This window comes from Natrix helvetica (genome assembly GCF_964273705.1).
Source record: "Natrix helvetica genome assembly, chromosome: 1".
Lineage (NCBI taxonomy): Eukaryota > Metazoa > Chordata > Lepidosauria > Squamata > Natricidae > Natrix > Natrix helvetica.
In genome coordinates, this window is record NC_138548.1 from 349,545,264 (window position 1) to 349,617,352 (window position 72,089).

The 72,089-nt window shown below is 41.9% G+C and overlaps 2 protein-coding genes across 2 annotated transcripts; both read left to right on the forward strand.

The window, feature by feature from the left end:
• The first annotated feature begins 11,630 nt into the window (after positions 1 to 11,630).
• LOC309394536 (TNF receptor-associated factor 2-like) lies at positions 11,631 to 20,542 on the forward strand. The gene is made up of 5 exons (XM_081957858.1): positions 11,631 to 11,905; positions 13,990 to 14,047; positions 14,573 to 14,671; positions 15,665 to 15,784; positions 17,466 to 20,542. The coding sequence occupies exons 1-5, from the start codon at positions 11,754 to 11,756 to the stop codon at positions 18,144 to 18,146; spliced, it is 1,110 nt and encodes a 369-aa protein (XP_081813984.1). The 5' UTR covers positions 11,631 to 11,753; the 3' UTR covers positions 18,147 to 20,542.
• Positions 20,543 to 55,259: 34,717 nt separating this feature from the next.
• Positions 55,260 to 60,079, forward strand: LOC309384753 (tumor necrosis factor-like). Its single transcript, XM_081938495.1, has 4 exons — positions 55,260 to 55,807; positions 56,887 to 56,917; positions 57,367 to 57,432; positions 58,700 to 60,079. Exons 1-4 carry the CDS (start codon positions 55,628 to 55,630, stop codon positions 59,113 to 59,115), a joined length of 693 nt encoding a protein of 230 aa, XP_081794621.1. The 5' UTR covers positions 55,260 to 55,627; the 3' UTR covers positions 59,116 to 60,079.
• The last annotated feature ends 12,010 nt before the right edge of the window (positions 60,080 to 72,089 follow it).

Here is a 72,089-nt window from a genome sequence, read left to right on the forward strand (position 1 = left end):
AAATATGCTGATCACGAGACAAAACTTTGGCAGCTCAAAATGAGTTAAGAAATCTCCAGAAAAATCATGAAAAACTTCCTTAGCTTTAATTTAAGAGAGAAAAATATTTCCAGAACTCAGCCTCCAACCTCCAAGTGGCGGTGTAACTTCTTTTCCCTCTGATGTTACTGCTCTCTTTATATTCCTTTTATATCCTCTTTATATTCCAAGCTTAAAAGAAACAAGGCTCTTAAATGGAACAAAATAAAAAGAAAAAAAAACCATCCAAGCCAATATTGTGAAAATAAAAAAAAAGATTTAATCCATAGGTAAAAAAAAAAAAAGTAGAAGAAAAGCCAATACTTTCACTTTAAAAAGTAGGAAGTGTTTGCAAAACTTCCATCCATAGAAGACAATTTTAAAAAAAGGATAACACACTGTCCAAAATAGCTTAAATTTGTCGCTTTATTTTCTTTTCTTTTCTGTACAAGTTTAATTTGGTTTTAATCTTTTTTGGGCAGTCTCTTTTGTAAAAATAAAATTTCCTCACCAGATGGACACACTTTCTCTTTCCGCTTTCCTCTAGTTGCGGAGCTGTCCCGACTTCAGCAGCTTGGGGCAGCGCTTCTATTGCCAGCTAGAAGAGATTCTCTTGGATCCATCAGGGACTTTGCAATGTCCCTGATATCAGCAAGATGTACTCTTCCCTGTCACTGTCTCTTCGGGACGGTTTAGGTCCAGACCACCCAGCGGTAAAAGTATCGGCTGCAACATCGGAGCTCTGAGATCGCACGTCCGTATCGTCGCGACATCAGCACCTTCTCCGAGAATTGAATTCTTTATTGGCCAAGTGTGATTGGACACACAAGGAATTTGGTGCACAAGCTCAAAATGCGCATATTATCAGTAATAGGTCAAATAGATCAAGGCTACAAAGTAAGGGCAGCCCTTAAACAAAAAATCCAGATTAGCCTTCTCCAATTTTATAAATAGAATTGTGATTACAATTTCTTGTAAAGTAAGAGGGAAAAAATGCAGTTTGTGATCTAGTTCTGCAATCAATGGGGTAGCCTCTGACTTGTGTGTTGATGACAAATTATGGCTCTCGTAATACTTTTTTTACAATGATTAATAGATTTACAATAAGCATGGATCACAATTATTATGTCATGTAATTGGTTTATGTCTAATGAGCCAGTCACATAATTATATAATTTTCTCCTTCACCAGTGTTGTTCTGTTGTGCAATGTAAGAAAAAAAGCAACACAGACCTTTTGAAATATGTATTTAATATATTTTAAAATTTAAAATCTTTCTTTTTGCAAGAAAATCTTCTTTAATCATTTTCAAGTTTCAAAATTTTATTGATTTACCAAAGTATAAAATACAGAAAATCACCTTTAATCTTAAAAATCAGAAAATAAAAAATATTAAAAGGATAAATTTAAAAAATTTAAAAAGATGGTAAAAAAAATAATAATCCACTGTATCTTATATTTTATACTTATCAACAGTTACTAGTATGTCAATGAATTCACGACAGGTAGCCCTCGACTTATGAGCCCAAAATTTCTGTTGCTAAATGAGACAAAAGTTGCTAAGTGAATTTTGCCCCATTTTATGACCTTTCTTGCCACAGTCAAGTGAATCCTGCAGTTGTTAATAACACGGTTGTTAAATGAATCTTGCTTCCTCACTGGCTTTGCTTGTCAGAAGGTCACAAAAGGTGATCGCATGACCCCGGGACATTGCAACCGTCATAAATATGAATCAGTTGCCAAGAGTCTGAATTTCAACCACATGGCCATGGGGAATGCTGCAAGTGTGAAAAATGCAAAATGGTCATAAGTCACGTTTTTCAGGACTGCTGCAACTTTCAATAGTCACTAAGCGAACTGTTGTAAATTAAGGAGTATCTATATTATAATTTGAACCATGCAAGGCATTCTTGTAAGATACCATAGAATCTTTGTCAGAGTAACATTGTTGCATCCTCTGATTTGACTAAAATATTGCCTTTTTCAAAACAGAAAATTTGTATTTAGCATATTATTAAACCGAGCATTAGGAAGCGTGCTCCAAAATCATCCAAGCATTTAAATCATATGCTTTCAGTTTCAGAAAAATCAGATAGCGAGAAATAACCTACATAAAAACAGCTACAGAGTAAGGAGGCAATGAAAATGTATTCAGGTTATGAAGAATTCAGAGTGCCATTTTGTTCACTTCCTTAAATTCACGTGCAAAACTTTGCTCATATGATGACTCTCAGGGGGCCATTTGAGTAGGGAGATTATGATTTAGAAAGGAGACCAAGATTTGATGCAGATCCTCTTTAATTATTAATTAATACCACTTTATAATGCCTTGGTAAGGCCACACTTGGAATACTGCATTCAGTTTTGGTCGCCATGATGTAGAAAAGATGTGGAGACTCTAGAAAGAGTGCAGAGAAGAGCAACAAAGATGATTAGGGGATTGGAGACTAAAACATATGAAGGACAGTTGCAGGAACTGGGTATGTCTAGTCCAATGAAAAGAAGGACTAGGGGAGACATGATAGCATTGTTCCAATATCTCAGGGGTTGCCACAAAGAAGAGGGAGTCAAGCTATTCTCCAAGGCACCTGAGGGTAGAACAAGAAGCAATGGGTGGAAACTAATCAAGGAGAGAAGCAACTTAGAACTAAAGGAGAAATGTCCTTAAAGTTAGAACAATTAATCAGTGAAACAACTTGCCTCCAGAAGTTGTGAATGCTCCAACACTGGAAGTCTTTAAGAAGATGTTGGATAGCCATTTGTCTGAAGTAGTGTAGGGTTTCCTGCCTAAGCAGGTTTTTGGACTAGAAGACCTCCAAGGTCCCTTCCAACTCTGTTATTCTATTCTACTATAGAATTACATATCTTTTTGATCACTGCAAACAATTTACTGTACAGGTGGTCCTTGACATATGACTACAATTGGGACCAGAATTTCCATTGCTAAGCGAGGCAGTTGCTAAGTGAGTCATGGCCAATTTTACGACCTTTTGTGCCACAGTGGATAAGCAAATTACTGTACTGCAGTTATTAAGTGAGACACACAGTCATTAAGCGAATCCAGGTTCCCCCACTGACTATGCTTGTTGGAAGCTAGCTGGAAGGGTTGCAAAATGGTGATCCCGTGAGCCCAGGAAGCTGTAACCATTGTAAACAAATGCTATTGCCAAGCACTTGAATTTTGGGCACATAAATGTGAGGACTGGTTGCAAGTCACTTCAATCAGAACAGAGCTGGAAGGGATCTTGGAGATCCTCTAGTCCAACCCCTTGCTCAAGCAGGAAAAAGGATCATTGTAACTTCAAACGCTTGCTAAATCAATGATTGTAAATCAAGAATTACCTGTATGTATTTCAGTGAAACGACTTGCCTCCAGAAGTTATGAATGCTCCAACAGTGGAAGTTTTAAAGAAGATGTTGGATAACCATTTGTCTGAAGTGGTGTAGGGTTTCCTGCCTGAGCAGGGGGTTGGACTAGAAGACCTCCAAGGTCCCTTCCAACTCTGTTAGTCTGTTAGATAATTGTGATTGGTTCATATAAATTCAGTAGCCCTAGTTTATTTGTTCAAAGTTTGCTATTAAAAAAAATCAGGTTAGCTTAGGGTTCAGTATATCCTAAATCTGAAGAATAATAAGAGTAGTAGTAGTAGTAGTAGTAGTAGTAGTAGTAGTAGTAGTAGTAGTAGTAGTAGTAATGTAGTAATAAGAGGAACAAAGAGGATCAATTGTTGTTGTGAGTTGCGAAGTCGTGTCCGACCAATCGTGACCCCATGGACAATGTTCCTCCAGGCCTTCCTGTCCTCTACCATCCTCCAGAGTCCATTTAAGCTCAGGCCTACTGCTTCCGTGACTCCATCCAGCCACCTCATTCTCTGTCGTCCCCTTCTTCTCTTGCCCCCCATCGTTCCCAGCATGAGGCTCTTCTCCAGTGAGTCCTTCCTTCTCATTGGGTGGCCAAAGTATTTGAGTTTCATCACTTGTTTATGCAGTTTTTATTTTTAACGCCCATTATGTTCCACTTTCCTTTCTCAAAAGGGGGAAATAATTTCAAAATAATTTGGTGTTTTTTTCCTCCTCTTTGGGGGAAAAAAACCCCTAAACCCTCAACAGGATTTGATTTCTCCTGCTGGATTGCCTAATTCCTCTCTTCTATCCAACAATTCCCCCACCCTTGCCATTTTTCAATGTCCTAATCTTTTCCCCACGAGCCAGTTTCAAAGTACTCCTTCCTCCCAAATCTAAATACTAGGATCTCGAATCACTTTTCCAGTAACTGCCGCCAGATCCTCTCAGCTTCTCTAGGAAGTTAGGGATTTTTTTTTTAAAGTTTTCGTTCCAGGCGGCTTTCTGTCTTTACAACGAAGTCACCGGGTTTTCCCGCTCATCTACTTGGCATAGGAAGCGTACTTCTGGAGCAATTCAGGACTTGGGATTTCCCTGTGAAAACCATAGATGTCACCGCGAACTCGCTTACCTTTTCGCTGTTACCTTCTCCAGATCCTGTTTGAACATTTAAAAAAAAAAAGCTCCACAGGGGCTTTTCCAGATTTTTTTAAAAAACGTTTTTATGGGGAAGGGAAAAAAAAAGTGCATTACTCATCTGTGGCATAGGTTGCCTTCTTATGTTTCTTTCCAGGCTACGCTTACAATTTTATAACCCCGAGGTGGCTGTTGTTTGCTGATGCTTTTTTACGTAAATGTCTTAGGGGCTCCTTGGAATTTTGCCTGTTCTGTGTAGGGTAAGCATGAATGTGCAGGTTTTTTTTTAAAAGAGTGTTTTACATATGAATCATTCCATTTTATTGAATGGATTATAGGATGGGTGGAAATAGCTGAAGCGGATTTGCCTGGCTTCCTTGTTAGATTGATTTTTTTTAAAAAAATAGTGGCATTTTCACTTGGGGGTGATACCTTTTATGGATTGATTACACCGGTATCCTGTTTCATGGGAACCCACAGGAATTCCCCATCCCTTGTCCCTATTAATGTCTGTAAAAAGATGAGGAAGGGGCTTTGATCACATAATTGTAGCCGACATCTTGGCCTTTTTTTGAGCTACTCCCTTCAGATCCCTATTTTTTCTTTACTGGAGTATGAGGAATTGAGCATTCCTCATACTCCAGTAAAGAAAAGATATGCCCTTTCTGGTTTTATCCTCACAACCACCTTGCGAGGCGGGGAGAGATTGACGGAAAAAAACTTCCTGGTTGAGGCGAAATTTAAACTTTCTCCCTCCTTCCATTGTTCTAGGACTGATGTTCGCCGTCCATCCAGATGTTGATGGAGAAGAAAAAGACCATCCAGCTTGACTGTTGTACTGTATCTGTTTTGCAATGTTCTAAGTGATATCTCCATGGAATATTTATGAGGTCGAAATTTATTTCTGGATAAAGGAAGTCAGAAATAAGTCAAGATGGCGGCGGCGACTACATAAATTAGGTCCTTGGGTTTTCTTCAAAAAAAAAAAAAAAACTGGGCACAGATAACTCTATGTGCTGCTTTGACCTTCTCAGATATTGAACTAGGGTGGGAAGGATATCAGTTTCTAAATATATTCCCCCCATCCTTCCTCCCAAATGTCCAAGGGATTATTTTCCTGAAAGCTCCATGAAGCTCCGCTGAGAGAGACAAAATGGCCCACCATCGCCCATTGACTTTCACAGGTACAGTATAGGTGGTACCTTGCTCAGTAGTAGTAACTGTGAAAGGGATCTTGGAGTCCTAGTGGACAACCATTTAAATAAGAGCCAGCAGTGTGCAGCAGCTGCCAAAAAAGCCAACACAGTTCTAGGCTGCATCAACAGAGGGATAGAATCAAGATCACGTGAAGTGTTAATACCACTTTATACTGCCTTGGTAAGGCCACACTTGGAATACTGCATTCAGTTCTGGTCACCACAATGTAAAAAAGATGTGGAGACTCTAGAAAGAGTGCAGAGAAGAGCAGCAAAGATGATTAGGGGACTGGAGACTAAAACATATGAAGAACGGTTGCAGGAACTGGGTATGTCTAGTTTAATGAAAAGAAGGACTAGGGGAGACATGATAGCAGTGTTCCAATATCTCAGGGGTTGCCACAAAGAAGAGGGAGTCAAACTATTCTCCAAGGCACCTGAGGGTAGAACAAGAAGCAATGGGTGGAAACTAATCAAGGAGAGAAGCAACTTAGAACTGAGGGGAAATTTCCTGACAGTTAGAACAATTAATCAGTGGAACAGCTTGCCTCCAGAAGCTGTGAATGCCCCAACACTGGAAGTCTTTAAGGAGATGTTGGATAGCCATTTGTCTGAAACGGTATAGGGTTTATTGCCTAGGCAGGGGGTTGGACTAGAAGACCTCCAAGGTCCCTTCCAACTCTAGTATTGTATTGTATTGTATTGTATTGTATTGTATTGTATTGTATTGTATTGTATTGTATTGTATTGTATTGTATTGTATTGTATTGTAAGAGCTAGTTGTGAATTTCAGCCTGGCTTTCCATGGTCCTGCTTTCCCAATGCTGTGCTTCTTGCACCATCTTGCAAATCAACAAGCTCAGTTTCTCTGTTTCATGGGGCAGGTTTATTAAAAGCAAATGGTTGCCAAGACCAGAATGAGATTAGTTTAATACAGTCCTGGTTGTGTGCTGATCAGACACATGATGAATGGCTTAAGCGAGAATAAATTAAATCTCCTAATCAGCCAAATTATCAAGTGGCTTTCAGAGCAGTGCCCAAAGGGGTCAAAACAAGTCAAGAGGATAGCATTAGTAATAGCAACTAGGCTTATATACCACTCCACAGTGCTTTTAAAGCCCTCTCTAAGCAGTTTACAGTCAGCCTATTGCCCCCAACAAACTGAGTCCTCATTTTACCCACCTCGGAAGGATGAGTCAACCTTGAGCCTGGTCAGATTCGAACTGCCAAATTGCAGGCAGCCAGCATTCGGCAGAAGTAGCCTGCAGTACTGCACTCTAAGCACTGCGCCATCACAGCTGTTGCCTGCAACGTGATCAAAGTTAAGTCTTTATTACAGATCTAGATCATAAGAAGAGTGAAATGCAGTCAATCAATAATTTTTTTTTAAAAATAAAACAAATATAAAATACAAACTTAAAAAAAGATTAAAAGCCCACCCACCCACAGACACAAACGTAAAAAAATAGTACAAAACCTTATGATTGAAGCCCCACCCGTTGACATGCATGTCGTGTGACATTTGGATTTGATCATATAGTTGTGGTCACTACTAGACTTTTTAAAAAAATTAGAACATACCCCAGCCCACCCCAGGAAACTCTCCTAGCAGAGCTAAATATTTCAGTTCAGCTCTCCAGACGATTTGGGGGCGGGGAATTTTAGGGATGGAAGCCTTTCATCTCAAATAAACCTTACATTTCCATTTCCCCATCCCCAATGGATAGACTTAGAAATCAGGGCATTCCAAACCAGCCATTTCACCATCACATTCAATGATGCAATTTGCATCATTGTCCCAATATCTCAGGGGTTGCCACAAGAAGAGGGAGTCAAACTATTCTCCAAAGCACCTGAGGGTAGAACAAGAAGCAATGGGTGGAAACTAATCAAGGAGAGAAGCAACTTAGAACTGAGGAGAAATTTCCTGACAGTGAGAACAAAATGCCTCCAGAAGTTGTGAATGCCCCAACACTGGAAGTCTTTAAGAAGATGTTGGATAGCCAACAGTATAAGGTTTCCTGCCTAGGCAGGGGGTTGGACTAGAAGACCTCCAAGACCTTCCAACTCTACTATTGTATTGTATTGTATTGTATTGTATTGTATTGTATTGTATTGTATTGTATTGTATTGTATTGTATTGTATTGTATTGCCGGGCTACAGAGGGGATGTAGCCCCTTCCAAATGAGATGATGGGGGATACCTGTGGTTTAGTGAAGTGTTTCTTAACCTTGATAACTTTAAGAAGTGTGGACTTCCAACTCCCAGCTGGCTGGGGAATTCTGGGAGTTGAAGTCCCACAGGTTTTAAAGTGGACAAGGTTGAGAGGCTGATTACATCGATAGAATCCAAGCAAACATGGTTCAGACAACAAGCTGCGGTTAAGCAAACCATCTTTCAGAGTCTCTAGAGATTCTCTGTCATTCAGGTCATGGTCATCCCAAAGGTGCTTTTTTTTTTCCAGGAGGCAACTGGACTTTCTCGTTTTTGAAGATGTTTCGCTTCTCATCCAAGCAGCTTTCTCAGCTCTGACAGGATTCCATTTCCCACTATCCTGTCAGAGCTGAAGAAGCTTCTTGGATGAGAAGAGAAACATCTTCAAACAGAAAAACAAGAAATTCCAGTTGCTTCCTGAAAAAAAAAGCACCGTTGGGACATTTTTCAGTGTGATATAGGAACTGATCCGTTTGCTTTCAAAAGCGGGCATCACAAGAATAAGCTCGTGACCAATTTTAGCCATTTAATTATATTTTTAGTAGTCGCTCCAGTGAAGATGAATAAAATCAGCCAGCGAGTATAGAGGTTTTTTTTTTTTTTAGCTCTCTTCTCTCTGCAAAGTTGGTGAAAAGGGGGGAGTGGGTTGAATCATCCACTCATAGGGGAGTCTTTCCAATAATACGGCTTATTTATTTTGCAAACCAAGAATTTTTTTTTTAAAAAATACAATGAATCATTTCCACGAAACAATAATAAAAAACAGCTGTGCTCAGATATATTGCCAGAGTACTCTTTTTCTTTTCTTTTCCCTAATTTCTCCGGAAAGCGTTAGAGATACAAATGATCTGAGGCTCTTATTTCCTTTACAAAAAGCAAAAGGAAATTAGTTTCAGTGAAACTATCAGCTTGCTATTTCCAACTTGTGCCTGTGAGGGCTGAGGTTTTTTTTTCTGACTCACATTTATAATTATAGGCTTACCCTATAATTAACCTCCAATGTGTGGCTTGAGTGTCTTGATTTTATATAGGCACAAACCAGACTGAGATGTAAAGTTAACAACCTTCATCAAATTATCATACCATTCCAAATAACTGACCGGGTTGGATAATTTCCTTATTGCAGGTGCTTTACACTGAAAAATTCAGTGATCAAAATCATTGACCTTGATTGGATTTCGTCATGTCCAGGCACTGTTTTGAAAAAATGGGGAAATTGGTCTTCCAGTTAATACCTCACCATATGACAATATTGTAAGAATGGTGATTATGGAGAACCAAGACGGGGTACTACTGAGGATGCTTGAGTAGAAGTTGGAAGATCCAAGTTCTAGGTTCTCCTTCAGCTACAGATGCTCCATTGGGAACGGTGGGCCAGTTCTTCCCACAATGGTCTAGTGATGAAAATGTTGGGTTCACATTGAGGAGATCCAGGTTCTAGGTTCCCCTTCAGCCACGGAAGCTCCTTTGGGAATAGTTGGCCAGTTTATCCCAAAATGGTTGGCCAGTTCTTCCCAAAATGATCTAGTGGTGAAAATGTTGGGCTCACATTGGGGAGATCCAGGTTCTAGGTTCCCCTTCAGCCACGGAAGCTCCTTTGGGAATGGTGGGCCAGTTTATCTCACAATGATCTAGTGGTGAAAATGTTGGGTTCATATCGGGGGGATCCAGGTTCTAGGTTCCCCTTCAGCCATGGAAGCTCCTTTGGGGACCATGTGCCAATTCTTCCTTCTCAACCTGGTCTAGTTGTGAAAAAAGTTGGATTGACACCAGGGAGACCCAAGTTCTAGGTTCTTCTTCATCATGGATGTTCCCTTGGGAACGGTGGGACAATTTATCCCTCAATGATCCAGTGGTGAAAATGTTGGGTTCACATCAGGGTGTTCCAGGTTCTAGGTTTCCCTTCAGCCATGCAAACTCTTTTGGGGACTGTGCGCCAGTTCTTCCAGTGTTGGTCCAATATTGAAAGAGTTGGGCTGGTACCAGGGAGATGCAGGTTCTAGGTTCCCCTTCAGAAACAGATGCTCCCTTGGGAACTGTGGGCCAATTCTTCCCTCTCAGCGTGGTCCAATGGTGAAAATGTTGTACCAGCACTAGGGAGACCCAGGTTCGAGATTCTCCTTCAGTTACAGAAATTCCCTGGGGGTCTCTGGGCCAGTTCCTCACCCTCAGCCTGGTCTAGTAGTAGAAGTGTTGGGATGGCACCATGGAGAACCAGGTTCTAGGTTCTTCTTCTGCTACAGAAACTCTGTGAGAGAACTTGGGGGTCCCTCTCTCACAATCAGGACCCAGTGGGCTGTAAAAGGGGAAGATATTGAACTAGCAGTTAGGAAACACCTAATCCTCCCTTAAGACAAATGCTGGCTGGGGAATTCTGGGGGTCCCTGTATACAACTTAAAGCTACCAACGTTGAGAACAATTATTCTATACCTGTATCCAGATCAACCAGGCTGTACCAATATTATTGTAATGAGGACAGGCTTTCTAACCTAAAATTCCACAGTTGGATGACAATGATGATTTGTTAGATTTAGTAAAGGCAATTTGTTATGGCCATCCACTCCAAAATATGGTGTAATTCACTAGCTCAGGGGTCAGCAACCTTAAACACTCAAAGGTCCTAACCAAAAGTCCCCTGTTCATTTCTGGAGCCGACCGGAAGATCGATTCCCCCATGCTAGAGTCTCTTCCTAGTGCGGCATCCCTTTTCCTCTATCTGTCTTAACCAAAAGCCCTAACCCTAACCCTATCAATTGTAGAGCCAATTGGTGACAGGGAGCCGCAGAGAGGGATGAAAGAGCCACATGCAGCTCCAGAGACTAGCTGAAATAAGCTTTTGGGGTGCCCTGCTGCCACAGAATGGAATGGAATCAAACGGAACGGAACAGAACAGAACACTATTCTTCTGAAGCCTGGTCGCCTACCGCCATGTCAGCTAAGGACAATGGGACTTGTAGTACAAAGGGTATATCACCTGGTCCGGAGATGAAAGTATTAGAAGAACACCCCACCCCTGGGAGGTAGGATAGTGTGAGGGCAAACCAGCCTCCTAATCGATAGGAGGAGAGCCAATCCAAGGATTGGCGACAGGAAGGGCATCCGGCCACACTCCTCTCCTTGCAGTTGCCGGGATTCCACTTCGCAAAGGGATTATGGGGTCGTTAAAAGAGGATGACGATGAAAGCGAGACCAAGGTGGCCAGGGTCTCTCTCTCTCACACACACCCCGCGCGCCTTCGCTTCCTGATTCCCCACCCCCACCCCTGCGAGGTAGGACAGCGCGAAAGCAAAGCAGGATTCGCTTTCTTCGCCCAGGCAACCCACGTTTCCCACGTTGCGCCCTTCGAGTTCTTTTTTCCCCCTCCCCTGTTCCCCTCGCCTAATTTCCCCTTCCCGGATTGTTAGATATTCGCTTTTCTTTTTTCTTTCTTTTTCCCCCCCAAATCCTCCAAGCGGCATTTCCCCCATTGCTCCGTCTCCCGTACGTCTCTCCCACAGTCCGGGCAAGTCGAGGCATTCCCCCCCCCGCCCCCCACGTCAGGTTCCGCCCCGCCGTCCTTTTTCAGCACGCAACCTCAGGCGGCTGCCCCGACTACGAAGCTTGGCTCCGGGCCCTGGGATTCCCTTGTGCGTCGTTGGATGACTCAGACGCCCAGCGGCGGCGCCTTATATAAAAACTCTCCGCCTGGTTGCCGGCGGAGTCAGATTACGCAGCCGAACGGGAGAGAGAGGGAAGGGATATAGAGAGACAGGTCGCTTCATTGATTGATTGATTGATTGACGGGCGGCAGATCGATCCGGAGCCAAAGTTGGAAGCTTCGCGGAGGGACCAGCTCGGCTCGTGGATGATGGGAAAGCTCCGCGGCTCCGTGATGCCCATGGATCCTCTGGGCAAAGCCGGGCTCTTGTGCCAAGCGTGCGGATTCCTCTTGGTCAACCCGCAACAGGCGGAATGCGGGCATCGCTACTGCCGGAGATGCGTGAAAGGGCTCTTCAGGTGAGGGGCAAGGAGGATCTTAAGGTGGGTGGGTGGGAAGGCAGGGAGAATCGCGACCTGGGGGTGCCCGTCGTCCCCTTCCCCACGGCCCCCCACTCGGGCTTTCGGACTACAACCCCCATCATGCCCAGCCAGAACTCGAAAGGGTCCGGCATGCGGGCGGAGAAGGCTGAAAATTGTACTGGAAGTATGTCCGGCGCGGGTGGGTATAGAGGGGAGTCGACTTTGTACATCTGGATTTGCCGGTTGGGTTGCGTTGCGTTGTGTTCCTGGGGACACAAATTTGTGCCACGGATTTTCTGACTTGGCAAGTTGATGATTAGACTAGATCGACGTTTCTCAACCTTGGCAGCTTGAAAGTGGGCGGAATCCAATTCCCAGAATAGTGCTCTTCTTATCGGTAATAGTTGGCAAAAGAACCCTTTTAGTTCCAAAGGGGGAAATCTTTGACCTCTTGGACGCAGTTGTGTGTGTCCTTTTCTTAATGGTAGCTTAGATAGATAGATAGATAGATAGATAGATAGATAGATAGATAGATAGATAGATAGATAGATAGATAGATAGATAGATAGATAGATAGATAGATGATAGATAGATAGATGATAGATAGATAGATAGATAGATAGATAGATGATAGATAGATAGATAGATATATGATAGATAGATAGATAGATGATAGATAGATAGATGATAGATAGATAGATAGATAGATAGATAGATAGATAGATAGATAGATAGATAGATAGATAGATAGATAGATGATAGACAGACCGACTGACCCCCAAGCTCAAAAGTGATTGATTGGTTATATTCCATCAAGTCGTTTGGCATTTCTATGGGTCACAAAGATAGATTTTTCTCTGGATGGTATTTGGTTCTGATCTTAAAAGAGACTAATGACGTCAGCCACCCTTTCTCTGGTTTGGAATGAGTTCTGAATTAAGTTCTGCATTTAAAAAACAACAACCAGGCATTTGCCTGCTTAATATATACATCAGATTTTGGGCTAAATTCCTTAATTAATTAATTACTACCTTAATTACTTCTATGTTCATAGTAATTATTAAATCATAGTTATTAATGATGTTATAAATATATAACTATAATTATAACAATTATAATTACAGTACAATCTATCTTCCTATTCCCTACTCTTTTTGTTGTTGTTATTCCCATGTGGTATTTATAGAGTCTGTATTTTCATAAACTGTATTTACATTTCAAATATAAATATAAAAATACAGAATCTATTTTTTTAAAAAAGCTCTCTCCTGTTCTGTATTCAAATGCCCTGGTGGTTTTTAATTTGACAAATGAATTAGGTTTTCCTCAGAATTCTGCCCTTCTGTTGGGTTTTATTGCTGGATGCCTTGAGCATTATTTTTATTTTCCTGGTTAAGAAGGCACAGACCCAAAATAAAATAGATTTGATAAATCAAATCACAAAATGGAGTTATATTGCCTAAGTCAGGGGTCGGCAACCTTAAACACTCAAAGAGCCACAAAGGTCCTAACCGAAAGCCCATAGTTCAATTCTGGAGCTGACCAGAAGTCCAGTTCCCTCACCATAGAGTCTCCTCCTAGCACGGCATCCTTTTTCCTCTACCTGTCCTAACCGAAAGCCCTATCAATTGTGGAGCCGACCGGAAGTCCGGTTCCCCCACCATAGAGTCTCCTCCTAGCACGGCATCCTTTTTCCTCTATCTGTCCTAACCGAAAGCCCTATCAATTGTGGAGCCGACCGGAAGTCTGGTTCCCTCACCATAGAGTCTCCTCCTAGCGGGGCATCCTTTTTCCTGTACCTGTCCTAACCGAAAGCCCTATCAATTGTGGAGCTAGCCAGCAACCCGGAGCTGCAGTAGAGGGATGAAAGAGCCACATGCGGCTCCAGAGCCGCAGGTTGCTGGCCTCTGGCCTAAGTATAAAGGAAGAGCAAAAGGATAAGTGGAATGACACGTTGAAAGATGGAAGCAGTAGGTGGTTGGAAGGGTTTTGTGCGTGACAAGAATCCTTTCACAACTGTCCCCAGTTCTGTTGTTAGATTTTTTCCCTCAGTTCACCATTTCCTTTCTTTTCTTCCTCAGGGACTCAGAGAGAATAGTCTCCTGCCTTACGTGTAAGACGATCTTGCATCTCAAAGAGGTGAGTTTCAACATAATTGTCCTCACACCTGAACAACCTTAAAAGTTGTCAAGGTGGGAGATCCCCTGTTCTAGAGAATTCTTTCTCCCTTGGAAATTAGCTTAGCCGTGTTAAAGTCAGAAAATGTAGTGGAGCTAGATGGGCTAATGGCTTGTTCTTGCTGTGTCTCCTGATCAGTGGTGGGTTTCAACATTTTTTAGAACCTCTTCTGTAGGTGTGGCCTGCTTTGTGGGAGTGGCTTGCCAGCCATGTGACTGGGTGGGTGTGGCTTGCCAGCCATGTGACTGGGTGGGCGTGGCCAACTTGTAAAATGTGGTGAAACTCACTTAACAACGCTCTTGCTTAGCAACCAAAATGTTGGCTCAGAGACTCTGGCATTTGAAGCATGCAAGTCTTAAAGCTGTCAAGTTACAAGACCCTTGCACCCCTAACCCTTTAGAAAAAAAAAACCTAGGGATGGATTTAATGTTACCATGATCAACTCTTATCATTGTCATCTGACTCCTTGAATCTTTCACTTTTCAGTTCCACTGTGACAAAGCAGCAGAGAACGATGCCCTCGACACACAGATCGCCTGCCCAAATTTTGACTGCAGGTGGACGGGAACTTTGAAATCATACCAGGTATTTTCAATGAATATACAGTCGTCCCTTTCATTGCTTTTCAATCAGCCCTCAAGTTCACTGTTAAAAAAGATATTAATATCTCATTAAAATTTAATGCGATACTGGTTATGAACTGGTCCATAAGTGTAATGGCAATTTTCATAATGAATAATACCGCTAATGCCATGAAAAATATTGGTAATAAAACTCCCAACAGTTCAGATTCAGAATACAGCTAGAAGGGACCTTGGAGTTTATCTAGTCCAACCCCCTGCTCAAGCACGAGAGCCTATATCATTTCAGATAAGGGGATGTCCAATCTCTTCTTTAAAACCTTCAGAGATGAAGCACCTACAACTTCTGAAGGCAAAGCTGTTCCACTGGTTAATTGTTCTCACATTTAGGAAGTTTCTTCTTAATCCCAGGTTGCTTCTCTCCTTGATTGGTTTCCATCCATTGTTTTTTGTTTTGCCTTCTGGTGCTTTGGAAAATAAGTGGTCCCTCTCCTCTTTGTGGCAACCCCTTAGATATTGGAAGATTGCTATCATGTTCCCATTAGTCCTTCTTTTCTCTAGACTAGCCATACCCAAATCCAACAACCATTCTTCACATGTTTTAAATGAAGTAATCTGTTTAATTTCCTGGATTATTATTTTTTAAAATCACATATTTTCCTTGAAGAAAGGGCTAGAGCCATGGGACAATTCATGAAAGAAAGACTGGGAAAAGTGTATCCTAGATACAAACTGATGTATTGTTGTTATGAAGGCATTAGCTTATTAGTAGCTTATTTGGCTACTAAAGTACAATTAATGTACAATTCTCTGGCTACTAATGTACAATTCCCTAGAATCTTTGCCAGGTGAAAGAGTTAAAACCTTAAAATGTGTCTTACCTGGACTTGGAAGGTTTTAGAACTTCTTAATCTGGTTTATGTCTCAAGAATCGTGATCAGGTGACAAAAACCCTGACTCCTCGTTTGAACTGTGCTGTCCTGATTTTTAATTTTAGGAGCATTTATGCCACCCTGAGGCCCCCAACGGAACTACAAAAAACGCCACTTTGATTCCTGAAGTCCAAAATGAGAATAAAGAGAAAGAAGCGCACTGGAGCGTCACTGCCCCTATTATGGTAAGTGACTGAATTAACTTTGAAAGCCTAATTCTTTTCCAATGCATTGTTCAATTGGTCAGTTTTAAATGAACATTACGGGAGGGCATGGATGCTAATTGAAATGGTTTTGTAAAGGCGTTGGACCCATTCATGGAGAACAGCGGTGGTTTCACCTTTTGTTACCACTGGTTCGCCCCGTGTGCGACTCCGCTCGCTTCCCCTTCTGCGCATGCGCCTGGCCTTCCGCGCATGAGCTTTGCTCGCATGTGCGCCTGCCATGCAAGCGCCTGGCCTCAAAAACGTGCCTAAATAGGATGGCATAGTGCAGTGGTGGGTTGCTCTTACCGTCGCTACCGGTACGCTGCTCGTGGTCCATTCGTGCACGCGGCAGACGTGCGCCGTGCATGAATGCGCACCCCACCACCCCTGCGACATCCAGCTGCTCGTTGGAGGTTGTGCATGCACCGCACCACTGTGTGCGCATGTGCCCAATTGGCTCTGTTGCTTCAAAAACAAGTATGGGACACGGGCCAAACGAGCCACCGTATCAGTACGGTGGCCGCTGCCCCCAACTACTACCAGTACGGCTGTACCGGGCTGTACCGGCAGGAACCCACCACTGGCATAGAGCCAGGGTGGGTCGGTAGGCCCATTTGCCATTTCCACTACTGGTTCAGGTGAACTGGTCTGAACTGGCTGAATATCACCTCTGATGGAGAATGAGAATTCATGGAGCCTCAGAGGAACCAGATCAGGGGGTCGTGTAGCTTCTCGTCTATTGCCTGTATCATGGTGGGATCTTAAATGCCAGTTTCTGGGAAGCAACAATACCAGAGGTCACAGCCACAAGCCATGAGCTCTTGTCAATTTTGTTTTAGTTAGTTAAAAATGCATCTGGTTGGCCACTATGTGCGCCCTTCATATATTCTTAAGATGCCGCTAGGTTCCAAAGAGAACCTAGCCAATTGTAGAGAGAAGCACTGTAGAAAGATTGAAGAAATGTACTTTGAGGAACCTCAAGAGAAAATGAGGATTTTCAATCAAAATGTGGAAGCGCAACATGAACAAGTGTCACTCATAATGCAATGCTAAGAGAAAAGGTGATTTTATTGTAAGGTCCTATCGATTTAGTAAGGGACATATTGGCTCAGTGGCTAAGATGCTGAGCTTGTCGATCAGAAAGGTCGGCAGTTCAGCGGTTTGAATCCCTAGCTCCGCATAACGGAGTGAGCTCCTGTTACTTGTCCCAGCTTCTGCCAACCTCGCAGTTCGAAAGCACGTAAAAAAATGCAAGTAGAAAATATAGCGACTACCTTTGGTGGGAAGGTAACAGCGCTACATGGGCCTTTGGCATTTAGTCATGCCGGCCACATGACCATGGAGACGTCTTTGGACAGCACTGGCTCTTCGGCTTTGAAACAGAGATGAGCACCGCCCCCTAGAGTCGGGAACGATTAGCAGATATGTGCAAGGGGAACCTTTACCATATTAATTTAGAAACTTCATGAGGTTATGCTTAGAGAACGGGTGATTTTATTGTAAGGTCCTATTGGTTTAGAAACTATGAACAAAGCAGATGAGTCAAGAGGAAAACAGTTGCACTTTTGAGAACAATGGCATGAGGAGAGAGAACTGTCTTGTCTTTGTGCCTCCAATTTTGGTTTCTTTTCCCCTGATGTGATCTTATCTTTTTCTGTAGGGCGGTCCTTCACTGAACATCGATGCTGTCCAGCTGCGTATGGAGGCCCTGGAGCTAATGGTTGCCTCTTTGCGCCGGCAGCTGAATCAACAAGTCTCCAATGTGAAAACTCTCCAACACTCCTGTTCCCAGTATGAGGAGTTGCTCAAAATTTCTCAGGAAACACATAATAGTCCTCATGGAGCCAAAGGTTTTGGACCCTCCGTGCAAGAGCTGGCCAGCACTGACGGAATCTTGATTTGGAAGGTAGAGAATTTCTCCAAACTCCTGAAGGATGCCAAAAGTGGGAAGAGACATTCCATCTTCTCTCCGGCGTTCGCCACCCATCCTTTCGGATACCGCCTCTACGTCCGACTGTACCCTGATGGAGATGGTGTAGGCAAAGGTGGCCACCTTTCGCTCTTCCTGGCTTTGGCCAAAGGGCCTTACGATGACGTTCTGCCTTGGCCTTTTCGACAGAAGGTCACCTTCTCTCTCTTGGATCCCACACGAAGGAAGTCACCCCTGATGGAGACCTTCCTCCCAGATCCCCAGAGCACCTCTTTCCAGCAGCCTCATCAGAAACTCAATGTGGCCAGTGGAAGTCCTCTATTTGCCAGCCACGCTGAGATTCCCAGCTACCTCAAGGATGACACGCTCTTCCTCAAAATAGCGGTGGATCTGACGGGGATAGACATTTAACGCTGGGAAAGAGATGGAGAGATTTCTGTGGTCAACCTATGCTGCATTTCCATTACTTTCGATACTTCCATTTTTTAAATCAAATCTCTCTTTTTTTCCCTTTACTACCACCCAACTGTGTCAACCACAATTTCTTTTTCTAAACAGAGCGTCAATGGAGCTTCTCAGGGTCATCTGAAACCCTACTTGAAATCATAGGAAATCGGTCCTTCGTTATCCTCAGACTGAAGTTGGGCGTCCATTAAACATTTCAGCCCTCATGGGATTTTTATGGCCAGCTATTGGAGAATGTCTGTTAAACGCAGAGAAATGTGGGATCTGTTTTTCAGTGGTCAAGGATGTCAAATCATCATCATCATCATCCTCTTTTAATGACCGCGTAATCCTTTGCGGGGCGGAGTCCTGGGTAACTGAATGGAGCTGAGTGTTAACTGGCCAGATGCCCTTCCTGTCGCCAATACGGAGTTTTATTCAGAAGATATATTCTCAGTGTGCCCAGAGTGAGAAATATCTGCCTGTGAAATATCTATGAACTCACAGCCTCCTGGTTGTTTTGTGAGTGTTCCACCTCTAGGCCATCGCACCACTCGTCAAGGATGTCAAATGCCTTCCTATAAATATCCAATCCTGAGTAATAACTACTATATTTATCTGGGAAAAAAGCCCAGCTTCCTCCAGATCAGAACATTACCATGGGACAGTTACATTGAAAAACCAGGAAGATCAATTTTTGCTATCTGTTAACCTGTGATGTGGCAATCCAAAGTCATGTTCCTTATGGACAAAGTCAAATAATTTGTAAAAATAATAATAATATCCAAAGTACAGATGTTGAGCTGTTGAGATGTTACACTGCTTTCAGTTTGTTAAAAACTGAACATTTGGCATAAAAAGATGAAACAGAAAGATTTTCCACTGATGACCCTTTATGATAAGTTATTATGTATGGGAATTACAAAAAAAAATAGGATGTTTGCAGTGGTATATTGTTACTTGTGTATGTGTGTATTTGAGTAGCGTTTACCTATTAAATATTAGCATGGATTGAAGGAACCTGATTGTTTTAAAACACCAATTTTAACTGTTAATTATATCCATAGCACAATTTATGGAAAAGGGACTTTGCAATAACAACTAAGGATTTTAAGATATATTATCCTTAGTCATGACATTTTTTTCTACCTCGCATTCTTATTTATTTACTATTCTGGTATTTATTATATAAGAGTACCTTTGTACTGATATGCAAATAAAACATTAAAGCATATTTATATGATTGATGAAAAGTGTTTTATGTTGACTATTAGACAAGAAAATACTGGAAATATAGTAGCGAATTGATGTTTGATTTTGCTTTTCCACTAACACTTAAATCATGGTTTTAAACCATGATTTTTCTTTAATGTGGTTCTTGGATAATTGTTAAAATAGAGAGGATCTCATATCATCCAGGGTTTCTGTTATTTTTCTCTAAAAAATATCTTACTGTGGGAAATTTAGAGCCATTAGTTCTTCCAGTCTGTTATGTGGTATGGGAAAAAGGCAGATTTCTTGGCTTAATCTGGTAGCATCAAAAAGATTAGTTACAAGGACATCAGGCCAAAATAAATACCAGAATTTGGCAAAGAACGGGAACCAGAATTCTCTTTTGGATTCATTATCACTATGGCTGCTTCAGTAATTGACATTCATAGATATACAGGTAGTCCTTGACTTAACAACCATTTATTTAATGACAGTTTGAAGTGACAATGGCACTTTAAAAAGTTACTTATGACTGGTTTTCACACTTACAACTGTTGCTGCGTTTCCATGGTCACATGATCAAAATTTGGATGCTCGCCAAACTGGCCATAAATATGGTTGCAGTCTCCCAGGGTCATATTATCCCCTTTTGCAACCTCCTGACAAGCAAAGTCAATGGGGATTCGCTTAACAACCATGTTACTAACTTAGTAGAATATAGAATAACAGAGTTGGAAGGGATCTTGGAGGTCTTGTAGTCCAATCCCCTGCTCAGACAGGAAACCCTACAGTTTCCCGTTAAGTGAATCCCTTAAAAACGGTGGCAAGAAAGTTGTAAAATATGGCAAAACTCCCTTAACTGTCTCGCTTAACAACATACATTTGAGGCTCAGCTGTGGCCATTGTCACTGTGTTTATTTTGGTTTGCCAGCTGTACCTGCATTCTGACTTATACGATAGACTGAACTGTTTCTTAGTTGTGCTGAGATTTTTTATTATTTTTATTTTAAAAAGACAAAACAACACATACAGAACAAGAGCAAGGAGAAGAAGAAAAAAGAAACACAATTTCATCAAGCATGTCGTTTGGTTACAAGTTTTTGTGCAGCGGTTTTTACAATTAAGAATAAAGTCACTGATTATCCATTAAACATAGTTAAATGTTTCATTGAGCATTGTGTGTTCAAGTTACCATTAATATTCTTTCATTTGTGACAACCCTTATTTCCTTACATCCATAATTATCTACTAGGTAACAATAAGTCTTTATAAAATTATATCACCATTCTCTAAAAGATAAGAATAAGCATTAAGTCAAAAAATTCCCATTAATTCATATTACACATTTCTACTTTCCGTTAACCATAGAATTTCCAATCATCCACAACTCCAAATATAATTTTCCATTATTAATTATCAATCCATGTAGTCATTAAGTATTTAAATCTCTCTCTATATATCCATTATTCATTACATCATCATTATTCCATTTTATATTATAAAGTCACCACCTACAATCATACCTAACAATTTAAATCATCTCACTCTTATACATTAAGTACATTATTATTCTTATATTGTATAAGTAAGTAGTCTGTTTCATAGTAAAAAATTAACATATATAAAAAGAGAAAAAAAATTTCACATTAAGTGTAGCTTTCTATTATTATTACATATAAGATAGGATAAAGGAAAAAAAAATTTCATTTCCAGGTTTTTTTATCCAGCCATTGATAAAACAAATCCCATACTTTATAGAATTGCTCATCCTCTAGTTCTCTAATTTTAAATGTAAGTTTACTCATTTCAAACTGTGCTGAGATTTATTGTGCATGCCACAGTTCTTATCTGCAATGATTTACTGCGCAGGTCACACATTCTTTCTTAACTTTCACTTCTGATCTTTTGTTCGCCTGCCAAGGGAGGTAGGCACAGAACTCTGCCAAGATGTAATTAATTCAGTTAGCAAGTTTGCATCTTTACTTTCTTTTATATTAAAATGTTTTTTTTTATTAGATCATGCTTCGGGTTTATTTTTTTGCTTATTCAAGAAGTATACTTCGAGGAGAAGCCTCGATCCATCATCATTAATTACAAAGGGTTTAAATTACATCCCTAACCGCCATAAGTCAAGAACTCAGTTTCCCAAATGCTTACGACAATATGATATTGCTAGGCTCGAATTAGAAATTTCACTCTAGGTATGACAGATTCAGGATTGAGGCAGATCTCAAGCGGGCTGAACACAAAATCAATTTCCATCAGGAAAGCTTTTTACCTTGAATCGATACACTGCTTTGCATTACAAAAGAAAGACCACTAATTGCTTTCTAATTTACAATTAGTACAACCCCCCCCCACAATTTGCAGTCATATTAGAATTAGAATAGAGCTGGAAGGAACCTTGGAGGTCTTCTAGTCCAACCCCCCCGCTCAAGCGGGAGACCCTGTACCATTTCAGAAAAGTGGTTGTCCAGTTTCTTCTTAAAAGCCTCCAGTGATGGAACACCCACAATTTCTGAAGGCAAAGCTGTTCCACTGATTAATTGTCCTCACCGTTAGGAAGTTTCTCCTTAATTCTTAATTTGCTTCTCTCCTTGGTTAGTTTCCATCCATAGATTCTTGTCCTGCTCCTCTGCTGCTTTGGAGAATAGGCTGATACCCCCTCTACTTTGTGGCAGCCCCTCAAATACTGGAAGACTGCTATCATGTCATCCCTAGTCCTTTTTTTTCTCTAGAGCAGCCAAACTCAAATCCTGCAGCCGTTCTTCATATGTTTTAGTCTCCAGGCCTTTGAGTTGCTCTTCTCTGAACTTTTTCCAAAGTCTCAACCTCTTTTTTTGTCATGTGACCAAAACTGGATGCAGTATTCCAGGTGTGGCCTTACTTACTAAGGCTTTATAAAGTGGTACTAATACTTCACGTGATTTTGATTCTATGGCTCTGTTTATACAACTCAGGATTGTATTAGCTTTTTTGGCCGCCACACTGCTGGCGTAATACCGCAACCTGTCATAAATATAAGTGGCCAAAATGCAATCTCTCTGGGGGTTGTTTTTCTGACCCCCCCTTCTCGTATACCAAAGCACTACGAAACAAGGTCTCTGCAAGATGTTTTATTTACACACAGTTTAAACCTTGGCAGCGATCCAGTACAGACAACACCTTGGCAGCAATCCAGTAGAGTCAATACCTTGGCAGCAATCCAATACAGACAACACCCTGGCAGCAATCCAGCCTGCCGAGGTAGGACACATACTTGAGAGCGTCTCCAACTCTAATGATAAGTTGATTCCTACAAAACAGCTTTTGGAAAGTCCTTCCTTAAATAGCCTTGAGGGGAGTCTGATTAGGATCACCTGAGTCCAATCATCTCTTGTAACTGCGTGGTTGTTCTCTACGTCTATCAGCTCTTCTTTGCCGGGCATCCAGAAACCACTCCCTTGTCTCCTCCCCACTGCTCCAACGCATGATGTCAGGAGCACACTCCCTTTGGCTTTCACCACTGCTCCATGCGTCAGGCGCCTCCTGGTGGCCAACCAGCCTCTCTGATCTCTGCTCGGAGTCGGAACCCTGTCCAGGGTCCTCCACATCTTCCAGAGCCGAGTAATAAGACCCATCACTGTTGGAGTCTGGTTGCAGCTCCAACGGCTCCTGCTGGGTCACAACAGGGTTGTATGAAGGATGGCAATCATAATTTCAAGGACATGTTGTAAATAGCTTTTTAAAAGGTTGTTGTAATTTCAAAGGGTCATTAACACACCGATCATAACGAGGACTACCTTTATAGCTATTTCTTGACTTATGATGATGCTTTCAGCAACCATTGGAAGTTATGATGGCGCTAAATGAAGGGACTTACAACCCTTGTGTAATGTTACAGCCATTGCAATCCCCACCCCCGATGGTCACATCATCAAAACTCGGGCACACGGTAGCCCATCCACACTTATGACCACAATTCCCTCACCCACCTATCTTGCTCCCACCATCTATGTCCTTTTGCCCTCTGCTGCCCTAAGTCCTACTATCCTAGCTCGCCTGCCATCTTCTTGCTCCAACTGCCAATGAGGCATACCCAGCCTGGCTGCTAGGCCGTTGCGGCTGGCTTCATGTGCCAAAAGAAGAAGAAAAAGCACAAAGCAAACTTAAAATGGAGTGTCACCATTCTCCCGGGCTTATGGGGCTGGTTTTGGAAGGTGCAGAAGTAGGAGCAAAACAAAACAAATAATAAAATAAGCAACCCCCCCCCAAAAAAAAAACGAAGCAGCCTGTTCCCTCAGCCAGAGCACACCAAAATGCTGATTTTGGCTGTGCGTGCTTGACTGGATCTATAGCCATGATGGTGAACCTATGGCACAGGTGGCACAGGTGGCAAGCAAGCCGTCAGCTCCAGTGCACATGTCAGCCAGCTGATTTTTGGCCTTCCAGAGGGCCAGGGGAGGCCGCTTTTGCCCTCCCCAGGCCTTAGGAAAGCCCCTGGAGCCTAGGGAAGGTGAAAAACAGGCCAAACGGGCCTACCAGATATTTGGAAACAATCATTTCTGAACTTCTGGTTGGCCCATTGCAGTGGTGGGTTGCAGGCGGTACATCCCGGTACAGGTGTACTGGAGCCTGCCCGGAGCACCGGATACCATTCCGGTACGGTGTTCCAGAGGGCCCACCCACCCACCTGAGCTCCTTACCGGTCTTTTAAATCTTAGGCGCTTCCGTGCACGACGCATACAGCACCTTCCGTGGAGCAGCTGGAGCGTTGCGGAGGCTCGCGGCGGCGCTAAGATGCATGCACGTGCTGCATGCATGTGCTGCATGCATGCACGCACGCACTGAGCGCATCCATGTAGACGCCGCTGGGCCCGTTCCAACCATACTGGTTGGAAGGGGATCTAGAACCCACCACTGGCCCATTGGGCGTGTTTTCCACCCTCCCCATGCTCCAGAGTGCTTCCTGGAGTCTGGGGAAGGTGAAAGCAGCCTTCCCCAGCCCCCCCGGATCAAATACCAAGCTCAGCTTGAAGGCGAGCAGTGCATACACTTGTGGGATGGGAGCATGTGGGGGGGGGTGTTGTGTGTGCATGCCAGTTGTTAAATCCTTGAGGCTACAACGCCATTGACTATCATTGCTGGCTCCTGATTGTTGAGACACGAGCAGCCAGCTGGCGGGAGAATGCAGCCATTCTATTGGTTCAGCGTCTGACACCTCAAATATATAAAGGGCTGTCAGCTGTCAAATGCTGCTGTTTGCCGGTTTGAGGTTTACCTTACATTTTGCCTTGTTAAACTGTTAATAAAAGTTGTGTTAGCTTCAACCTGCCTTGCCTCAGTTCCTGCCTGCCTCATTCTCCCTATAGAACACTGGCGACGAGGGTGGGATCAGGACTGAGGTAAAGGAAAAGCGAAGTCACTAATAAGAGCAGCCTCAAGTCACTGGCGATGAGACTAATTCCTCAGTTCCGTCCTTCTAAGGATGGCTAGTCTACCAGCATTCACAGCATTCAGCCCAGCCACTGAAACATGGGATGCCTACCTTGAGTGGTTCGAGTGCTTCCTGGAGGCAAACGACTTCACCGGTTTCTCCAGTGGCCGTAAAAGAGGATATTTTCTCAGCGCATGTGGCCACGAGATGTTTGGAACAGCCAGGGCTTTAGCAGCCCCTCAATCTGTCCATTCGATGCCTTGGGAGACTCCTTTGGAGAAAATTAAAAATCATTACTCTCAAACTCTCTCGCGCATAGCCAGACATTATGCGTTTAGGCAGAAGACCCAGAGAGAAGGGGAATCTTTGAGCAATTACATGGCTTCCCTCAGAACAGTGGCCCTGCACTGTGTACTGGATGATGTCTTGTTAGAACAGCTGGTCTGTGGTATCAAAGACCTCAGACTTCAGCGACGCTTGCTGGCACGAAAAGAGCTGAGCCTTCAGGCAGCCGTGGATGAAGCCACGGCATATGAAATTTCGGACAAATCTACCACAGAAATTCAGAGATTTCTGCCACCGGCCACCCATGCCAGCAGGGCCATGCTGTCTATCACGAAGAAGATGATGAAGAAGACTTCTCTAACGAGGAAGAAGAGATTAGCCGCCTCAAACTGGCCACCAGAAAAAAGCGGACTCAGGCTGATCTTTTACCTCAGGCGGGCTGCCTGAGTTGTGGCGGGAACCATGCAGGGTCAGTCTGCAGGTTCAAAGCCGCAATATGCCATCGGTGTGACAGGAAAGGACATTTAGCCAAGGTCTGCAGAGTGGCCATGCCAATCTCTGACCCACCTCCGGAGCACACCTTGTCTAAACAATTCGTAAAAAGACTTCCCAAACACCGCAAAGACTGCTTTGCCATCGCAAGTGACTAGCAGCCATGCTTCCCTGACCAAGCCTACCCATAAGATATACCTGACTGTGCGCATAGAGGGAGAGCCCTGCAAGATAGAAGTGGACACTGGCTCTTCCAAATCTCTGGTCTCTTGGGCTACTATCAAACGGATAGTGCCCAGCCTGACCAAAGCTCAACTCAGACAGTGCCCACTTCGCCTCAGAGGCTATCAAGGACAGCCAATACCCATTGTTGGTTGTGGCACATTCACCATAGCCAGCAATAACTTTTTGGGGCCTCTTCCCCTCATCATTGTAGATGACCATCTGCCCAGTCTCCTGGGGCTTGACTGGTTCTCTGCATTGGGGCTCAACGTCTCTGGCATCCACTCCGTTGTTCCAGATTCCTTTGCCGCACTGGCCAGCGAGTTCACGGACGTATTTGACAACAGGCTTGGTAAATATAATGGGACCCTCATTTCTTTTAACTTGGACCCCCAGGTGGCGCCAATACGTCTAAAACCCAGAAGAGTGCCTTTTGCTCTTTGGCCCAAGGTAGATTTAGAGCTAGATAAATTAATAGCACAAGGAGTGCTCGAAGCAGTAGACCACTCCCCCTGGAAGACCCCCATAGTAATACCTATTAAGCAAGATGGTAGTATTAGAATTTGCGGGGATTTTAAACGCACAATTAATAAAGGGTTGCAAGCCAACCCTTACCCAGTGCCAGTGGTTGAACATCTGCTCCATTCCTTAGGCCAGGGAAACATTTTTGCCAAATTAGACTTGGCACAAGCGTACCAGCAGCTCCCGGTGGATGAAACCACTGCCATGGTTCAAACCATCGTAATGTACCGGGGAGCTTTCAAATGTAAATGCTTGTAATTTGGGGTTAGTGTATCCCCGGGTATTTTCCAGAGCCTAATGGAGAGGATGCTCCAAGGGCTGCCAGGAGTGGTACCCTATTTCGATGACGTGCTTATCTCCGCTTTGGATCAAGCTGAGCTCGTCGATAAATTAAGAGCAGTCCTGACCCGTTTCCGCCAAGCAGGGCTGAAGCTCAAACAAGAAAAATGTAGGATTGGGGTTCCCAGTGTAGAATTTTTGGAGTATCTAGTTGATTCCAAAGGCATTCACCCTACTCCATCCAAGGTAGAGGTGATTAAGAAAGCCCCCACACCCTCTTCTAAGGGTGAGCTGCAAGCCTTTCTGGGGCTGCTTAATTTTTATTCTATTTTTTTACCCCATAAAATGTCTTTGGCAGAGCCTCTTCATAGGCTCCAGGATTCCAAGACGCCCTGGCATTGGGGGTCTAAAGAAGCCCAAGCCTTTAAGGCAGTTAAGGATATCCTTACATCCAAGTCTTTATTACTGCAATACAGTGATCGCCTACCATTAACCTTGGCGTGCGATGCATCACCTTATGGCATTGGGGCCATTCTTAGTCACATCCTACCTAATGGCTCAGAAGCCCCAATTGCCTATTATTCGCGCACACTTTCAGCAGCTGAAAGAAATTACAGTCAGCTGGATAAAGAGGCCCTAGCTGCTGTAGCAAGGGTAAAGCAGTTTCACGATTACGTTTATGGTCGCTTTTTTCACTTAGTGACCGATCATAAACCCCTCTTGGATCTTCTGGCAGAGGATCGCCAGACTACTCAGATTTTGTCTCCAGGGATGTCCAGATGGACAGTCTTTCTAGCGGTCTATAATTATCAGCTGCAATATAGACCAGGAAAAAACTTGGGGCACGCTGATGCCCTCAGTCGCTGCCCTCTGCCAGTGCCTGTTTTGGATCCTGCTCCTGCAGTTTCGGTCCTCTTAATTGAAGAGTTGGCCATGCCAGTATCTGCCCGAGATATTGCCAGGCTCTCTGCCACAGACCCCATACTGGCCCAGTTTTGGACTGGGTGAGCAGGGGGTTGCCACAGGGGCCAGTAGATCCTGAGTTTCACCCCTATTATATACAGCAGCATGAGTTGTCCATCCTTAATGGGTGCCTGTTATGGGGCAATAGGGTGGTAGCTTCCCCAAAGCTTAGGTCGCCAATTTTAAGTTGCCTACACACTGCTCACCTGGGCATTGTGCGCATGAAGGCTTTGGGCCGAAGCTACTTGTGGTGGCCAAAGTTTGACTAGGAAATAGAAATCTGGGTAGCCACCTGCCAGCAGTGCCAGCAATCTAGACCGGCTCCCCCTTCTGTGCCCATCAGGGAATGGGACATGCCCCGGGCTCCATGGACACGAGTCCATTTGGACTTCGCCAGCCCGTTCTTAGGGCAAAACTTCTTGGTCCTCATAGATTCCTACTCGAAATGGGTGGAGCTGGCACTCATGCCCTCCACCACTTTGGAGGCCGTAATTAGGGTGCTGGGGAGGCTAATCGCGACCCATGGGTTGCCTGATGTGGTGGTGACTGTCAATGAGCCCCAATTCATGTCGGCACCCTTCCAGATGTTTTTAGGCCAGCATGGCATACGACATGCCCTGACGGCCCCATTCTACCCAACCGGAAATGGCCTGGCAGAACGAACCGTCCGGTTGGTTAAGGAGGCATTGGGCTGCCTGGGGCCAGGGAATTGGCACAACAAACTATCCCAATACCTCCTGGCACAGCATACAACCCCGTTTCCAATCACCAAGCAAAGTCCCGCAGAACGACTTATGGGTCATCGGCTCTGGACAACCCTGGACTGGCTACACCCCGGTTATGCATCAGAGAAAAGCCCCCTCACAGGCGACTCCACACGGGCCTTTAATGTGGGAGACCCAGTCTCCGCCCAAAACTATGGGGCCAAACCAAGGTGGCTTCCCAGACAAATCACGCAACTAAGTGGACCATACTCTTATAAGGTCCAGCTCAGTGACGGGCGAATGTGGCGCTGACACATCAACCAGCTCAGATGGCGAGCCACCAGCGCAGCAGACCAACACCTGGTGCAGGCCCAATCCTGCCTCGGGGAACTAATATCGACAGAGGCTGCTCCAGTGCAGACAGATCCGCATGCAACCCCCCCCATGCGTTCTTGGCACCAGGCTTATCTGAGAATCCGATCAGTTCCGCGGCGGTCAAGTTTCCTGCCGACTCAGCTGTGCAGTCTCCTGATGTTCCACAGGACCCTCCACCAGCTTCTCCTCCTTTGGCCAATGCCCCTGAACTAAGACGATCATGGTGGAGCCGACGCCAGCCGGCGTACTTGGCTGACTACGCATGTGCTAACTGGGAGGAGAGGGGTGTTAAGTCCTCGAGGCTATGACGCCATTGACTATCATTGCCGGCTCCTGATTGGTTAAGATGCAAGCAGCCAGCTGGCGGGAGAATGCAGCCATTCTATTGGTTCAGCATCTGACAGCTCTGGTATAAAAAGGGCTGTCAGCTGTCAAATGCTGCTGTTTGCCGGGTCGAGGTTTGCCTTACATTTTGCCTTGTTAAACTGTTAATAAAGGTTGTGTTAGCTTCAACCTGCCTTGCCTCAGTTCCTGCCTGCCTCGTTCCCCCCATAGAGAGGGAGCGGGTGTTGGGTGTGCATGCCAGTGGTGGGTTTCAAATTTTTTTAGAACCTCTTCTGTACGTGTGGCCTGCTTTGTAGGAGTGGCTTGCTGGCTATGTGACCGGGTGGGAGTGGTTTGGCGCTTAGCAACCAAAATGTTGGCTCAGAAACTCGCATTTGAAGCATGCAAGTCTTAAAGCTGTCAGGTTACAAGACCCTTGCACCTCTAACCCTTTAGGAAAAAAAAACCCCAGGGGTGTTCAAACTTGACAGCTTTAAGACTTGTGGACTTCAACTCCCAGAATTCCTCCTCCAGTCATGTTGGCTCAGGAACTCTGGCATTTGAAGCATGCAAGTCTTAAAGCTGTCAAGTTACAAGACTCTTGCACCTCTAACCCTTTAGAGAAATAACCCAGGTGTGCTCAAACATGACAGCTTTAAGACTTGTGGACTTCAACTCCCAGAATTCCTCCTCTCGCTCTTCATTTTGATGATGTGCGGACGGGCGGGGGGAGGGAGCTGGAACCGGTACTAAACGGCACTGTAGATTTGTGGAACCTCTTCTATAGACGAGGTTAGAACTGGCAGGAACCCACCCCTGGCGCATGCCCACATGGGGGTGCGCTTTACATTATGGGTGCCAGCACACCTGCATGCAGTCACACTTGCACACTCACATTTTTGGCATCCAACAACAAAAAGGTTAGCCATTAATGATCTATAGGGTTGCTTTTCTGCCCCTCCCCAAATAGGGGGAATAACAAAGCAGAGCATGCCAAAAGATCCATTTCTGCCATACTACTAGACTATCACACCCAGTGCAAAAAAGGAGAAAAAGCTGAAAGAGGCTTTCACCCTCCTTTTACAGGACAAAGGCCCCAAAAGATGAATAAGAGAATTGTTGGCATTTATTTCTATGCAACTATTCAGCCGGTAGATGGCGGTGTTTACAAAGTTTGCATCTATGGTATATACTGGATGCATGGATTGACTTCCACAGGCCCATGGGTATCTGCCTGGTTGAGGCAGCGAATTCTCCTCCCACTCAGCATGTCAACCGGTTATCGCTGGCAAACGTGCCTATTTTCGTGATAAATTGACATTTTCCCTTGACTCCAAAGTCGTGACCTGCATTTCATCTCCCAGAACCACCCTTGCAGTCTCTCTTCCAGAACTCAACATTTCATGTGGTTGAAGCCAAGGAATAAGACTTTCCACGCCAGGTTTCTCATGCTGCTCTCTGCGCAATGATACAGTTGAGTCGAGAGAAAAATATTAGAAAAAATGGGGAAAGCCCTTACCTTATGCTTGTGCCTCACCCTTCGTTCTCGCCATCAGGACCCACCTCAGAAAACCAGACCAGCTGAACACGAGGATCGGTGGAAGGTCAAACTGGGCAGGATGAGCGGGAGGCTCATCCATCACCATCCACCAGCATTGCCCAAAGGAGATGAAACTACTTCTACTTCTTGGCTTCACTCCTTGGTTACACATGCCAACATTCACTGCCTAGACTCCATTGGATTCTTTTTAACATGAAAAGTGGTTTGACACAAGTGCATCAGAGGTGGTATTCAGCAGGTTCTGACCAGTTCTGGAGAACCGATAGTGGAAATTTTGAGTAGTTCGGAGAACCGGTAAATGCCACCTCTGGCTGGCCCTGCCCCAGGGCTGGGTTCCTGCCAGTTCTAACCTCTTCTATAAAAGAGGTTCCACAAATCTACAGTGCCGTTTAGAACCGCCCCCCGCCCGTCTGCACATCATCAAGATGAAGAGCGAGAGGAGGAATTCTGGGAGTTGAAGTCCACAAGTCTTAAAGTTGTCAAGTTTGAACACCCCTGGGTTTTTTTTCCCAAAAGGGTTAGGGGTACAAGGGTCTTGTAACTTGACAGCTTTAAGACTTGCACACTTCAATGCCAGAGTTCCTGAGCCAACATGACTGGAGGAGGAATTCTGGGAGCTGAAGTCCATCAGTCTTAATGCTGTCAAGTTTGAACACCCCGGGGGTATTTTTTTCTAAAGGGTTAGGGGTGCAAGGGTCTTGTAATTTGACAGCTTTAAGACTTGCTTGCTTCAATGCCAGAGTTTCTGAGCCAACATTTTGGTTGCTAAGCAAGAGGGTTGTTAAGTGAGTTTCACCACATTTTACAAGTTGGCCACGCCTACCCAGTCACATGACTGCCAAGCCATTCCCACCTGGTCACATGGCCGGCAAGCCACTCCCACCTGGTCACATGGCCGGCAAGCCACTCCCACAAAGCAGGCCACACCTACCGAAGAGGTTCTAAAATTTTTTGAAACCCACCACTACCCCACCTGCATCTATTCTCTGCTTCCCGAGTCCCAGCTGATCGGGAGGGAATGTGGATTTTGCAGTATCCTTCCGCTGGAGTGGGGAGAGAATGGAGATAAGGGAATAAGAAATGATACTAAATTATATTTGGGTTTGCAGAAATACCATCCCAATGAAACATAAACTGAGTTTTGAAATATACACCAACAATAATAGAAAAAAGAAGAGAGAGAGAGGAGGAGAGAATGAAAGGAAGATGGGAAAAAGAAGAAAAAGGTAAGGAGAGGAGGATGGAAGGGACAGAAAGAGAAGGAGAGAGGGTAGGAAGGGGAAGAGGAAGAGTAGGAGTAGGAGAAAGGAAAGGGAAGAAGGAAGAGGAAGGAGAGGAGGAAGGAAGGAAGTAAAGAAGGGAGGGAGGGAGAAAAGAAAGGGAAAACAAGGTGGTGTTACAAAAGGCGGAAGGAATGGTAAATAAAGCAACCCAAACTCTATATTATAACCTATTAAATGAAATAATAAATGTATAAAAATGATAAATGCAAAGAAGAATAACTATCATGTGAATGTATACTTAAAATGGTATGTAAGAATGTTAGGGATATAATCCTAGTCTTGGTTTGGCAATGTTTACAAGCCATGATTGTAACAAATGTACCTGTTACTTTAAATGCTAGAGAGATGTAATTGGCTGCTAATTGCTTTAAGTAGCCATATAAGGAGGAAGGAACTATTAGGTCCCCCCCCCCCAGCTATTGATGTTCCTGATTGTTCCTGACTGTTCCTGTATGAGCTTTGTATTAGAGAGAAGACTGTGTATTGAATAGTGGCTAGTCTGTAACTAAGTTACCTGTCTACATGGTGAATTGTGAGTTGAGCAACTGTAACTTCAACGAGGTGTAAATAGACTGTATATACTTCAAGACTACTTATAGTCTGTTTGGAGACTATTTATCCTATTTTTGTTATGCAAGTAAAGCTATTCTTTGTTTTACCTTTGGTGGCTGTGAGTGACTATTCAACGGCTTATTCGTTATTAACTTCCGCTGCACAACTCTAGTCTCCTAACGGGAATAGACTTAACACTGGTTATGGGCCCAGTCTGACCACTGGTTCAAGGCACCATCTGCCCAGAGTACCATTAGTAGCGATAGGGGAGCTGTAGTCTCTGCACATCGCCATAACAAGATAGCTATTTGTGGTAACGAATATCCCTAAGATGATGGCAAAAGAACAGGCGATGAATTTGTCGTCCGTCACCCGGCTGGATGGCACAAACTATGTTTCATGGTCCACAAAATGCAGTCTGCTATTGCGAAGTGAAGGGCTATGGAATGTTGTGCGTAACCCACCAGATGTCTCTGCTTGGGATCCACAGAATGATGATGACGCCAAGAAGCTAGCTGAGTTTACATGGGCCAATGAACGAGCAATGTGCATCATTGGACACATGTTAGCGGACCAACAACTTGTACATATCCGTGGTGAGGAATCAGCTGCGAAGTGTTGGGATACGTTGAGAAGAATATATGTATGTGACACTGTGGGAGCACATATTAATCTGACACGTAGACTGTACAGAACAAGGCTCCAGAAAGGAGGCAACATGTTGGCTCATTTGAACTGCATGAAAGCAATGTTCCAGGAGCTGCATGAGAAGGAGTTAATATTTTCTGAACTGCCACGCCCATAGAACCGGTAGTAAAAAAAAATTGAATCCCACCAGTGAAAGGCATCATTCATGGTTGTCAAAGGACTTGAGGATAAAAAAAATGGTGGGTGCGGTGTGTGTGTGTGTGTGTGTGTGTGTGTGTGTGTGTTTTCCTGGGACCAAGGCAGAAGGAAATGACCCAAGATTAACAATCTTATAAAACCAATACAGACAGAGATCTGGAGAAAATCCTACATACTCTTTCTAAACTGCTTTTCTTACACATAAAGCAGTGTTTCTCCACCTTGGCAACTTTAAGACGTGTGGACTTCAACTCCCAGAAGTCCCCATCCCCGGCCATTCTGGGAGTTGAAGTCTACACATCTTAAAGTGGCCAAAGTTCAGAAACATTGCCTATGTAAGGGATTTGACAATCTATCTATCCCTGAAATCCACCTCACCCCTGTTTGAATTAGGAGTTTTCCTTGGTGATTACTGTATACTTTTGGACGGCTTTGCTGAATTGGTAAATGTTGACCACTAGGGGGCAGTCCTGACCAATTTATCTTTTTGAAAAGATTTATTTTACCCTATTTATTTTAAACAGTATTTTTATTGTTTTTATAATTAGCTCGAAGCAGCAAACACCCTTCAGGAACACCCCCTCCTCTTCCCATTTTCCCCACAGCAACAACCTTGATCTTTGTTTTTATTTTCTTGTATTTTCAGGCATCTTCTCCAGGTTCAAAGGCATCAATAGTTTGCCTATCGTCCGTCTTTAAAGCCCAATGTATGCTTCCATAGAGTATCACAGGGAATGCTACGGCTTGACTGAGTCTGATCATGGCATTTCCCCCCAAGGCCTTCATGGCTACTCTACATGTGCAACTCTATGGCATACTTCTGGACTGCTTGTTTCTTTATTATTGAAATTTTGGCTTGAGATTTTGGGCTTGGACAATCTGGAACTACGCCACATGCGGTCCGACCTAAGCACAGTACACAGAATTGTCTGCTACAATGCCTTGTCTGTCAATGATTTCTTCAACTTCAACCTCAATAATACATGGGCAAAAAATCGATACAAACTCAAGGTAAACTGCTGCAAACTCGGTTGCAGAAAATATAGCTTCAGCAACGAAGGTCGCCACGATGTAGAAAAGATGTGGAGCCTCTAGAAAGAGTGCAGAGAAGAGCAACAAAGATGATTAGGGGACTGGAGACTAAAACATATGAAGAACGGTTGCAGGAACCGGTTATGTCTAGTTTAATTAAAAGAAGGACTAGGGGGAGACATGATAGCATTGTTCCAATATCTCAGGGGTTGCCACAAAGAAGAGGGAGTCAAACTATTCTCCAAGGCACCTGAGGGCAGAACAAGAAGCAATGGGTGGAAACTAATCAAGGAGAGAAGCAACTTAGAACTGAGGAAAAATTTCCTGACAGTTAGAACAATGAATCAGTGGAACAGCTTGCCTCCAGAAGTTGTGAATGCCCCAAGACTGGAAGTCTTTAAGAAGATGTTGGGTAGCCATTTGTCTGAAACGGTATAGGGTTTCCTGCCTAGGCAGGGGGTTGGACTAGAAGACCTCCAAGGTCCCTTCCAACTCTACTATTGTATTGTATTGTATTGTATTGAAGTGGTCAATGCCTGGAATGCTCTACCTGACTCCGTTGTTACATCCTCAAACCCCCAAGGCTTCAATTTCAAACTATCTACTGTGGACCTCACCCCATTCCTAAGAAGTCCGTAAAGGGGGCATGCATAAGTGCACCAGTGTGCCTACCGTCCCTGTCCTACTGTCCCCATTTATTTGTACTCATTTCCTTCGTTCATGTTTATGTTCATGCCTATACTTGTTATCTTGTACATCCTTGACAAATAAATAAATAATTAAAAATAATAAAATAAATAAATAAATATGGATGGCTGCCCCTATCCACAATTTCAGTATCTTCATTGCCAACGACAACATTGCAGGCGGTCCTTGATTTGCAATGGTTCATTTAGTGACCGTTCAAAGTTACAACAGCACAGCACTGAAAAAAATGTGACGCGACCGTTTTTCATAGTTGCGTCCTTTGTAGCATCCCCCATGACCATGCGATCAAAATTCAGGTGCTTGTTTCATATTTATGACCGTTGCTGTGTCACGCGTCCTTCTGATGAGCAAAGTCAATGGGGAAGACAGATTCACTTATCAATCAGAATACTAGCTCATCAACTGCAGTGCTTCACTTAACAACTGTGGCAAGAAAGGTTGTAAAATGGAGCAAAACACCTAACAAATGTCTCACTTAACACCAGAAATTTGGGGCTCAGTTGCTGTCATAAATCAAGGACTACTTGTATACCTTTGTTGTGACACCTCTGTTACTTTGCCCAGATCTGTCATAGTTTTTCTCCCAAGTGTCAGTTCTCTCTTTACTTCACTGGTAAGTATTGAGTCAGTATATTGTTTCAGCAATTGGACAACGTGGCTGCAGTGCAGGTATTTTCCAGCAGAGGGCAAAAATGAAACAGATGGCAAAGGACTGGGGTTGAAAAAAAATGCTATTTATATATATGGACACAAGGTGGCAAGAGATACCTATGAACATAGAAAAGGCTTTTTAAAATCTCCTTAGCCAATCAGATTTTCTTCATCACATTATTTGCCTGTAAATTTTCCCCAATAATGTCTAGCTTTTTCCCAATCGCAATGTCTTTAAATGTATGGACGGACCTCTAGGCAAGGCTTGCTTGTGAAAGCAAAGGCAGGAGTTGGAATTCTTATGGTGTCTCCTTAATCTTTGCCTTCAAAAATGTAACTAAGCAAAAGTCGCATTTAATGAGTGCCCCAAGTTGCTCTGTGAGAAGATGGTCAGTCACCAAATATGATTGATAGATGGATGGATGGATGGATGGATGGATGGATGGATAGATAGACAGATAGACAGACAGTCAGATAACACAGAGAGAGATGATATATAGAAAGATAGATAGATATAGATAGGTAGGTAGGTAGGTAGGTAGGTAGGTAGGTAGGTAGGTAGGTAAGTGGATGGATGGATGGATGGATGGATGGATGGATGGATGGATGGGCGGGCGGGCGGGCGGGCGGGCGGGCGGATGGATGGATGGATGGATGGATGGATAGATAGATAGATAGATAGACAGACAGTCAGATAATACAGAGAGAGATGATATATAGAAAGATAGATAGATAGATAGATAGATAGATAGATAGATAGATAGATAGATAGATAGATAGATAGATAGGCGGGCGGACGGACGGATGGATAGATAGATAGACAGACAGTCAGATAATACAGAGAGAGATGATAGGTAGATAGATAGATAGATAGATAGATAGATAGATAACGATAGATAGATAGATACATAGATAGATACTGTAGATAGATAGATAGATAGATAGATAGATAGATAGATAGATAGATAGATAGATACCTAGATAGATAGATAGATAGATAGATAGATAGATAGATAGATAGATAGATAGATAGATAGATAGATACATAGATACATAGATACATAGATAGATACTGTAGATAGATAGATAGATAGATAGATAGATAGATAGATACTGTATAGATAGATAGATAGATAGATAGATAGATAGATAGATAGATAGATGATAGATAGATAGATAGATGATAGATAAATAGAGAGATGATTATGATGATTGATAGATAGATGATATAGATGATAGATAGATAAATAAATAGATAGATAAGGATGGAAGGATGGATAGATGGATAGATGGATAGATGGATAGATGGATAGATGGATAGATGGATAGATGGATAGATGGATAGATGGATAGATGGATAGATGGATAGATGGATAGATGGATAGATGGATAGATGGATAGATGGATAGATGGATAGATGGATAGATAGATAGATAATAGATAGATATATAATGATAGATAGATAATGATAGATAGATAGAGGATAGATAGATAGACAGATAGATGATAGATAGATAGATAGATGATAGATGATAGATAGATAGATAGATAGATAGATAGATAGATAGATAGATAGGCAGGCAATACAGAGGGGGTAGATAGATAGATAGATAGATAGATAGATAGATAGATAGATAGATAGATAATGATAGATAGATAGATAGATAGATAGATAGATAGATAATGATAGATAGATAGATAGATAATGATAGATAGATAGATAGATAGATAGAAGATAGATAGATAGATGATAGATAGATAATGATAGATAGATAGATAGATAGATAGATAGATAGATAGATAATGATAGATAGATAGATAGATAGATAATGATAGATAGATAGATAGATAGATAGATAGATAGATAGATAGATAGATAGAAGATAGATAGATAGATGATAGATAGATAATGATAGATAGATAGATAACGATAGATAGATAGGTAAATAGATAGATAACGATAGATAGATAGATAGATAGATAGATAGATTGATAGATAGATAGATAATGATAGATAGATAGATAGATGGATAGAGATAGATAGATAGATAGATAAATAGATAAATAGATAAATAGATAGACAGAGAGATAATGATAGACAGATAGACAGGCAGACAGACAGACAGACAAAATGTGGTGCTAGAGTTCTGATACTGTTTTCAGTGTCACCTTTTCGGATGATTCTCTTTCCTGCAAATCCTCTTTCTAAAGAGGTAACAAATTCTGCTCATCAGAAGGTGCTCCAAAACCAGCAAGTGAAAAAAAAAGACTTATGACCACTTTTTACCCTTACAACCACTGCAGCATCCCTGTGGTCAGGTGACAAAAATTCAGACGCTCGGCATCTGACTCATAGGCACGACTGCTGCTGTGTCCTGAGGTCACGTCATTACCTTTTGCAACCTCCGTACGAGCAAAGTCAATGGGGAAGCCAGATTCACTTTACAACCACGTTATTAACTTAACAACGGCAGTGATTGACTTAACACTGCGGCAAGAAAGGTTGCAAGATGGGGCAAAATTGACTTAACAACCGTTTCGCTTAGCAACACAAATGTTGGGCTCCATTGTGGTTCTACATCGAGGACTACCTGTATTGTCTTTGAAAATGCATGGTTATCTCAAAGGCTTGCCCTACCTGTAATGAAACTCTTCACCTGCAAGGTTGCTTTGAAGATACTTTCTCATCCGTTCTTTAATCTGACCTGTGGGAGAGAGATCCTTCTGTTGCATGGCTCCGAACCTATGGAATACGATCCAATACTAGAGGTTTTTCAGAAGAGATTGGACAACCATTTGTCTGAAATAGTGTAGGATTTCCCTGCTTGAGGAAAGGGTTGGAACTGTTCTGACTGAGGCTTCCCAAGAGCATGCAGCAAACTCCTTATCTCGACAAAGAAAGCCTTTTATTAATTTATTGTGAATTCTGCTCATTCACATCCAGCAAAGTCTTTCAAGGGAGGATTTACAGTCACAGACCTTATCTGGCTTGGAGAGCTGCCAGGCCGATATCTGCAAAACTTGGCAAGGAGCCTCGGAGAGTCACGAACCAATTAAGTGAATTAATTGTCTCCTGCAAACTCCACTTCCCTTTCGCTCTGCTTTTATTTCCTCTGGGAGGGGCCATTCATCATTTACCTGTGGCCTCAATCCCAAATTGACCCCTGTTCTTTAGCTGTTCCCTTCGTCTGGCAACTCTGTGCATGCACACACTGGGAACAGGCTCCAGCTGTTCTTTTGCTCCACTGATCTCTGACACCGAAGGCAGCTGATAACTGGCATACGGTCCTGGCCCCCTTCCTGCCTCCGACACAGAGCCCTCATCAGAGCCTTCCCCAGACTCCAGGACTGGCTAATGTTCCTCCCCAATCTCCTCACTGTCCGAATCTGCTGCCAGCTCTGCTGGCGGGCCACAACAGGAACTAGAACAGGGATCCCCAACACCCAGCCCAGTACCGGGCCCATTCAGAACTGGGTCACACGCTATTCAAAAGTACAGATACATTCTAGATATGAGAAAGATGTTAAATTATATGGTTTCTATAAAGAATTAGCATAATTAGATAAGATATTAACAGGGACAGAAGAAAGATCGATAACGAAAACGAACATCTACTTATTGGGCATCAAATTGGAAGATGAACAACTGAAGGAGACAATGGCAGCATGGGCAAAAAACTTTGACTACAATAGAACTAGATAAATGGCAAAATTGTGGGACAGGAACTATAAGTTAACAATGTTAACTGCATATGTTAACTGCATATAAAGAAAATTTGTATAGGATGTTTTATAGCTGGCACTTTGTGCGGGGCGAGGTTGGCAAAGATGTTTAAAGACAACTCAGCTAAATGTTGGAAGTGCCACCAGATACCTGGGTCTTATTATCATATGTGGTGAACATGTGTAGAAGCAAAAAAAAAAATACTGGGCAAAAATACATATGTGGCTGGAAAAGATGATAAAACAGCACATTGATTTAAAACCAGAAATATTTTTTGTTGGGGATTTTACCTAAAACCCGTAGTTAAGGGGAATGCATATCTCATTATTCATGTATTTACTGCAGCTAGAATTGTATTTGCACAAAACTGGAAAAGTGAAGCGATCCCTACCGATAAGAATGAGATTAGGAAAATATTAGAATGTGCAGAAATGAATAGATTAACGCTGGCAATTAAGGAGAAAGAACAAACTGAATATTACATGACAGGGGAATTATTTTATCGATGATTAGAAAATAAAAACGGAAGCTAGAAATAGGGAAGTAAAAGAAGAATATCAGTGAAATATAGAAAATATGTTAAGAGAGAGATGTAAATACTATGATGATGATTATGACTATTATTATTATGTTTAATACTAGTGTTATATTCTTATTAGAAGATATGTTAAGAGGGAGAAGTGAATATGTTTATTATGTAGAATATTGGTACTGTAAAATCAGGGAATTAATATTAATGTAATGCATACTATAGTAAATTTGGATTATTACAGCAAAAATATATTTTGGGGGGTATAGGCAGGGGGGTTGGACTAGAAGACCTCCAAGGTCCCTTCCAACTCTACTATTGTATTGCATTGTATTGTATTTGTAACAAGATGACACGCTGTTTAATGGAAGTTGGAATTATTATACAAAAAAATAAAAAAATGTTATATATAAAGAACTGGGGCACAAAAGGGCGTGCAAGTCGTCTCACACACGCGGCTCCATCTGCACAAGCGCCAAGCGCCAAGTGCACCTGCTCATTTGTGAGCAATTTTATTTGTCCAAGTGGCCTGTGTGCATCCCTCACACTGTTTGCGTGGAACAATCTTCTCTCCCTCACTGACAATGGCACAGTGGTGGGTTTCAATATTTTTTAGAACCTCTTCTGTAGGTGTGGCCTGCTTTGTGGGAGTGGCTTGCCCACCATGTGACTGGGTGGGAGTGGCTTGATAGCCATGTGACTGGGTGGGTGTGGCCAACTTGTAAAATGTGGTGAAATTCACTTAACAACGCTCTTGCTTAGCAACCAAAATGTTGGCTCAGAAACTCTGGCATTTGAAGCACGCAAGTCTTAAAGCTGTCAAATTACAAGACCCTTGCACCCCTAACCTTTTAGAAAAAAAAAACACCCAGGGGTGTTCAAACTTGACAGCTTTAAGACTTGTGGACTTCAACTCCCAGAATTCCTCCTCCAGTCATGTTGGCTCAGGAACTCTGGCATTGAAGTGTACAAGTCTTAGAACTGTCAGGTTACAAGACCTTTGCACCCCTAACCCTTTAGAAAAAAAACCCCAGGGGTGTTCTAACTTGACAGCTTTAAGACTTGTGGACTTCAACTCCCAGAATTCCTCCTCTCGCTCTTCATCTTGAGGATGTCCGGATCGGCGGGGGGGAGGGAGATGGAACCAGTTCTGAACGGCACTATAGATTTGTGGAACCTCTTCTATAGAAGAGGTTAGAACTGGCAGGAACCCACCCCCTGCAATGACGCCATCAGTTCCCACAACAGACAATTGGACTAGAAGACCTCCAAGGTCCCTTCCATCTCTTGTTAGGCTGTCTGTGGAAAACCTGTAAAAACAAATTTCTTCCTTCAAGATATTAATAGTCAATGACACATAGAATATTTTGTAATCATGAAATATTTAAAAATACAGCTGATCATCTCCTGACTTTGCAAGGCGGCAGAAATAAGGAAACTAAAAGCCAGCACAAATTGTGTTTTTGACATCTCATTGTAGTTGGCTAACCTTTGCATTACATCACCAAGCATTGATTCATTGTTTTTTTTTATCATTGAAGCCTTAGGCCCTTAACTTGTCAGGTGTCATCTCCTCAGGGAACCATTCTCCATTCTCCTTACCTTTATCTGCTGATTTTAAAACCACTTGCAATCCAAAACCTGCAGAAGATTCTGGCAATCTGATAGTAAATTCATATGCGAGTTGTGTACATTAACAATGACTTTGCAAAGAACTTTCTTCTAAGGAGTGATATGATAGCAGAGTTCCAGTATCTAAGGGACTGCCACAAAAAGAAGAGGGAGTAAATCTCTTCTCCGCAGCACCTGAAGGCAAGAAAAGAAACAATGGATGGAAATTAATTAAGGAAAGAAGCAACTTAGAACTGAGGAGAAATTTCCTGACAGTTAGAACAATTAATCAGTGGAACGACCTGCCTCCAGAAATTGTGAATGCTCCAACACTGGACGTTTTTAAGAAGAGATTGGATAACCATTTGTCTGAAATGGCGTAGGGTCTTCTGCTTGAGCAGGGGGTTGGACTAGAAGACCTTCAAAGTCCCTTCCAACTCTGTTTTCTATTATTCTGTTTATTCTGTACCTTGGCATTTATGTACTGGTGATTTATTAAATTATTTCACACCTTAACAACTCCTAAATGTGGAAATATAATTCAGTTAAGATTTTTTTTAGAAAAGCAAAAGAGTGGATTGAAACACAATTACAATTTTAAAAAATCAATAATCCACACAACCTCTAAAAACTTATTTAAGCTATATACACCTCTTAGAATTCAATGAAATAAGGGATAACACTACTCTCTAGATGGAAATATCCAAGTGTCTCTTTTTAGCCGAACAGATCTCAAACTGTGACAAAAGCTTAAATTTATAAAACTAAGAACCAGTTTGACGTAGCATTAAGGCATCAGGCTAAAAACTGGGAGACACTGAGTTCCTATCCTGCCTTAGGCACACACACACACACACACACACACACACACACACACGTATTTAACTAAATCTCCTGTATTGACCGTTCTAATTTATTATTATAGTATTATATGTAGACATAGCCCTTAGCCTTATCTACTGCTTCACAGTGCTTTACAGCCTAAGCGGTTTACAGAGTCAGCCTATTGCCCCCAACGATCAGAGTCCTCATTTTACCAATCTCAGGAAGGCTGAGTCAACCTTGAGCAGGTCAGGATCGAACTCCTGGCAGTGGGCAGAGTCAGCCTGCAATACTGAATTCTAACCATTGCACCACCACAACTCTTCACTTTCTGTAAGGTGAAGTGCTGATTGTGCCTTAAGGCAGTTTTTAACGCCTGGTGACTGCTTGAGAGTTTCTGGGCAATTGAGAGAGTGTGACCCAATGGGCTTTGTGCCCAAGGTGGGATTATTTCCAGGGCATGTACAGTCTGTATGTGTGCATTGTGTGTGTGTGTGAGTGAGTGATTGAGTGGCAGTTTTAATTTAGTACTTTCATAATCAGGGAGATGCCTAGATGGAGACAACTCTTTAGGCGTAGGATAATTCACACTTTCCTCTCCCTTCTGTCAATGGCTCGAGTTTCAGATCAGGAATCAGGAAACAGGAAATGGGCATTGTATCACTTCCTCTGAGGCCCAGGGAAATATCCAGTGCTGTGTTAAGCAATCGGGTTTCACTGACATCCTCAACCAGATTTAGTGTGGAAGAACTGACAGCTTAAAATAAATCTCTGACGAGAGGGAGGGGGGAGGGCGGAGAGCGGAGAGAATAGATGAGATAGATAGATAGATAGATAGATAGATAGATAGATAGATAGATAGATAGATAGATAGAGGATGGATGGATAGATAGGGATGGATAGATGGGTGGAAAGATAGATAGATAGATAAATGATAGATAAATAGAGAGATGATGATGATGATTGATAGATAGATAATATAGATAGATCGATATGGATGGATGGATAGCTAGATAGATAGCTAGATAGTTGATAGATAGATAGATAGATAGATAGATAGATAGATAGATAGATGATAGATAAATAGAGAGATGATGATGATGATAGATAGATAGATAGATAGATAGATAGATAGATAGATAGATAGATAGATGATAGATAGATAGCTAGATAGCTAGATAGGGATGGATGGATGGATGGATGGATAGATAGATAGATGAATGATAGATAGATGGATGCTAGATAGATAGATAGATGATAGCTAGAGAGATGATGATAGCTAGATAGATAGATGATAGGGATGGATGGATAGATAGATGAATGATAGATAGATGGATGATAGATAGATAGATGATAGATAGATAGATAGATAGATAGATAGATAAATAGAGAGATGATGATATCTAGCTAGCTAGCTAGCTAGATGATAGATAGATAGATAGATAGATAGATAGATAGATAGATAGATAGATAGATAGATAGATAGATAGATAGATAGATAGATAGATAGATGATGGGGTGGATGGATAGATAGATGAATGATAGATAGATGGATAATAGATAGATAGATGATAGATAGACAGATGATAGATAAATAGAGAGATGATAGATAGATAGATAGCTAGATGATAGATAGATAGATAGATGATAGATAGATAGATAGATAGATAGATAGATAGATAGATAGATAGATGGGGTGGATGGATAGATAGATGAATGATAGATAGATGGATAATAGATAGATAGATGATAGATAGACAGATGATAGATAAATAGAGAGATGATAGATAGCTAGATAGCTAGATGATAGATAGATAGATAGATAGATAGATAGATAGATAGATAGATAGATAGATGATAGGGATGGATGGATAGATAGATGAATGATAGATAGATAGATAGATAGATAGATAGATAGATGATAGATAAATAGAGAGATGATGATGATGATAGATAGATAGATAGATAGATAGATAGATAGATAGATGATAGATAGATAGCTAGATAGCTAGATAGGGATGGATGGATGGATGGATGGATAGATAGATAGATGAATGATAGATAGATGGATGCTAGATAGATAGATAGATGATAGCTAGAGAGATGATGATAGCTAGATAGATAGATGATAGGGATGGATGGATAGATAGATGAATGATAGATAGATGGATGATAGATAGATAGATGATAGATAGATAGATAGATAGATAGATAGATAGATAAATAGAGAGATGATGATATCTAGCTAGCTAGCTAGCTAGATGATAGATAGATAGATAGATAGATAGATAGATAGATAGATGATAGATAGATAGATAGATAGATAGATAGATAGATAGATAGATAGATAGATGATGGGGTGGATGGATAGATAGATGAATGATAGATAGATGGATAATAGATAGATAGATGATAGATAGACAGATGATAGATAAATAGAGAGATGATAGATAGATAGATAGCTAGATGATAGATAGATAGATAGATGATAGATAGATAGATAGATAGATAGATAGATAGATAGATAGATAGATAGATGGGGTGGATGGATAGATAGATGAATGATAGATAGATGGATAATAGATAGATAGATGATAGATAGACAGATGATAGATAAATAGAGAGATGATAGATAGCTAGATAGCTAGATGATAGATAGATAGATAGATAGATAGATAGATAGATAGATAGATAGATAGATAGATAGATAGATAGATAGATAGATGATAGGGATGGATGGATAGATAGATGAATGATAGATAGATAGATAGATAGATAGATAGATAGATAGATAGATAGATAGATAGATAAATAGAGAGATGATGATATCTAGATAGCTAGCTAGCTAGATGATAGATAGATAGATAGATAGATAGACTTTTTCAAGTTGCTGGCCTGGCTCAACTTTGATCCAACTATATCGCTCCTGACGGGTTTTTTATTTGGGGTATTTTAATTGCATTCAATTTATTTAGGGGTTTTTAAACATTGTGTTTTTACTTGTTTTTATCTATCAGTTCACCTCCTCCTTGTATATGTCGTATATATGTCTTGGTATATGTTTTGTTATATGTATGTCGATATATTTATTTCCTATGTTTTGTTGTACGCCGCCCCGAGTCCTTCGGGAGAGGGTGCGGCTAAGAAATAAATATTTATTATTATTATAGATAGATAGATAGATAGATAGATAGATAGATAGATAGATAGATAGATAGATAGATAGATGATAGGGATGGATGGATAGATAGATGAATGATAGATAGATGGATGATATATAGATAGATGATAGATAGACAGTTGATAGATAAATAGAGAGATGATGATAGCTAGATAGCTAGATAGCTAGATAGAAAGATAGATAGATGATAGATAGATAGATAGATAGATAGATAGATAGATAGATAGATAGATGATAGGGATGGATAGATAGATAGATGAATGATAGATAGATGGATGATAGATAGATGATCGATAGATAGAAGATAGATAAATAGAGAGATGATGATAGATAGATACCTAGCTAGATGATAGATAGATAGATAGATAGATAGATAGATAGATAGATGATAGCTAGATGATAGATAGATAGATAGATAGATAGATAGATAGATAGATAGATAGATATAGATGGATGGATGGATGGATGGATAGATAGATGAAAGATAGATAGATGATAGCTAGTTAAATAGATGGATAGACAGACAGACAGATGATAGAGAGAAGAGATAGATAGATAGATAGATAGATAGATAGATAGATAGATAGATGATAGATAGATGATAGATAGATGATAGATATGGATGGAGGAAGGAAGGAGAGAGAAAAAATTAGATAGAGGGAGAGAGAGAATAGATAGATATTTAGATGTTAGTGTAAAATAGGTGAGAGAAGAGAGAGAGGCACTGAGATATGGACCAATAAATTTCATTCTATTCATATGCCTGTGCATATGATAGATTAGTATGTGCAATATATGACCAAAGAAAGATGATGAAGATAGTAATTAAAAGAAAAGTATTTCTTCTTCACATTAAAAAATTTGTGATCCTGTGAAGTTTATAATTTCAGCTGCAATCAGATCACTCTACTGAAATACCCTGTTTCCCTGAAAATAAGACCTCCTTGGATAATAAGCCCAATCGGACTTTTGATCACATGCGCTAAAATAAGTCCTCCCCTGAAAATAAGCCCTCCCTGAAAACATTGCAACAGAGCAGCAGCCATGAGGTGACCACGTTCACCACCTCCTGCACCTCAAAAATAATAAGACCTCCCCGAAAATAAGGCCAAGCACTTATTTCGAGGGTCAAAATAAGTTTCCTATCTTATTTTCACGATACATGGTAGAACTCTTCGGATATGTGACAGCAATATAACTATGTACTGATTTCGCTCCCCTGTCCACTGGGAAGCTCTTTTTGAATTAGAAAATACTATTGCATTTGAAGGATGGAAGGAAGCGATATCCTTTGTATGTTTATATCTCTTTGTGCCCACATATCAATATATCATTCCTTTTATTGAGGGAAATGGGTGGTACAGAAATTTGCTCAATAAACAATCATACACAATCGTTATATTCCTGGCTGGGAAATTCTAGGGGATGAAGTCCATACCTCTTAAAGTTGCCAAGATTGAGAAAGACTGTTTGCTTGTGATGTCACCTGGTGTCACCTAAGTTAACTTGCTGGCTTCTGACCACAGATGAGCCCGGAGACTGAAGAGAGATTTCACTGGCAGAACAATTGGGCTTCATATCCAGAACGTGAAAGGAAGCTATCTCCTTCATTGCTTCACATAGTGAAATATGAAGACTAGCTAGATATCCCAAAGGTGCTTCTCCCCCCACCCCACCTTAAAAGCAATTTGACGTCTTTGTTTTTCCTTGAAGACGTTTTCACTTCTCATCCAAGAAGCTTCTTTAATTCGTGTTTTTTTTTCTTCTAAAGACAATTGGCCATCTTTGTTTTTCCCTGAAGACGTTTCACTTCTCATCCAAGAAGCTTCTTCAGTTCGTGCTTTATTTCCCCTAAAGACAAACAGACTTCTCTGTTTTTCGTTGAAGACGTTTCACTTCTCATCCAAGAAGCTTCTTCAGTTTGTGCTTTTTCTTCTTCTAAAGACAACTGGACTTCTTTGTTTTTCCTTTGAAGACGTTTTCGCTTCTCATCTAAGAAGCTTCTTCAGTTCGTGCTTTTTTTCCCCTAAAGACAACTGGACTTCTCTGTTTTTCGTTGAAGACGTTTCACTTCTCATCCAAGAAGCTTCTTCAGTTCGTGCTTTTCTTCCCCTAAAGACAACTGGACTTCTCTGTTTTTCGTTGAAGACGTTTCGTTTCTTATCTAAGAAGCTTCTTCAGTTCGTGCTTTTTTTCCCCTAAAGACAACTGGACTTTTTTGTTTTTCCGTGAGGATGTTTCATTTCTCATCCAAGAAGCTTCTTCAGTTCTCAAAAAAAGAGCACCTTTTACCTGGATGACTGAGAATCTCCACAGACCAGTCAGATATGTGAACACCAATAAAAGGGAGGTACAAAAAAAAACCTTCTTCGAGAAGAGGATGGACACTTTAGTTTTCTATGTGATTTGCAAAGCTGCATCCCTTAAATGCATCCCTCTCTTATAAAAGTGCATAAGGGAAAAATAAATTCTGGGGCATTCTCTAGCAATTTTCAATAAATTGGGCAAGAACGTAACTGGACAGTATCCATAATTTTATTTTAAATAGCAGTATTGTTTTTATTCGCACTCTTGTTTGATTATATCTATTGGATTTACCTCTTTAAGTGTTATTTTTTTACAGCTCAAAGGAATTCCCATATTGAACCTGCTATATATAAATAATATATATCGACAACAAGCTAATGAGGAAAGAGAAAAAGAAGAGGAAAAGGAATATAATAGATCTTCAGTATTGTTAATAAGGAAGTTTGAGCACAGAAATGTGAGTTCCACTATGGGAAATTCCATTCTCACTTTCATTTTTCAAGCAGCCACATAAGCACAAGACAGTCAATTTCCAGCGTCCAGAGTTTCAATTTTTAGGAGAGAATGATGTTTTGTCATAAAATCTTTCTTTTCCATCCGGTTGATAGCATTTCATAATGTCTAAAAAAAGGATGAGGATTCAAGCCATCTTAAGCAATAACAGGAAGTTGTAGTAAATGGCTTTATCACGCAAAGAACAAATATAGAATAAAAACAAAATAATCAAATTGTACAATCATTGTAGCAGAAGTGCAACTAAATGACCCATAAGTAGTAGTAGTAGTAGTATGTATGTATGTATGTATGTATGTATGTATGTAGTATTTGGGCATACCAGGGGTTGTTTATTTATTTATCAGTACAAATACAACACACACACACACACACACACACACACACACACACACACACACACACACACATATATATATATATATATATATATATATATATATATATATATATATATACACATACACACATATACATAACAATAATTGAAAAGAAAAAAGTATGGTTCATTGACATTGCAATACCTGGTGATGCACGAATTGAAGATAAACAGCAAGAAAAAAATCACAAAATACCGGGACTTGCAAATTGAAGTTGAGCGACTGTGGAAAAAGAAATCACGTGTTGTCCCAATTGTAATTGGAGCCCTTGGAGCAATACCTAAAGGGCTACCTCGCTATTTGGAAATTCTAAATTTACTGGACTTGAACATTGTGACCTTACAAAAAACCACCCTGCTTGGAACAGCTTATATCCTCCGACGTTACCTTAATAGTTCCTAGGTCCTTGGTTAGGACTCGAGCTGTTGAGCTACCAACCAGCCCCAAAGGCTGTGAATCTCACCAAAGATTAACATAATAATAATAATAATAATAATAATAATAATAATAATAATAATAATAATAATAATAATAATAATAATAATAATAATATAAAAATAGTGATACCCATTGTCATCGGGTTTAAATGTTTAATTCAGTGAGTTTCATGTTTAATGAATAAAAGATGATGCTGATAATGCTAATAATGCTAATAATGCTAATAATGCTAATAATGCTAATAATGCTAATAATGCTAATAATGCTAATAATGCTAATAATGCTAATAATGCTAATAATGCTAATAATACTAATAATACTAATAATACTAATAATAGTAATAATATTACTACTACTACTACTACTACTACTAATAATAATAATAATGGTAATAATGGTAATAATAGTAATAATAATACTAATAATACTAATAATACTAATAATATGTTTTCCTGAAAATACAACCTACTCCAAAAACAAGCCCTTGCCTAATTTTCACACCTGCACCTAATATAAGGCCTACCTTAAAATAAGCCCTAGTTAAGACTTGCCCACGTCTAGCTGTATGAGGTGGGGTGAGGCGCAGGTGTAAAAATCAAGCTAGGGTGGGGTTTGGGGGGTGGATGTGCCCCACGCGCCCTGCACCCGTTTACCTCGTCTCGCTGATGGGGCCGCTCGTGTCTGGATGGTGCATGTTGTGTTGTGTTGTTGTGCATGGGTGGCTGCACCAGCAAGACGAGACTGGCAGCATTCTGCCTTGAGCCACTCCACTGGTGGGATGAGCCGTGCAGCATTCAGGACCCCGGGGAGGAAGGGTGTTCACCCCTGGAGGTGGCTGGGAGGTTAAGAAGACCTCATCTCTGCCCCATCCATCTCTTAAATCACTTAGTTGTGGTTTTAATATCGTTTTCAATAGTATTTTTAATTTCTGCAGCCTTAATGTTTTAATATATTAATTATGTTGAACCTGTTTTATAACTTGCAAGCCAACCCGAGTCACCTGGTAGGAGAGATGGGAAGCATAAAAATTTAATAACTAAAATAAATACAATAAATAATAAAATATTCAAAGGCTTTGCTGTGTTTTATTACCTAGCAAAGAATTGGAATCGTGCAAACCATGGCATTCCCTTAAGCTGTGGAAGTGGAAGTTGGACTGTAAAGTGACAAGAGTATTGATACCTTTCATCTTGGAGAAGACCCCAAAGAATACTGTGAATAGCCAAAAAAACCCCAAATGATGCATCACTGAACAAATAAATCCAGAGTTTCCTCTTGAGACACAAATGACCAGGTTCAAATTATCCTACTTTGAACATTTGATGCAGAGAATGGGAGTAGGAGCAGTAGCGTAGGGTGGGGTAGAATGGAATGGAATGGAGTGGAGTGGAGTGGAGTGGAGTGGAGTGGAGTGGAGTGGAGTGGAGTAGAGTAGAGTAGAGTAGAGTAGAGTAGAGTAGAGTAGAGTAGAGTAGAGTAGAATACTTTATTTTGCCAAATGTGATTGGACACACAAAGAAGTTGTCTCCGATGCAGAAGCTCTCAGTGTACATGCAAAACAACAGAGTAATAATAATCCTAATAATGATGCCAAGTAGCTTCGACTGCCTGGCTGTAGACTACCTTGGGTGGCTAACTGGCTGAGTTTGGAGCAGACCAAAAGCTTATGGACACTGAGTAGGGGAGTCAGGCCCAAAGCCTGCAGGAACTCTGAGAAGCAGAATGTCTGAAGGAATGGAGGAGGACTTGAGAGGCCCGGGGTGGGGTCCTAGGGCCTGCTCTAGGCCTCCCAGGGCCTCCCCCTTGAGGCATCTGCTTAATGAGCTGTGGGTTCATTTAATGGCTGCATCAGGGAGCGCATGGAGTGGGGTCGTTAAACAAGACCATCTCACTTCATGGCCGTCACCACTTGGAACCATAATGGGCAGGCTCTGTTGCCATCAAAATGCAAGAACTACCTGAAGTTGCTTTAATTTGGAAATATTTCTCTGTGTAGGTGAGGAACAATAAAGGAAACTGCTGGATAAATGGACAATAAAGGAAAGTTCCTTTCTATGAGGGAGAGAGGGAGGAAAGAAGGAAGGAAGGGAGGGAGGGAGGGAGGAAGGAGAGGTTTAACTATTTTTCCTGACCTATCCTTGAACAAATTATTACTTTAATGTTAACATTTTTACTTTATTTTTTTTTAATTTTTACCTTTAATTTTTTAACCTTTGCTTTGTTTTTTAATTTTTTAATTTGAGTTTTCAATTTTCAATTTATTTTTATTTAAAGACATGGGCATCAATAAACTTGTTTAAAAAAAAGGAAAAAAGAGGGAGAAAGAGAGAAGCCTACCAAGTCAGAAAACATATTTTGGACTTTTAGCCGGGGGTGGGGGTGGGGATGGCTGGGGATGGCTGGAGGACCATGTAACGTGGTCCTTCCCTGAGGAAAAGACCAGCAATCCATACTAAAAAAGCATAACGAGGCCTTTGACTTAATTTAAATTCTTTCTAACATTTCTGTAAATCCCTTGTCGATTGGAGAAGGAGTTAACAGTAGGTGCCTGTTAATGTATATTTATTTCCATGGTGTTCCAAATTGTTAGTTCCCTTGAGAGAACTCTGTATTAAAAACTTAAGGTAAAAAAGTTGAACCTGAATGAATAAATGGTTAACTCGGAAAAAACAACAACGCCCAAGCCAGCCAAAGAATAAAGTGAATTCACAGAACTTTCTTCCTCAGCAGTTCTGCTTTCACTTTCAAAATCCAACTTGGAAACATGAAAAAAAATGAAGTAGTAACTCCTATTTCTTCAGCCAAATCATGAAGTCAGAAAGGAGTAGGGGAAAATCCTCTGGTGAAGTAATTGAAGTAGAGAATCAGGGATTTTCCACACCGATAAACCCAAATTGAGCAAAATTAGCCAAACGTCTGCACCCAGATTTTTATCACTACAGAGTTTCTCATCAGACAAATATTGCAGGAACTTATGATCCCATGATATATGTGGTGGGTGTCCTGTCACTATTTTTTTGGGGGGGGGTGTAAATTAATAGGGGGCAAGTATTGAACATTTGGCTATCACTGAAAGTTCAAGATGAAAGGAAATAACTTATATTTTCAGTTATGGATAAGTCTAAAGCAGAATGGATAGGTCTAAGGCAGTGTTTCTGACACTTGGCAATTTCAAGATTATCTGGACTTCAACTGCCAGAATTCCCTAGTCAGTGTTCATACTAATCTCACTTAGAAGGTTCGACTAATTCATCCGTAAAATGAACACATCTGGACATATTTCCTGCTTCGTCTACCTTGCAAGACTGAGGATCTTGCAAGTCTGAAAGGACAAATCTCCCACCATTTTCTTTACATCCTGAAAAAAAAACCCTAGGAAAGGCCACTTCTGTGCCTCTTGTTCCACCCACTATTCAGCTGTGGGCTATGCCCCCTCTTATCTGACCATTCTCTAGGCAGCATCTCTCCCCGTTCTCTCACAACATCTTTCCCACATACAGTTACACGTAGTCCAATCAAACATATAGTAGACTTGGAGGCATAATTTGGGGGCGGTGGGCGGGGCAGTGGGAGTTTGGTTCTCTCATTGACTCCCATGGAGAACACCCAAAGCATTATAGTATTTTTGTTCTTATTCAAGCTAATCATTGATTAACCAGGGTCATTAGCCAACCAGGAAGCTTAATGAGAGATTGAATACTGTCAAATTTTATAAACATCCATTTGGGATATTCAGACCATGCTTTGCTAACATCATTTATTTTATTTTCCAAAGCACCCGCTTGATTATAAATATTTATTTTCCAAACCACCAGGACAAGGAACAATGGATGGAAACTTGTCAAGGAGAGAAGGAACCTGGCATTAAAGGGAAAATTCCTAACAGTGAGGACAATTAAGCCTCCAGAAGTTGTGGGTGCTTCATCAGTGGAGGTTTTTCCAAAAGAGACTGGATAGTAGTTTATCTGAAATGATACAGGGTCTCCTGCTGGAGCAGGGGACTGGACTAGAAGACCTCCAAGGTCCCTTCCACCTCTATTCTGATCTTTAAGTGCTCATAAATGTATGATGAGAGGGTGAGCTATGCTGAAAAGTATAGCAATGGCAAAAGTACAGCAATTCCCACCTCTTTTAGTGGATATATCTTTGTCAAATTCCAGAGCGTTAGATTAAAAGGGAGTTGTGCAGAGGGAAAGATTACTAGCAATGGCTTTTCTTAACGTGATAACAGCTGACATCCAGGTCTGGGAGTTGTATAACAAACACATTCATTAAATTAATAAATGTTCTTCTTCAGGGGGAACCAGCTACCCTGTGCACCTCAGAACATTTATATATTACTCAAATTTATATAGCCAACTCTTCTTCTGTGGATGTTTAGAATGGGAAAGTGAGTGACGATGAAGCGTGATTTATTTATATATTTGGATCTAGGAGGCTCCTAAGCCACTCAGGAAGGCTTACCTAATTTCGCTAGAAATGTTTTTGCTATCCCTCCAAGGCACAACCATGGTCCAAAAAAATTCAAGGTGCTTTCCACAGTGTTATGATCAAAGTCCCGCCCATATTTAGGGGAGATGCACATTGAAAAAAACTGGCAGATCTTCGATTACATCATCACGGTCACCATCTCGTCTTTCTGGATCATGTTCTGCATATACAATAATACAATACAATACAATAGTAGAGTTGGAAGGGACCTTGGAGGTCTTCTAGTCCAACCCCCTGCCTAGGCAGGAAACCCTATACCGTTTCAGACAACTGTATACCTGTACACCGCCCCGAGTCCCTCCGGGGAGAGGGGGCAGTCTAGAAATCAAATAAAATAATAAATAAATAAATAAATAAATAAATAAATAAATAAATAAATAAATAAATAAATAAATAAATAAATAAATAGATAGCGATCCAACATCTTCTTAAAGACTTCCAGTGTTGGGGCATTCACAACTTCTGGAGGCAAGCTGTTCCACTGATTAATTGTTCTAACTGTCAGGAAATTTCTCCTCAGTTCTAAGTTGCTTCTCTCCTTGATTAGTTTCCACCCATTGCTTCTTGTTCTACCCTTGCATTTATTTCAGGGGTTCTCATATTTGGAGGGGGGGAGGAAATAAACACCTTTGGGATTTTGAAAACAAGTTCAAAGTGTTTCCACCAACTTAAAAGTACCAACTTATCTGAATTTAACCGGTCCCTTGCATGACCTCTGCTTCTTAAATGATCACGGCTTTTTCTGGTTACATTTGCCTTTTGGGGGGGGGGCAGTGGTGAAGTTGTCTAAATAAATTGGCTGCATCTGTGAAGCATTTTTACTTTCTAACGAAGTTTATTGGAGGCTATAGAAGTGATCGTGGGAAACGGTTGTCTCAAAGGTGCTTTTTTTTCCCACGAGGCAACTGGACTTTTCTGGTTTTTTTCTTTGAAGATGTTTTGCTTCTCATCCAACAAGCTTCTGGGAGCTTCTTGGATGAGAAGTGAAACATATTCCAAGGAAAACCAGAAAGTCCAGTTGCCTCTTGAAAAAAAAACACCCTGGGGACAACCATGATCTGGGTGACTGAGAATCTCCACAGACATGGGAAACAGTGTTTTACTGCTTGCTGACACCCATTTTTAAAAGGTAAAATAAAATCAGGGAAACCAAAAAGTCAGAGACACCAAGGAAGGTGCTGCCAGTATATTGATATCTATAAGCACCACACGGAGGACCTTTCTCTGCTTACCTTCCTCAGTTTATCTAGAAATATCCTGCGCAGAAATACCCCTGCAAAGGAAGGCGCTCTATCAAAGAGACAGATAACCTACAGGTACTTCTTTTGAAACCCCTCTCCTATCATATCCCTGCCATCTTTTGGCTTAGCCAGAAAAGAAAGAGTGAATTTATTTATCACACCAATTAAATAACCTGCTCTTCCAGTCTCGGGAATAAACCCGGCCGACAAAACGGGCGGGGTGCCCGCCTGCCACCTGAAAGTACCAACCTCAGATTCCAACACGTTTCATTTCATAGGCTTTTTTTTTTCTGTTAACAGTTTCCTCTTTCTGCTTTTTTCCTCTTGCTCATGAGTTGCTAGATGTGGGCGGGGACAGTACAGGACTTCGCTTTCGGAAGGGTTTAAAAGGAAGCTGCAACAAGGGTGTCCAAACATTGAAGCCTCTTCTAAAAGACCGAAGGGCTTAAAAACAAAAGGGTGGAAAAGCCAGGAAGCAATAACATCCCTCAAGCGAATTCCAAGGAGGCTACAAGTCAACCGAAACAGCTAAAAGAACTCTTTTTCGTCTGCAAGAATCATCTACCACTGCTTCTTTCTTTGACTGGTGGCTGAATTTTTGAAGCGGTCTAAATTTAGGCAGAAGCACCTGTGAAATCAATCTGAGAAAGAAAGAAAGAAAGAAAGAAAGAAAGAAAGAAAGAAAGAAAGAAAGAAACCACCAGTGAGCTTCTGTTTGAATCAACTTTTCACCACCTCCACCGAAAGAATTTCTCTGCCTTTTTCTGAAGCCAAACCATCCACCATGAGCTCTGAGCAACTGGTATACGATGTGGAGAAAGGGAACATAGTGGTCATCCGGGAACCTGCTCAGAAAAACAACCACTGGAAGTGTCTCAGCATCTGCTCCTTTTTGCTTCTGATTGGAGCTGTAACCGTCTTTGCCCTCTTGCAACTGGGCGCATTTGGGCCCTCTGAAAATCAGGTTAGTAACACAAGATGGGCGAAGAGTGGGTGGCTATTAGAAAAGTTTCGATGGGTGCTTGTCGTGAAATGAGAACGGGGTGAACTTGCAAGCGGTTGATTCTCCGCTTTAGAATGAAGAAATGTTGGGTTAACAATCTTCTGAATAAAGGAAGGAAAAAGAAAACAGCTCTATTTGGAGGAGGATGAAAATTATGAGAAAGGTTATGCTAATGCTACATTTTGCACTAAAAACAAACCCATATGCCTAACACTTATTTGAGATTTTAAAGAATAAATAATGGAAAGCTGATGGTAAACATAGTTGGCTTAAAATATTTCCAATAAAAGGAATTTAAAAGATGAGATAGATGATAGATGATAGATGATAGATGATAGATAGATAGATAGATGATACATAGATAGATAGATAGATAGATAGATAGATAGATGATAGATAGATAGATGATAGATAGATAGATAGATGATACATGATAGATAGATAGATAGATAGATAGATAGATAGATGATAGATGATACATAGATAGATAGATAGATAGATAGATAGATAGATAGATAGATAGATGATACATAGATAGATAGATAGATAGATAGATAGATAGATAGATAGATGATACATGATAGATAGATAGATAGATAGATAGATAGATAGATAGATAGATAGATAGATGATAGATAGATAGATGATAGATAGATAGATAGATAGATAGATAGATAGATAGATAGATGATAGATAGATAGATGATAGATAGATAAATATTATTTTTCCCAAATATTTTATGCAACAATGTATTGCTCAATCAACCATTTGTTGGAGGCATGTAGAATGTACCTATACAATAAGTGTTTGGCAGTCCTTCTGGAGGCCAAGTGGATCATTGGTACCCATGTGCCCATTTAATAAAGAATGCCTATCTCTAGTTTTCTATGTGAGGTTTTCTTCAACGCGTGAAATGTGTGCTTATTTAACTAATATTTATAGCTGCCATTATGTAAAAGAATACAATAATTGCATTAATAATAGTAGCGGCATTACTGTATCATCATTAATTCTCTCCCCACTCCCCATTTCTTTTCCAGGACTCTAAAGTACAGGGAAATTCATTTTCTGGTAAGTGTTTCTAAGCAGTCTTATTTCTTTAAGTAAAGTTTTTCCAAAGCAGTAGTAAACTGTGTATTGTTTTCCAACCTGATATTCCATAGATCTAGTACTATCTTATATTCCTTCATTTCTACTCAGATTGGATATTTACTATACTGGTTGGAAGTGGCTAGAATTGAGACAGAGCCCATAACCAACATACTGTATATAGCTAAAAATGCAATGCTTAATATTTAAGTATATGGATTTAGCATCTTCCCAATTCTTGAGAGAAAATGATCAGAAGGCAGGAATGCCGCACTGAATTAATTGGAATAATATTTGCTTGTCATGGATAGTTTGAATATATCAATACATCAATTCTCCAGCCAGCTATAGAGCACACAGCATCTCGCTCTGATGAAAGTCATTGATTTTGATGCATTATCTGACGCTGTCTTTTTCTTCCCTTTTTATAGATCATTTGCCCGCCACAATGAAAGTGCAAGCCTTGAGGTCTAGAAAACCAGCTGCCCATGCTGTTGGTGAGGAGATACTTTAAATTGCTTGGAAAGGGGTGGATGGAGACAGGCTTCAGATGTGCCTCAGATTCAGACGGGCTTCATGTGCTGCTTTTCTGACTTGATGAAAATAAAATGCTTGCAATGAAGAAGCACTTGTCACATTTTGCAAAGAGGCAGACTTTTTGAGATAAGGGGCCGTTTCACTAATTGTGAGCTCCTGGCACACTTGCAATTGACTGTGGTCTACAAGAAGGCTGTTGGATGAAACTCAAACTTTAGGATGAAGGGAAGGGAAGGTTTGTACACTAATGGTTTGGCCTTGCCTTAATCTGGCTATGATTCTCGCCAATCATCTCAGAGGCTTCTTATTTTTTACATTAAATACTTAAGATGAGAGAGGGTGGTCCGTAGAAAGTCATCCAATGAGTTTCAGCGAGTAACTGGGTCTTCCATAGCCATAGGACATTTAGCACAGAAAGCTTTCACTGCAGAAAACCTTGCAAACCCCTGTTGAAGTTGTGCAATACAGCCTTCCTCCTATAGGAATAGCGATCAGATTTGGTGGGGTCAACCTTACTCAAGTCAAGGTGCCTGAAGGCCTCCCAAAGTAGGACCAGGTTTTGTGCCCTTAAGCCCACCAAGGCATTAAAGACATCCCAGGTCCACTAAATCTCATAGCAAGCTTTCCCCAACTTGGTATCCTCCAGAGATTTCATTCTACGGCTCCCATGAACTCACTTTAGAAGCCACAGGATTGTGAAAGCTGCAGTTGGGCACAGCTGGAAGGCACCTGAGGGAAATTGTGCCTCAGAAACAGGTTCAGGTAGTTCTCCACTTAGGACCAACAATTGAGTCCAATGTTTCTGTTGCTATAAGTGAGTCGGTCATTGAGTGAGTTTTGCCCCCCATTTTACGACCTTTCTTGCCGGAGTTGTCCAGTCAATCACTGCAATTCTTAAGTTAGTAACACGGGTCGAGAGCGAATCTGGCTTCCCCGTTGACTTTGCATGTCAGAAGATCACAAAAGGGGATCTCATGATCCCAGGACACTGAAGGCATCATGAAATATGCCAAGCATCTGAATTTGGATCAGAGGTCCATGGGGATGTAGCAACAGTCTTAAGTGTGAAAAAGAAAGTATGTGACTTTTTTCAGTGCCGTTGTAAACTTCGAAGGGTCACTAAACAAATGGTTATAAGTCGAGGACCATTTGTACAGTACAAGGAATTCATTCTTCTTTGAGTTGACCGGTCCTTCTTCCTAACGCTGATTTCCTTTGACTCCACAGCTTCTTCCCACAATACAAAACAACTGAATTGGACTACAGATGTGATTCCTACCTTCCTGGAGAATGGCATGCAGCTGGATAAGAGTGAAAACTCCTTCATCGTGCCTTCTACTGGATTGTACTTCATCTACTCTCAGCTTTTGTTCCACAAGGACAACTGCAAGAAGCCCCTTCTGCTCACCCATAGCATCACCTGCCGGTCCTCCGAGATCAGCATCGAGGTAGAATTGCTAAAATCCATCAAATCCGTCTGTGAAGAGGTCTCCAGCAACAAAAAACTGTGGTTTGAATCTATTTATCAAGGGGGCGTCTTCCAGCTGAACCAAGGGGCGCGCTTGTGGTCCAAGACAAATCACCCTGAACATCTGGACTTCACTCATTCAACACAGATTTATTTTGGGGTCATTGCTATGTAAAAAAAAAGAAGACTTTATGATGCCTAATGGCAACTTCATTCATGTACTTCATGTATCTTGGGTGTGGGTTTTTTCTCTCCTGCTTACAAGAGAAGTCAACAAAACCTATACGTAGGCAGCCAGTATTAGCATCCTTAGTGTGAATCTTTTTTAAACTATACTTTTTATTTATTAATATTTATTTATTGAGCTTCTCCTATAATCTTGAAATGTCGGCTTCCCCCCCCCCTCCAACCCCCCATGTAGGAGGAGATCCTTGCAAAAAGACAGCACACTTTTGCAGGCAATAAATGCATACACGAGTAACAATTTAGTTGTGGTTCCCTGTTATGTTGGGTTCATGTTGATGAACCTATATTTGGGGCACTGTAAAATGCTTTTGTGGCTATCTTCAAACAGGATTTCCATTCCTCTGTCTCCCAGTCTAGGTTTAGATTTGAATATTTACATACATGTATATATATATACTATGTATATTTGATACCATTTGACTGTGATGATTTAATCATGTATATTACATGAGTTATCCTGAATTTTGGGGGAGAGGATAATACTGGGCTATGGATCCTGGTTTTTTCCCCCCCAGCTAACAGTACAATCCTATCCAAGTTTATTTGGAAACTTCTAAGATTCTCTCTTCGATTGTACTGCTTCAATCTGATGTCAGAAAGTCTGGCATTTTTGGTATTTCACTGGCACGAGTAGGTTTTTGGCAGAAATGCCTTACGGTACTCTACAGGTTGCCATGAAAAAAAATGTTTTTTAATGTATAAGTATTACAAATATATTTTTATTAAATGGCTTATTTATTTATTTATGTATTATTTATTTATTTGTCTATTTATTCTGTTCCGAATCTCTGCTCAGCAGAGAGTGAAAACATGTACTGCTAAGATAATATATACTTTGGTTTCACTCTGTATTTAAATTCAGGCCAAACAATAAAATGAAATTTTGTAATGGACCACATCCGTTCAATGATTTGTCTTTTTCGGTTTGATTTTTAGTCCTGAGTAATAATAACTTCAGTCTGAAGTCCAGGATTACATTTCTAGCATCCCAGAAATGGATCAAAGAAATATCGTAAGGACAAGGCACAATCAACCTTAAGCACTTCTTGAATGTAACAGTATTGTCAAGGGATGAACAGATGGGCTCAAGTTAGCCCCCCCAAAATAAGAGCTGGTTTCCATTGGCCCTATTGGGTATCCTGCTCCTGTCTTGCTTGCCCCTTCCCATTCCTCAAATGATACTTATACATGCTAAGCAAGCTCAACTTCTCCTTCCAAAATAAAGGTAAAGGTTTCCCTCTGTCCACTCAGGTCCAACTCTAGAAGTTGGTGATCATCCCCATTTCTTAGCTGAGGGAGCCAGCATTGTCTGAGAATGTTTTTTTCCATGGTCATTTGGCCAGCATGACTGTACGCTGAGGCATATGGAATGCTGTTATCTTCCCAGTGAAGTGGTACCTATTTATCTACTTGCATTTGCATGATTTTGAGCTGCTAAGTGGGCAGTAGCTGGAGCAAGGAAAGGGAGCTTACCCCGCCACGTGGTGCTTGGGTCTTAAACCTGACAAGATAAGGCATTTTTAACACTGAGCCATTGTGCTTCCAAAATATTACCAACCTATTACATCACAGTGCAGACCAAGATAACTCACCAAATAAATAAACATGGCTGCCAATAACATACCAGTGACCAGACCAACTCTCGTTGCAATATAACTCTTCCAAAATTCTAAAGATGCTAACATAGCTATCCCAAAGGTGCTTTTTCAGGAGGCAACTGGACTTGTTTTTTCTTTGAAGGACTTATATTCCACTCTCCGTTATCCTGAAGAAGCTTCTTGGATGAGAAGCAAAACATCTTCAAACAAAAAAACAAGGAAGTCCAGTTGCCTCCTGAAAAAGCACCTTTGGGACAACCACGACCTGGATGACTGAGAATCTCTACAGATTAACATAGCTAGTCTTCAATAACAATGCAGGACCCTGTAAGACAGAGGTCCCCAAACATGGCAACTTTAAGACTTGTGGACCTCAACTCCCAGAATTGAAGTCCTGGGAGTTGAAGCCCACAAGTCTTAAAGGAGAATTCTGGGAGTTGAAGCCCACAAGTCTTAAAGGAGAATTCTGGGAGTTGAAGTCCACAAGTCTTAAAGTTGCCAGGTTTGGAGACCCCTGCTGTAAGACCTTCGAGGCTGTAGAGATACATGCCTCCCTGCAACTCTAATTTACAAAAGACTCTCAGATGGGCCCTTAGTGGATTCAAAACCACAATTTCAAGACATGACTCAAAGAAACCAGGATATGATGAAATGTCACCTAGCCAACTCTCTTATCTGCAAAAGGCTGGTTGACTCAATTAGGAGGCCTACTTAATTTTTCAGAGCAGTTCTTTTCTATATCTTTCTTGGCCAGGACATCTTTACAGGAAAACTCAAGCATTTATATAGCAACTTGCTTTCTGCTACATGACGCTGAATCTCTACAACAGCAACTTCAACTCCCAGAATTTTCCAACTAGTATGCTGGCTGGAAAATTCTGGAAGTTGAACTCCACAGAAGTTGAAGTCTACAGATGTTGAGAATTCTGGAAGTCGAAGTCCATAGCTGTCAAATGGCTCTACAGGTAAATTAGTACTTCCACCATTCAGGAAGAAGGTGTGAGGGAAAAGTAGAACATCATTCACAGGGGAAACTGGACAGGATGATCCTAGTCTGGCTTAAAGACTAGCAAGAAGCCTTCTTAGATCTGTAATTGATGTCTGATTTCCCCATCCCTTGAATGGGTCTTTCCTTCCTCATTCCAAGGGTTGTGTGGCAGAATCAAATGGGATCCACAGAGGGAAATCAATTAATGAATATCTATCTATCTATCTATCTATCTATCTATCTATCTATCTATCTATCTATCTATCATCTATCTATCTATCTATCTATCTATCTATCTATCATCTATCTATCATCTATCTATCTATCTATCTATCTATCTATCTATCTATCTGTCTATCTATCTATCTATCTATTTATCTATCTTCTTCATCATTATATCTATATCCATCCACCTCCTCCCTCCCTCCCTCCCTCTCTCTCTCATCCTTTATTAAATCTATCTAATCTATCTATCTATCTATCTAATCCTCTATTAGATTTATATAATTTGATTTAAGAGCTCAATGCAACATACAATGTATTCTCTCCTTTTGTGTTTCCGTACTAAGTATAACACTGTGAGGTAAATTGGCCTGAGACAGTTGTTGACAAAAACGATCTAGTGACCATCTGTGGCTCAAGAGGGACCACAGCCTGGGTTTTTTCACTCTCAGCCCAACTCCTCCACCATAACCCCTCTCTCATACTGAGAGAGCGATAGGCCCAAAATATCTTCTATGGCTGAGTGGGAACTCCTGAATCTCATCACTAGACTATCCTGGCTCTTGGACTGAGAGGGAGGGACAGACCCAAAACCTCATGAAGGGAACTTCCATGGCCAAAGTGAGACCAGAAGTGGGTCTGCCCCACTTTTAGGTAGCATCTATATCATTAGACCACACTGACTGTTGAGTTGTAAGAAAGGGAATTCAGTGTTATCCAGGGAGTTTCTGCAGTTGAAGGAAGAGTAGTAGGCTCTCTAGTATAGACCCCAATTCTATACACATTGATTATCTTTACAAAGCCTGGATAGGGAGCCTTTGCATAAGTAGCATAAATACTGAAATTAAGCTAAGAAGGGGGTTTATCAGCATTAGTCCTGTATTGCCAAAGTTTTAGTTTCATAGTTAAATAATGAAATAACATGACAAATAACTGGGTTTAATGATCAGGGGAAGTCCCCAGATATCACATTCTTTTGAAGCAGTAAAGGGTGTCCTAGTTGCAATTTTCCAGGTCCAAGGATGGTAGATTGATTTATTTCTCTTTTACTGGTAGTCCTCAAAGTTATGACCATAATGGAGCCAGCCCATCGTGGTTGTAATGTGTGACACTCATAAAACGGGTCAGTCAGGGGAATTAATCTGATTTTATGACCCGTTTGCAGGGGTCATTAAACGAACCACTGTATGTTGTTAAAAGAGTCATTAAGCGAACCAATGGTTCGCTAGGGGCATGCTTTTGCCAAAAACCAGAGGTACATGGCAGTGACGTGCGGTGAGGTTTATGACTGGTGAGGCACTGACACAGTGCTGGGTTTCAAATATTTTTAGACTTGTGGACTTCAACTCCCAGAATTCCACAGCCAGGCATGCTCAGTTCCAATTTAAAGCGACAGCATTTGTTTTTCTCCTTTGCTCCTTCTTTCTTTTTCTTTTTCTTCTCCTTCCCCTCCTTCCTCCCTCTCTCCCTTCCTCCCCCTCTCTCAAACACACACACACACACACACACACAGGTTGGATTGGACTATCTCTCCTACCCCTTCCCTCTCTCACTCACTCTCAAACAAACCCCCCCACACACAAAAGTTGGATTGGATATCTTTTCCAGTGGCTTGAAAGCAGCTCCTCTGCCACCCCCCCCCCCATTCCCCTGCTGCCTTTCCCAAACACCTCCACCATTGCAAATGCAGCCTGCTGTCCTGGTGGGAAATGCCTGGAACACAATAAAGCCCACCCACCACCTCCTGCTGGCAGGCTGGGGTGAGAGGAGAGGCAGAGAAGCCGGAGGGGAGCCGAGCCGAGCCTTCCAAAAGAAAGAGGCTGGGGGAAAGTGTGTGTACTACAGCATGGCTCTTTGCCTGGCTTCCTGCCTCTTCCTGTGATCTCCTCAGTGCTAGCTTGTGCTCTCCCTCCCCAAGTGTAGTTTGATTGCAGGTGGAGCCACGTTGCCTTTTCAAACTTGTAATCAGTGAAGCTGGGCTAGATTTTTATATAGTTTTATCCAGCTGTGTGTGTGTGAGAGAGAAATGAATGGGGGCCTGGGGAGGAAGTCACTACACTTGGGGAGGGAGAGCACCAGTGAGGTTAAGCAGAGTCATCCACGGTGAGGCAGCAACTAGCTCAGCCTTTTCCTTTTACTTTTTTTTTCATGATGAGAGTGGTGAGGCTGTGCCTCACTTGCCTCACCTGACTGCACGTCACTGTTACATGGCAGGTTTTGGCAAAACTGTCATAAAATCCAGTCAGGTGACCATGGGGAACTGCAAATGGCTATAAATGGGCCCTGGTTGCTCAGCGCTTGAAGTGCGGTCACATGACCACAGGGAGGGCAAACCGTTGGAATTTCAAATCTGGGTTGTAAGTACACACACACACACACACACACACACACACACACACCATAAATCCGTTCAAACTTTGAATGGCCACTAAGCAACCTATACACCAGAATCATTCTCTTTTAATTTGTCTCTTTTTCTATGGAGAGCATAGTGGATAAATTATTTGGATTGAGTTGCAGATGTCTTCCTCCCCTCCCCTCTTTTTTGTATTATTCTTTTTTTAAAAAAAAAATTCTACCACTCTTCCAATTTTAAAAGCCCCACGAGCTGAGCTGGGCCCTTTATTGCTGAACAGACTATCGTTAACTGGAATGTTAGGTTTCATTATTAGCATTTTAAAAGCTGATATTAGCCTTCTGAATGTGGCAGCCTAGGCCTCTTTTTCAAAACTTCCAGGAATACTTAAAAAGAAAAAAAAATTCTTAGCCAAGGCCATTCCTTCTGTATGAACTTGTCGTTTCAGCACTAAACAATAGGGTGCCTCTTTTCAAGTCCTTGCAAGCTTTAAGAAAGATACAAATCCAGCTGGAAAAAGCAATGTAACCCATAAATTTGCCACTTTGTGGAATGTTATCTAGGGTCAATGTGTTCTGTTGTTCAAAACTCACAGGTAGTCCGCGTCTTTTATTGTATTACTTGTTTTCTGTGGTATCACATACACCGAATGTATATATCATTCCAATATCAAAGGGGATGCCACAAAGAGGAGGGAGCATTAAGAGTTGTTAACCTAATCTTGCAAAGCTTCTTCTCCGGTAATATTGTACTGCAATGTAGGGCATACAAAATCTTTGCCAGACCAATTCTTGAATACAATTCATCTGCCTGGAATCTACACTGTATATCGGACATTAATACAATTGGGCGGGTCCAGAGGTATTTCACGAGAAGAGTCCTCCACTCCTCTGCTCACAACAGAATCCCTTATGCCACCAGGGTTGAAATTTTGGGCTTGGATAACCTAGAACAGTGGTCGGCAAGCTGCGGCTCGCGAGCCACATGCGGCTCTTTGCACACTTTAATGCGGCTCTTCTGTGTGCCGGGCGCCCGCTCCCCTCCCTCCTCTCAGGCGGCCGCCCCAAAAGTCAGGACTCTGCAGCTAGCCTCTGTCAGTGCGCGCCCTGTGTGCAGCCCCAGTGGCCGGCTCCACACAGCTCCAGTCGGGTCATGTGCACTGTTCCCTCTAAGGTGCACGCCTGCGCGGCCGCGCACGTGCCTAGAGTACGCCGCACACTAATTTCTAACAGCCGCGCAGTGCCAGCGTCGCGTATTTGGTGTGGACACGCGGTCTCCAGCCAGCTCCAGCTAAACGCAGTTCATTGCCGCCTGACTTGTGACTTCAGGATTCTCCTTAATCAGTGTAGGTCAAAAATAAAAAAGGGAAAGGGGCACTTCAAAACAAGCGCCCCTTTCCCTTTTTTCTTTTCGACCCACAATGATTAGGGAGGATCCTGAAGTCGGGCGGGGCTGAGAAGCGAGGAGGCAGAAAAAGAAACGGAGGCCAAGGAGCTTCCCCCCCCGCCCCCTCCCAGCAAAAATCTAACCGGGGAGCCGGGTGGGCAGTAGCAAATTAGCCGATCACGCCGCGTGATCGGTTAATTTGCTACTGCCCACGCGGCGTGATCGGCTAATTTGCTACTGCCCGCCTGGCTCCCCGGTTAGATTTTTGCTGGGAGGGGGCGGGGGGGAAGCTCCTTGGCCTCCGTTTCTTTTTCTGCCTCCTCGCTTCTCAGCCCCGCCCGACTTCAGGATCCTCCCTAATCATTGTGGGTTGAAAAGAAAAAAGGGAAAGGGGCGCTTAAAGTTTAAAAATATTGGAGCAAAATATCGCTTCAGAGGCAACAGTTCTCATGGGGAATTAGCCCTGGAGTTTCACTGCCCCACCCGGTCAAACCTCGCTTTCCGTGTATGCCGCGTGATCAGCTAATTTGCTACTGCCCGCCGGTTCCCTGATAAGATTTTTGCGGGGGTGGGGGGAGAAGCTCCTTGGCCTCCATCTCTTTTTCTCCCTCCTCGCTTCTTGGGGCTCCACCAATGGGGGAGCAAGGCCCGCCCAGCGCCAGGCTTTGGGCTAACACAGAGGTCTGCAAAGTTGGCTGTTTTAAGACTGGTGGACTTCAATTCTCAGAATTCTGGGAGTTGAAGTCCACCAGTTTTAAGAGCCAATTTTGCAGATCCCTGGAGAGCCCGGTCACATGACATGACATCACGTTTTGTGACCACATTTCTGACTAATAAAAATTCCAGTCCCACCCACGTTGTAATGTTAAATCATTTGGAGCAAATTAAAATCACTACTTTATAAACAAAAGGAAGGTGTTTTTTTTCCTCTTATTTGTTATGGTAGAGCCATTTTAACAATCTATTTAATTTGCAAGTAGTATGGAGTTTAGAAATTTTTTAGAATTTTTTAGAATTTTAGAATACCATCCTATGTATTTTCGGTTTTAAAAATGTGGCTCTCAAAATAAATTTCAATCGTGGTTTTGGCGAGATTTGGCTCAGTTGAAAAAAAAGGTTGCCCACCACTGACCTAGAACTACGTCGCCTAAGGTCTGACCTAAGCGTAGTACACAAAATAATCTGCTACAAGTCCTACCTGTCAATTATTACTTCAGCTTCAACCACAATAATACACAGGAAAACAAAGGATACAAACTCAAGGCAAATCGCTCCAAATTCGATTGCAGAAAATACGACTTCAGGAACAGAGTGGTCAATGCCTGGAATGCACTACCTGACTGTTGTTACATCCTCAAACCCCAAAAACTTTAACCTTAAACTGTTTGATGCTTCTATAGAGTACCACAGGGAATGCTATGGCTTGACTGAGTCTGATCATGGCATTTCCCCCCAAGGTCTTCATGGCTGCTCTACATGTGCAACTCTATGGCATATTTCTGGACTGCTTGTTTCTTTATTATTGAAATTTTGGCTTGAGATTTTGGGCTTGGACAATCTGGAACTGCGTCGCCTGCAGTCCGACCTAAGCATAGTACACAGAATTGTCTGCTACAACGCCTTGCCTGTCAATGACTTCTTCATCTTCAACCTCAGTAATACATGGGCAAACAATCGATACAAACTCAAGGTAAACCGCTCCAAACTCGATTGCAGAAAATACGACTTCAGCAACAGAGTGGTCAATGCCTGGAATGCTCTACCTGACTCCGTTGTTACATCCTCAAACCCCCACAGCTTCAATTTCAAATTATCTACTGTGGACCTCACCCCATTCCTAAGAGGTCCATAAGGGGGCGTGCGTAAGAGCACCAATGTGCACTTAGTCCCTGTTCCACTGTCCCCATTTGTTCATACCCATTTCCTGCGTTCATGTTCATATTTATACTTATACCTGTTATTTCGTACATGTTTGACAAACAAACAAACTAATTAAATGAATAAACCTCCCCCTCCTTGAAGGCAAGACAAGAATCAACGGATGGAAACTTATGAAGGAGAGATCTAACCAAGAAATAAAGAGTGAGAACAACTAACAGTGAGAACAACTAACTAGTGGAATGGTTTGCTTTCAAAAGTTGTTGGGTTCTCCATCACTGGAGGTTTTTAGGAAGAGATTGGACAACCATTTGTCTGAAATGGTATAAGGTCTCCTGCTTGAGCAGGGGGGTTGGACTAGAAGACCTCTATGGTCTCTTTCAACTCTGTTATTCTATTCTATTCATTTCTGCACCCTGTAAAAGGACTTGACAGACACACACACACCTGAATTGCTATGCCTGAATTACAAAGAAGCCCCCTTGCAAAAAGTAAAAGTCTCTCTCAAATTCAGGCGTCAAATCTGTATCAGTTCCACAACAAACTTAGGGTGCTCAATTCTGGAGGCAACATTATGAGTCAATCAGTCATGCTATACAACAGGGGAACTATCCCACTGTGTATTTCCCACCCTGGGGATTTCCCTCAAATTCAGTCCCTCAGCCTGTAACCCCAGAGGCTTTCAAAATGGCAAATGGCCATTGTCAAGGATTTATTTCCTTTTTTCAGGCTGACACTCACTTTTCTCTAGTTTCTTTGTTTTATTTTTTATTTTTTTTAAATAGCATCTCACGCTTAAGCCAGTTTCCATTTCCTCCTTCAAGTGAAATCACAGCAGAAGTACAAAACATCTCATTTCACTTCTTAGGGAAGAGCCCTTGAGTCAAGAGGAAAGTAGGCGTGCATTAATTGCGCTGCCCCTGAGGAGCAAGCCTTACTCAGCCTCAGTAACAAGGCTAAGAACCAGCTTGTCCTTAATGAAGGCCCTGTTAAGGAATATGATTACTGGATTGCCTTGGCTTCTTACCCTCTCCGCCTTCTGCCTGACAGGAAAAAAAAACACACACCTACCAATCACTTTTCTTTACGTTTGATGGGGTTGGGTTGGGTGAATGAAGCCAGATCCACTGTCTAACAAGATAACAGAGTTGGAAGGGACCTTGGAGGTCTTCTAGTCCAACCTCCTGCCCTATACTATTCCAGACAAATGGCTATCCAACATCTTCTTAAACAGTTCCAGTTTTGGGGCATTCACAACTTCTGGAGGGAAACTTCTGTTCCACTGGTTAATTTTTCTAACTGCCAGGAAATTTCTCCTCAGTTCTAGGTTGCTTCTCTCCTTGATTAGTTTCCATCCATTGTTTCTTGTGTTACCTTCTGGTGCTTTGGGGAATAGGTTGACCCCCTCTTCTTTGAGGAAGCCCCTTAAATATTGGAACACTGCTATCATGCGATTGGGGTGGAGGGTTTGAGATTTCTTTCCCTAAGTGATAGTGAGGCCTTGGTTACCCCGGGGGATTTATCAATTAAGCTATGTCCAAGTGTCACAGTGTTTTAAAAAAACAATCTGGAAGGGTTATTGTTTCTGCAAGCATGACAATCAACATAGAAGATACACTGGAGGCTTAATTTCTATGGAGATTCTCAATCCTCCAGGTCATAAGTGTCCCAAAGGTGCTTTTCCAAAAGGTAATAGGACTTTCTTGGTTTCTTGGTCACCTCATCGGGCCTCATGAGGAACAAATTCCCCCACAAAGCCAGAGCTGAGCTGCTTTTTCTCCATTAGCTCACCCCCATGGCTGGCTCTCACCACGGTTAACACAGGTCTAACATTCTTCTGAATAAGCGTTAATCCTGTGTCTGCCATCTTCATCCATAAGCAGGAAAGATACGCCTGGGGTGAAGTACAGGTAGTCCTCGACTTACAACAGTTCATTCAGTGACTGTTCGAAGATAAAATGGCACTGAAAAAAGTGACTCACTCTTACGACAGCTGCACATTCCCCAGGGTCACGTGATCAAAATTTGGACGCTTGGCAACAGGCTCATTTTTATGACGGCCACAGTGTCCCCGGGTCATGGGATCACCTGGTTGCAACCTTCCGACAAGCAAAGACAATGGGCAAACCAGATTCCTTTAACAACTGGGTCACTGACTTAACAACTGAAGGGATTCACTTAACAACTGTGCCCAAAAGATCGTAAAACAGGGCAAAATTCACTTACCGGTAACAAGTGTCTCGCTTAGCAACAGAAATTTGGAGGTCAATTGTCATAAGTCAAGGACTACCTGTAGATGGGCATTGCTCAGTGTTCCCTCGCTTCCTATCTCTAGTCCTGCGAACCATCACATGGGCTGAAATATGTCCACTAAAAATCTCTTGGCAAGAGAAGCAGTGAAAATTGTGGGATGCTGATGCTTGAGACAATTCTAGCAATAAAGCTGCCAGAACCTGATTTCCCTCCACTCTTTAGGTAGACTTTCTGTGCAGTAGTGGACTTAAAAAGGCAAAGGTAAAGATTCCCCTCGTACATATGTCATTCCCGACTCTAGAGGGCGGTGCTCATCTCCATTTCAAAGCCAAAGAGCCAGCATTGTCCGAAGACATCTCCGTGGTCATGTGGCCGGCATGACTAAATGCCGAAGGTGCACAGAACGCTGTTCCCTTCCCACCAGAGATTGTTCCTATTTTTCTACTTGCATTTTTTACATGCTTTCGAACTGCTTGGTTGGCAGAAGCTGGGACAAGTAACGGGAGCTCACTCTGTTACGTGGCGCTAGGGATTCGAACCGCCAAACTGCCGACCTTTCTGATCGACAAGCTCAGCGCCTTAGCCACTTAGCCACCGCATTCCTCAGTAGTGGATTTGTGTGGTAGCTATTTTTGAAACGCCGGCCTACCGTTCTTCTAAAAGAGCATTAAACCCATTGTGTGCCTAAGGCTCAACCAGCACTGTCTGAATCACCAGGCAATCTTTACATGCACAGATGACTTTATAGAAACCAGGTGTCCATTCTCTCCTGCTTCCCAAGCCAAAAATGGTCATAGTGACTGATACTCAGGGCTTACAAGAGAGAGGATGGGAAAGCTTGAAAGAGCCAACAGTGTCTGGGCAGCACCTCCAGTTGAATGGGACTGAAATGTCCAGAATTCCCAGACCGTGTGATTGGGAGATGTAACAGTCACAAGTCACGAATGCCAGCTGACACATCACTATTTTAGTCTGTTTCTAGCTGCCAGGCCCTAAATTATCTCAGCCAGTTAAACATTCTCACCAGTAAAAAAAAAAGAGAGAGAGAGAAAGAGAGAGAGAGAGAGAGAGAGAGAGAGGACAGTATCATTTGATGTTCCCCTGAAAAAAAAGAGAAACCAAAAACGGGGCTATTTGCATATCTAAATATATACATTAACTAAAAAATAAGTTGCACAGAAAGAAAAAATTCTGAATTTCCCAAGCAAATTCCATTTAGGCTGAATGAGGAAGCAGCTTTTGGGTAGCAGAGTGGGAGATATTCTAAATTGTGCAAAGCCTCCACACCCTCGGTTGACCTTCATTTTGACAAAAAGCATGTGCCTTTTTTTTTTCCATGAAAAAGGGCAATTCAGCCGCTTTTTTCATAAGCTTTAGTAACAAAGGGCTCCTTCAATTGACGTTCAGGGGTTGCCAGCCAGCAGGCCCACAAAAGAATGACTGGCAGCAGTGATTTCAAGGATTGCAAAATACCCTTTGGATCCCTATCAAAATTCAATCTCATCACAGAAAGTTCTCTGTCCCTCCATTCAGTGGTGGGATTCAATTTTTTTTACTACCAGTTCTGTGGGCGTGACTTGGCGGGCATGGTTTTGTGGGTGTGGCAGGGGAAGGATACTGCAAAATCCCCATTTCCTCCCCATGCCAGTAACCTGCTTTCCAACTCCGTTCTCCTGTTCAGGGTAACAGAAGAAGACCAGCTAGGATACTAGGAGGCAGTGGGGGTGGGGCCAGCCTATTTGCCGGTTCTCCGAACTACTCAAAATTTTCATTACCGGTTCTCCAGAATCTGTCAGAACTGGCTGAATACCCCCTCTGCATCCATTGCATCTTTCACGAAGGGGAGTATGTCACTTTGGAAGGCAACCTATTCCGTTACCTAAAGGCTCTCTAACCTTGGCAACTTTAAGACTTGTGGACTTCAACTCCCAGAATTTCCCAGTCAGCACGGGATTCTGGGAGTTGAAGTCCACAGGTTTAAAAGGCTGCCAAGTTTGGAGACCCCTGCACTAACAATGGGTATTACCATCAGAAAATCATTCCAAAAATCTGAGTCCACTTCTGTGTCATTTCAACGCACTGTTTCTGTTACTGCCCAGAGAATAATTTGGCTGCTCTTCGATAGGACAACCCTTTAGAGATTTGAAGACTACAATCCTATCTCTTCAATCTGCAGGCAAGGTTGCTCTGGCATGACTCCTTTGTGACAAATCTATGCTGGC

Excerpts from the sequence above, each read along its gene's own strand:
- LOC309394536 (XM_081957858.1), top strand. The coding sequence starts at position 11,754 with ATGATGGGAAAGCTCCGCGGCTCCGTGATGCCCATGGATCCTCTGGGC. Across the intron at positions 11,906-13,989 it reads TGCGTGAAAGGGCTCTTCAG|GGACTCAGAGAGAATAGTCT; the intron begins GTGAGGGGCAAG and ends TTTCTTCCTCAG. Across the intron at positions 14,048-14,572 it reads CGATCTTGCATCTCAAAGAG|TTCCACTGTGACAAAGCAGC; the intron begins GTGAGTTTCAAC and ends TTCACTTTTCAG.
- LOC309384753 (XM_081938495.1), top strand. The coding sequence starts at position 55,628 with ATGAGCTCTGAGCAACTGGTATACGATGTGGAGAAAGGGAACATAGTG. Across the intron at positions 55,808-56,886 it reads TTGGGCCCTCTGAAAATCAG|GACTCTAAAGTACAGGGAAA; the intron begins GTTAGTAACACA and ends TTTCTTTTCCAG. Across the intron at positions 57,433-58,699 it reads ACCAGCTGCCCATGCTGTTG|CTTCTTCCCACAATACAAAA; the intron begins GTGAGGAGATAC and ends TTGACTCCACAG.